General features: G+C 35.9%; 4 protein-coding genes, 1 long non-coding RNA gene and 2 pseudogenes across 6 annotated transcripts; 2 read left to right on the plus strand and 5 right to left on the minus strand.

Moving 5' to 3' along the window:
- Nucleotides 1-1,120: 1,120 nt before the first annotated feature.
- On the minus strand, nucleotides 1,121-2,964 carry LOC136202102 (putative B3 domain-containing protein REM15). 2 transcript variants are annotated; one of them, XR_010674312.1, is made up of 6 exons: nucleotides 2,825-2,964; nucleotides 2,722-2,755; nucleotides 2,533-2,601; nucleotides 2,085-2,194; nucleotides 1,603-1,843; nucleotides 1,121-1,428 (listed from the first exon to the last, which is right to left on the minus strand). XR_010674312.1 is itself a non-coding variant. In XM_065992573.1 (5 exons), the coding sequence occupies exons 2-5, from the start codon at nucleotides 2,618-2,620 to the stop codon at nucleotides 1,379-1,381; spliced, it is 489 nt and encodes a 162-aa protein (XP_065848645.1). In that variant the 5' UTR covers nucleotides 2,621-2,755; nucleotides 2,825-2,964; the 3' UTR covers nucleotides 1,121-1,378. The 2 variants fall into 2 exon arrangements, 1 of the variants encoding a protein (XP_065848645.1); XM_065992573.1 differs by having other exon boundaries at nucleotides 2,533-2,755.
- An 867-nt stretch (nucleotides 2,965-3,831) lies between these two features.
- LOC136202483 (uncharacterized) lies at nucleotides 3,832-5,271 on the minus strand. The gene is made up of 4 exons (XR_010674453.1): nucleotides 5,153-5,271; nucleotides 4,618-4,751; nucleotides 4,083-4,217; nucleotides 3,832-3,896 (listed from the first exon to the last, which is right to left on the minus strand). It is a non-coding gene; the product is annotated as an uncharacterized lncRNA (long non-coding RNA).
- A 2,551-nt stretch (nucleotides 5,272-7,822) lies between these two features.
- LOC136203842 (B3 domain-containing protein REM9-like) lies at nucleotides 7,823-8,793 on the minus strand. Its single transcript, XM_065995071.1, has 4 exons — nucleotides 8,788-8,793; nucleotides 8,494-8,706; nucleotides 8,163-8,418; nucleotides 7,823-7,962 (listed from the first exon to the last, which is right to left on the minus strand). The coding sequence occupies exons 1-4, from the start codon at nucleotides 8,791-8,793 to the stop codon at nucleotides 7,823-7,825; spliced, it is 615 nt and encodes a 204-aa protein (XP_065851143.1).
- Nucleotides 8,794-23,567: 14,774 nt separating this feature from the next.
- LOC136203843 (protein CHLORORESPIRATORY REDUCTION 6, chloroplastic-like) lies at nucleotides 23,568-24,713 on the minus strand (annotated as a pseudogene).
- Nucleotides 23,568-41,885, minus strand: LOC136202202 (uncharacterized). The gene is made up of 4 exons (XM_065992700.1): nucleotides 41,706-41,885; nucleotides 39,398-40,283; nucleotides 38,983-39,103; nucleotides 23,568-23,840 (listed from the first exon to the last, which is right to left on the minus strand). Exons 1-2 carry the CDS (start codon nucleotides 41,805-41,807, stop codon nucleotides 39,420-39,422), a joined length of 966 nt encoding a protein of 321 aa, XP_065848772.1. The 5' UTR covers nucleotides 41,808-41,885; the 3' UTR covers nucleotides 23,568-23,840; nucleotides 38,983-39,103; nucleotides 39,398-39,419.
- LOC136203844 (receptor-like protein 7) lies at nucleotides 28,879-32,093 on the plus strand (annotated as a pseudogene).
- On the plus strand, nucleotides 33,869-37,066 carry LOC136203173 (receptor-like protein 7). The gene has a single exon (XM_065994258.1). It carries the CDS (start codon nucleotides 33,962-33,964, stop codon nucleotides 36,872-36,874), a length of 2,913 nt encoding a protein of 970 aa, XP_065850330.1. The 5' UTR covers nucleotides 33,869-33,961; the 3' UTR covers nucleotides 36,875-37,066.
- Nucleotides 41,886-65,153: the final 23,268 nt, after the last annotated feature.

The following is a 65,153-nucleotide window of genomic DNA, read 5'->3' on the forward strand; positions in this document are numbered from 1 at the left end:
GGTCATGTTTGTTGTGACAATAAGTCCTTTGCTAAAATGATTCCTCAGACTAAAGAGTATATACGGCTTTAGGATGGTGGGAAAGAGTATAAATCAAATGGAATGTGGAAATTAAATGCAGTTTCTTGTAATCTAAGTACAATTATTATTAATTTGAATGTAATACAGACTGGTCTACTACTGGAGACCCGGGTTCGATAAGTGCAAGAGGTATGTTCCTGAGATCTAGAGGTTTTCCTAGTGAAGTCTACGCATTTCCCATTTCTTATTCTTTCATGTACCTGGTTGAACTGCTTAGTGCTATTGTTTCGATCAAGAGTGTTGGGATAAAAAATTTGCCATCAACTGTGGTTGGAAAGTGACTAGAGTTATGTGGTTCATATGCTTAAAACACGTTCAATCGAGGTTCTTTGGAAGTTCGACATGACTCAGCTGCTATAACTTTCACCTATTATGAATGGATTTAGCTACCTTGATACTTTATTATGTTGGTCCAAGTTAGGATAGAAAAACATTATTAAAGTACAAAATTACTTCCTAACATTGACAACCATGAATAATTTTACCACAAATATCTAAAATGGTGCAATTTTCTAGGTTGAGTCAATTTCAAACATTGCTAAAAAAAAATACAGATATTTTATTCTCATCAACTGCACTAGTTGCATATTAATTGGTTATTTTTTGCATTCTTATAATTTCTAGTTATATTTGGTGATAGGTTTCTTGATACCTCTATCTAAGCCTCTATTGCTTCAATCTAGTAGCGCGCATTGGAAAATCTTTAACCACAACCAAGTATTTGGACCTTTTTTCTAATACTTTGCAAAACACGGGATACTATTTCAATTACTTTTCACGTGTAGTATATACATGTCTAATATGTTACACACGAATGGTAACATGACACATTATGTAGTAGTGAAGATCACAAGAATCATTAGTGAGGAAAGAGACCTAAAAGTTGGTGGCTATGACGAAAAACGAGACTGAGCAACCCAACTAGGTTGGCATCAAATAAGGATTAAAATATCAAATACAACTTGCTCTATGTAAAACTAACACACTCTAAAATTTGAGATAAATTTGCAACTAAAATCATAAAGAACATAGGAGAAGAATCCCACCAAGTCAACTCCCCCGCAATTAAACCAAAGTTCGTCAAGAGATCTACAACATACTTTTAATAAACCTGATTACATTACTTTCAAACTAAAAAAATTACATTAATACAAACTACAAAAAGAAATTACATGAATAAGGAAAACCTCTATAGGCCATAAGAGACTTTAAAAGAGTTTATATATTACCCCACTTATAAAGACTCCATCAATGGAAGCTGAACATCGAATCCAGGTGGAGGTGCCATAGGAGTTGCTTAGTTACCATTGATCGCACTCTCATTATTGTCATTTTCTGGTTTTGGAGCTTCCACAACAAAGAAAAACAAATAGTTAGATTGCTTGCACTTTTAATTTTTCAACTATCAGAAATGGAATGAAATAATTATAACTCATAATTTTGAGATAAATTACACTGATTGCTCATGAACTTTGATTTTACTTTCATAATTCAGAAATAAACTCAGATTTAGAAATTTACCACAGTAATTCATCGAAAGTGTTTTCCCTTCTTCCTTCACAAGTTCTAACATGAAAACATCTCTCTCTTTTATCCCATTTTCCTCAACAAATTCAATCCATCCATCTCTAATAAAAACATCACCATTTTTATTCATCTTTGTCTTCACTGTCCATGAATTTCCCATTTCATTCTTAATGGTTATTTGTGGACATTTGCTAGTAGCAAGACCATTATCCCATGCAAAATCTCTTGGAATTTTCTGCAAAATTTTATCTCAAGATGTGAAAAGTAAATACATCAATATTGGGATAAATTGCAATGATGGCTACTGAAGTTTGGGGGCATATTTCACAAAGATAAAAACTCTAGATTTGCTTTCAATAAGTTAATCCAGGTCAATTTGTGTATAACTACACATAATGGCCCAATTGACCCCAAATTTCAATTACCTGTATTGCATTTTACCTATTATTATTGATTGAATTATGATTTGTACTCACAATTTGATTGTTTCTAACAGGAGATGCAAAAACCAAGACATAGAAATAAGGTTTCTCCATGGATGAAGCAGTTTCTTGATTGTTTCCCATGTTATGTTCTGTTTTGAACTCTGCAATATAACATTATTATTTGAGTTAAATAGTTGCTAGACATAATGTTAAACTCAAATATCTATATATGATAAAAATTGTCATTTCTGATCCATCATCATTTCTTAGGCCTTCTACTCCAGCGCCACCCACTCCAGACCACGTTGTTGCATAGAAAGAAAATACATGGATACAATGTAATCTAAGATTACATGAATATATTGAACATGGCATGAAGGTATTAATGTATATAAAGGGTTCCCATGGAACCAAAGTAGCTATCACCGTCCCTACCCCATCCCCGGGAATGGAGATTATTAAAAGGTATGAGTACTGCCTGCCTCATTGATAAACTTACTTAATGAAGAAGTAGCTTTAGCTTTTGATGCAGTCTCAGTCTCGGGTTGCTTATACTTTTGCAATTTCGCTAAATCACAAAAACACATTTAAGATATAAAAGATTTGAAGTTACAGCCAATTGGTTAGTAGCTTAATATGCCTTTTTTCCAATATATAATTCAACTCAACAAGGAAAAAATGAACTTACAGCCAGATTTGTTTGCTACTTCCTCACGAATTTTCTGCAATTGATTTCAGATATGAATAATCATCTTTGAGAGAATTAACAAAATTACTATATCAATACTCACCAGCTGAGATTTTCCAGGGTTGGAAGGGTACGTAGCAGCATGAAGATGTCCAGGTGATGAAGAATAAGCCTTTTGCTTAATTTCTGGATATTTTTGCAATCACAAATAGGTTACATAATATTAATATGTTTGCAATCACATGACATTATTAATAGGTTACATAATATTAATATTATATAGGTTTAACACACTTTGCTCCTGAACTTGTCCAAAAAAGTTGATTGGTCCCTGAACTTTCAAAGTGTCTTGCTACGTACCTGAACTTGCATAAAATGTTCAGTTAGCTTCCTAAACTTATATAAAATGTTCAGCTAGCTCCCTAAACTTATATAAAATGTAATCAATTAATCATTCGGTTATAAAAAAAATAAGTTGAATGCCGAATATATGTTGTATGTGCCTTAGAATTTTATTACACAATTCACAAAATAGATTAAAACATATTAAAAAGGAAGTTCTTCCTTGTTCAATTATAAAAAAAATTCTTCTCTCATATTAGAATCGCATACCCTAACATTGGTCGTTTTACTTTTTTAAGATGCGTTAGGGAGTTAACTGAACATTTTAGACAAGTTGATGTGGCTATCGGGACACTTTGAAAAGTTGGAGGCCAACCAAACTTTTAGGACAAGTTCAACAGGTAAATGATGTATTAAGCCTATTATGTATTATGTATTAATGAATATACAATAGGTAACCCTAATGATAATTAATAGATATGAGTACTGCCCGCCTCATTGACAAACTTACTCAATAAAGTAGCTTTAGCTTCTGATACAGTCTCTGATTGCTTATATTTTTTCAATTTCCCTAAATCATGAAACACATTTAATCGGTTAAAATTAAATTGGTTAGTAGCTTAATTCAACTCAACTAGGAAAGAAATGAACTTACTGCCACATAATCTAGATTCTTTGGCTACTTCTTCGTGAATTTTCTGCAATTGATTTCAGATATTAATAATCATCCACAACAATTACTATATTTGCGTTGATATTAATACTCACCAGCTGAGATTTTTGAAGTTTGGAAGAATCAACTTGCTGCTTAAGTTCTGGGTGTTTATGCAGCCCTTCATATGACATCATTAATCAAAAGCAGCATTTAAGTACATAACATAAATATAAATATATTGTTTAAGTTTTTTTATCTTGATTTCTACCATTGATCATTTCGAATTTCTACTTCTTTCTATTATTGTTTAAGTTTTGAAAACATACTTGTTAGTTTGAGAACATGTATCTTTAGGATAGGGTACCTGTGGGTAATGACAATCCCAAACCCCTAGTAGAATCTTTTGGAAGATTCTGTTCTTGAATTTCAATCTGCTCCTCTTTTATAGCAGTAATTGGAAGATGTTCCATCTCACAAGAGCTAGTTTTCACTTGTTTCCCTGCATTACAGAAACATAATTATCACTACAACAAATGTTATCTATACTACAAATGTTAGTTATGAATAGTATCTTTAGCTTCCAACTTACTTAAACTCATCTATTGACTTTCTTAAATCTGTTCAACCACTATGAAATTAATTTTAAAATGAGGGAAACTGTAGGGTTGGAAAACAAGAAATAGATTGTTTAAGTTCTGGGTGTTTTTGCAGCCCTTCATATGACATCATTAATCAAAAGCAGCATTTAAGTACATAACATAAATATAAATATATTGTTTAAGTTTTTTTTTCTTGATTTCTACCATTGATCATTTCGAATTTCTACTTCTTTCTATTATTGTTTAAGTTTTGAAAACATACTTGTTAGTTTGAGAACATGTATCTTTAGGATAGGGTACCTGTGGGTAATGACAATCCCAAACCCCTAGTAGAATCTTTTGGAAGATTCTGTTCTTGAATTTCAATCTGCTCCTCTTTTATAGCAGTAATTGGAAGATGTTCCTTCTCACAAGAGCTAGTTTTCACTTGTTTCCTGCATTACAGAAACATAATTATCACTACAACAAATGTTATCTATAACTACAAATGTTAGTTATGAATAGTATATTTAACTTCCAACTTACTTAAACTCATCTATTGACTTTCTTAAATCTGTTCAACCACTATGAAATTAATTTTAAAATGAGGGAAACTGTAGGGTTGGAAAACAAGAAATAGATTGTTTAAGTTCTGGGTGTTTTTGCAGCCCTTCATATGACATCATTAATCAAAAGCAGCATTTAAGTACATAACATAAATATAAATATATTGTTTAAGTTTTTTTATCTTGATTTCTACCATTGATCATTTCGAATTTCTACTTCTTTCTATTATTGTTTAAGTTTTGAAAACATACTTGTTAGTTTGAGAACATGTATCTTTAGGATAGGGTACCTGTGGGTAATGACAATCCCAAACCCCTAGTAGAATCTTTTGGAAGATTATGTTCTTGAATTTCAATCTGCTCCTCTTTTATAGCAGTAATTGGAAGATGTTCCTTCTCACAAGAGCTAGTTTTCACTTGTTTCCCTGCATTACAGAAACATAATTATCACTACAACAAATGTTATCTATAACTACAAATGTTAGTTATGAATAGTATCTTTAACTTCCAACTTACTTAAACTCATCTATTGACTTTCTTAAATCTGTTCAACCACTATGAAATTAATTTTAAAATGAGGGAAACTGTAGGGTTGGAAAACAAGAAATAGATTGTTTAAGTTCTGGGTGTTTTTGCAGCCCTTCATATGACATCATTAATCAAAAGCAGCATTTAAGTACATAACATAAATATAAATATATTGTTTAAGTTTTTTTATCTTGATTTCTACCATTGATCATTTCGAATTTCTACTTCTCGTTGAAATAATAAACTTATAATTAATAGTGTTATTAATTTGGTTCAATGTATTGTCCAAGAGTCATTTCTGTATCTGTATTTATAGAGTATCCAAGAGTCATTTCTGTATCTGTATTTATAGAGAGTTAATGTTGTTTACTAAGAGTCATGTCTGTAATCTATAAATACCTATCAATACAAGTAGTAAGGCAAGAGAATTAAAAAAAGAGAATTTTCTTGATCCAACAAATTGGTATCAGAGCAGAACAAAAATTCTCCTGAAAATTGAGAATCATGATGAAAAGAGAAATCATATTGATTCATGGGAGACCAAGTCGCAGATTTGGATAGCTATGTGTTATAGCATTAATCAAATCAAAGAAGAAGTCGATTCTTTAACCTTTGAGGAGATAAGAAGGTTGTTGGAAAATGATTTGGGATTGGTGAAATATGCTTTGGATGAACAGAAGAAATTTGTCATGCGATGTCTGGTGGAATCCTTAGAAAGTGATGATGATGTGAATTCTGAGGATTTAGGAGAAATTGGTGAAAGACATGCGAAGGTACAAGAACATGTATCTGATGATGAGGAGAAAATGGAAGATTCTCCTGTGATGGGTCTTTTGCCAAAAACTGATCCAGTCAGTAAGAAGAAAGAAGTTCCAAGTAAGAGCAGCATTACTACGGCCATATTGAAGAGAGATTCTTATCTTAAAGCCAATTGTGAGGAAGTCAGAACCATCAGCCTTTGTCGAATTTTAGAGGAAGATTTTGGACTTGATAAATTTGCACTTGGTCCATATAAGAAATATATAGGCAATCTGTTAGATGAGGTATTGCAATGGGCTGATGAGAATTCAGAGTCTTCATACAGAGAGATTGATGAGGATGACGAAGATAAAGATGAAGTAAAACCAAAGGATAAAATTAGTGAAAAGCAAATGGTGCAAACTTGTGAAGTAACTAAAAAGAGGAAGAGGCTTGATAAAGAAATCAAAGCATCGGGCAAGAAGCAAAACAAGCTTAGGGAAGAAGCAGCAAAGGACAATGACAGTGTAGAACACACCAAGAATAGCTCTAATGATAGTTGTTCTCAATTATCTATTATCAAGGAAAAGGAAGTTTCAACACCAGCATATGGTAAAAATGTTGAGATCAAAAGTGAGACCGAGCTAATGAAAGAAATGAAGGAGATATTTTCCATAGAAGAATTTCCATCAAACACATTTGAAAAAGAAATCATGGAAGTTAAAAAGAGAAAGGAAAAAGTGAAAGAAGTCGATGGAATTGACATGAGTAATATTGTGTCAATGTCATGTAGAAGTTGCAATACAAGTTATGTTCTTCATTCTACACACAAAATACAAGTTGACAGGGATGATAGTGATGTTGATGGTACTGACGATGAACATGATGATGATGATAAGGAAGAAGAAAATGATGGTGATATTAATGAGGATGATGGAAGCCACATTGAAGAGGTAGATAACAATGAATTTCGAAGAAAACGATGGAGATAATAGTATGGATGATGGCGGATAGAAGGGATAAAAAAATTATAAATTTAAGGGGCTGTGTTGAAATAATAAACTTAAAATTAACAGTGTCTTTAATTTGGTTCAATGTATTGTCCAAGAGTCATTTTTGTATCTGTATTTATAGAGAGTTAATGTTGTTTACTAAGAGTCATGTCTGTAATCTATAAATAAGGCAAGAGAATTTTTTTCCATCAATTATACTCTTCCTCTGTTACCTGTGAAAGTTTATTTATTTGATCCAACACTTCTTTCTATTATTGTTTAAGTTTTGAAAACGTACTTGTTAGTTTGAGAACATGTATGTTTAGGGATCGCAACCGATAGGGTACCCGCGGGTAATGACAATCCCAAACCCCTACATTTTTATTGTTTAAAGGTTGGGGTTCAAATCTCAAGTCTTACATCTAAAAAACAACTATATTTATTAATATATAAAAAAATTATAACAGATAACAGGTAACGGGTACAATAGAGGGTATTCCCATACTCGTCTCATTACCCTAACGGGTAATGGTTTTGATCACATACCCGTCTCATACCCTTTTATACAGGGTACAGATAGTCGCATTAGGGTCGGGTAGTATTGGGTACCCGCGGGGTTGTAAATTAATCTTAACATGCAGGGCTGGAAAACAAGAAATAGATACAGATGATCAATATAAAATATGGAATTGAGAAATCAACTTAAATTAATAGAAAGAACTGAACTATACCCCTAGTAGAATCTTTTGGAAGATTCTGTTCTTCAATTTCAATCTGCTCCTCTTTTATAGCAGTAGTTGGAAGATATTCCTTCTCACAAGAGCTAGTTTCCACTTGCTTCCCTGCATTACAGAAACATAATTATCACTACAACAAATGTTATTTATAGCTACAAACGTTAGTTATGAATAGTATCTTTAGCTCCCAACTTACTTAAACTCATCTATTGACTTACTTAAATCTGTTCAACCACTATGAAATTAATCTTAAAATGAGGGAAAATGTAGGGTTGGAAAACAAGAAATAGATTCAGATGATATACCAGTAACGGGGGGATATTCTTTCTCACAAGTAGTACTGTCAAGAACCAGAACATTAAAAACAAGATCTCCATGATGTCTGAAAACCAAGAAATCTCCAATTTTCAAGTCATGATCTTTCACAAACTGTTTCCAGCCATCTTCAAATCGTCTGCCATTGATCTTCACAGGCCAAAGCTTTTCCCCTTTTTGGCTTCTCAACATAGCTTTCTCACATTCTTGCACGTTCAAGTACTTGCAGAAAGAAATTGGAATTAACTGCAAAAATAAAATTCAAATGATAATTTTTCTCCAAGCAAATAATTACAGTATAGAAAGAGTAACTTGGCTTACAACATCATCCTCAAAACCAACAACATCATCCTCAAAACCAGGAAGGAGTGCCTGGAAGAAATGTCTTTTGCTGGAAAGAGTCATTGTGTTTGTATGATACAGATTTACTTGAAGGAGCTGTGAAGTGAAATCCCAAGATTCACCAGCTAAACCAGTGGAAATTGGAAAATCCCCTTCCTTACTAAGATGAACCCTAACAAAAGCTCTCAAATACTAAATATATTTTGATTGATAAAAAGTTGCTCCTTACAAGGAAAGAGATGAATTTATATCATCCTTAACCCTAACCATTACCGTCATGATCAATTTACCCCTAACATCTAATATGGTGCAATTTTACCCTTAACACAATAGTAATTTTACCACTTAATTCTAGAAATTATTATAAAATACAAATATTTTGTTGTTTTATATATCAAGTTTGTTTTAAAAAAATATTTCACTTTATATGTGATTTAATAATTGAATTGAAGATTAATATTTATAAATTGGGCGAAATATTTTGAATTTTTTTTGTCCAACTCGTACAAAGGACAATGTATTTTTTATTTTATTTTTTTCACGTGTAATCATATGTTTACATTCTGTTACTAACGAGTGATAAATTAACTCACATATGAAGTGATAAAGTAACTCACATATGAAGTGTAGATGACAAGAATGATGACCAATAACACAGTTTGATGAATTATTTTTTTTTGAAATTGACCTAATTTGACAACGTTATGAGTAAAATTGCTTTTGCCTGCCAATGTTAGGGTAAAATTGCATCATTTTAAACGTTAGGGGTAAAATTGCTCTTGATCGTAAAAGTTAGGGGTATTTTTGGACCTTATCACATATATAAAGCTTAAAGGGGTAAAATAGGGTAAGGGTAAAGGGCAAGCTTGTAAATAAGGTGGTTGCATGAGTTGTAAAAAATGAGTGACAAAGTTGTAATTAGGAGGAAACTGAAGTGAGGAGCAATGATGATTTGTAAGCCTCTTCAAAAATTCCACACGACATATGGAAATAGCTAAACAACATGTGAATTTCAAAATAAGAAGTATGAACTCTTGTTTAGATCCTCACGGTGTGTGCTCAATTTTTCACATACGTGATCTTCTCTTTGCTTCAATGTCTTGTCCCTTTGACCTAAATTCTTCTACCACTCGTCTTCTTTCGTTTAGTCGACTAGATTCCCGCATCATCGTAAAATGCCTTCAATGGTTTTTTGTTGTTGTTTGATGTTATTATAGAAAGTTTGCAAATAACATGTTAGGAAAGAAGCAACATGCAAGAGGTGAATTCTTCATGCAAGAGGTGAATATAATAAGCAACATAGTCCTTAGCATATTCTAGTATTTATCAGTTTCCAGTTCTAACTGATTTGTCCTTACTAAGTCAGTGCTTAACTTTGTAACTAGTTTCCTTTTCTAGTGGGCTATATAAAACTAATTTACTATAATGAAAAGTTAGGAATAAATAAATGATATATCCTTCTTCCTTTATCTATAAATTTATCACAAAATGATAGCTTCTCGGTACTTAGAAGTTTTTTCATTAACGGTTAGATAAAAAAAAAAAAAACTTCAACATAATTGGAGGCTGAAGAGTATGATCAATCAAATGCTTGATTCAAAGAATCAAAAAAAATAACCACGGGGTTGTGGTAAAGTGGTAAAGGTTATGATTTATCTTTTTTTTATGTATTAATTAAAATTTTTATTCATTTATACGTTTAAAAATCTTTTATTTTCTTCATTTTAGTCCCCACTTTTAAACTTTCTACTTTTGTTCATTTTATTTCTGATTTGGAACTTCCCATTTTTACTCATTTTGGTTCCCGATTGGAATTTTTCTTTCAATTTTTATAATCTTTTTATTTGAGTTGATAGAAATATGAGAGATTAGTACTTTAGTGCGGATTGAAGACTCGCAAATGTAGGGATGTAATTGTATTTAATCTATATTCATGTCATTTATTTTGGAATTGTATTGTTTTGTTTTCTGTGATTAATGTGCAATATAATTTGCACACAAATTCTCAAAATATAATGAGTAGTTTCAAGAATAACGTGGTTGGCCTGGTTGAATTTAGAATGTTAAATAGCAAGCTGATTGATTCACTAGATGTGTCGGGAGACATGAGATATCAGAATTAGGATAACATATACATAGTGTGTTATTGTAATTTTCTCTCTTTCTCTCTTTTTTTAGGAGAAATGTAATTTTTTCTAGTCCACTACTATAGTGAAAATTATAAGTTATTTCTCGACTAGGTTCTAATTTTATTCTTATTCTTTAATTATATTTTTTCATAATGATATTCAACTAAATTTAAGGTGTAGGCTACAGTTACTTTGTTGAAAAACAAAGTAACTCATACTATGCTTATATTACCATTGATTACAATTTTGGTTAATCTAAACCATTAAATAATTCAACGTGTTATTCAATTATATTGACTGGTTACTGTTTGTGCCGGTCAAATTTTCGCTCAGCCCTCCACCTCTTTCGGTTCGGTCTTCTTCCTGCATTATTTTATTCCACACACCTCTGGTCTCCTCTATCGGTGCCGCAAATTCTATCTCAGGGATATCAATTTATTTATTCTTGATTCTTGATTTTTTGTTTTGAGCATGAAGCTTCAAAAAGGCGGTCACGGAGATAATCCACCAACCCAACCAATAATCCTGCAACATCAAAGCCCTTTATGTCTTCACAAGTCACAAAACACTATAGTCCTACAAATCTTAATTACTTTCCTCCCTTTTTTTTGTGCATATGAAAAGAGGTTTACACTCGATTTAGTTTTCAAACATCCATGGTGGTCATAATGTTGGTAAATTACACCCATGGCCATTAAACTTTACCCATTTTAATATTATGGCTACTAAACTTCAATTCTTAACGGTATTGCCACTGAACTTTACACTTTTTAACATCGGTGACCACTCGATTTTAACTAACTCCTCAAAATGACTGTTAACGACCTCAATTTTAACTTTTACGTAAATCGTTTATTTTTAGACATAATTCGCGTAAAGTTGGACTAAATTTACGTAACCTTCTAATTTGAGAGAAAAATTTATAAACCATATAAAAAATAGACTTTTACGTAAAACCAATGAATTTTACGTAAATCTTTTATTTTTAGATATAATTTACGTAAGGTTTGACTAAATTTACGTAACCTTGTTATTTTAGGAGAAAAAATCCACAAACCTTGTGAAAATTAGAGTTTTACGTAAAACATTTGAACTTTACGTAAATATTTTATTTTTAGAGATAATTTACGTATAGTTTGACTAAATTTACGTAACCTTTTTATTTTAGGAGAAGAAAATTCACAGACATTGTGAAAATAGAGTTTTACGTAAAACCTATATATTTTACGTAAATCTTTATTTTCAGACATAATTTACGTAAGGTTTGACTAAATTTACGTAACCTTGTTATTTTAGGAGAAAAAATCCGCAAACATTGTGAAAATTAGAGTTTTACGTAAAACATTTGAACTTTACGTAAATATTTTATTTTTAGAGATAATTTACGTATAGTTTGACTAAATTTACGTAATCTTTTTATTTTAGGAGAAGAAAATTCACAGACATTGTGAAAATAGAGTTTTACGTAAAACTTATATATTTTACGTAAATCTTTTATTTTCAGACATAATTTACGTAAGGTTTGACTAAATTTACGTAACCTTGTTATTTTAGGAGAAAAAATCCACAAACATTGTGAAAATTAGAGTTTTACGTAAAACATTTGAACTTTACGTAAATATTTTATTTTTAGAGATAATTTACGTATAGTTTGACTAAATTTACGTAACCTTTTTATTTTAGGAGAAGAAAATTCATAAACCATACGAAAAATACAGTTTTACGTAAAACTTATATATTTTACGTAAATATTTTATTTTCAGACATAATTTACGTAAGGTTTGACTAAAATTACGTAACCTTCTTATTTTAGGAGAAAAAATCCACAAACATTGTGAAAATTAGAGTTTTACGTAAAACATTTGAACTTTACGTAAATATTTTATTTTTAGATATAATTTACGTATAGTTTGACTAAATTTATGTAACCTTTTTTATTTTAGGAGAAGAAAATTCATAAACCATATGAAAAATACAGTTTTACGTAAAACCTATATATTTTACGTAAATCTTTTATTTTCAGACATAATTTACGTAAGGTTTGACTAAATTTACTTAACCTTCTTATTTTAGGAGAAAAAATCCATAAACATTATGAAAATTAGAGTTTTACGTAAAACATTTAAACTTTACGTAAATATTTTATTTTTAGAAATAATTTACGTATAGTTTGACTAAATTTACGTAACCTTTTTTATTTTAGAAGAAGAAAATTCATAAACCATACGAAAAATACAGTTTTACGTAAAACCTATATATTTTACGTAAATCTTTTATTTTTAGATATAATTTACGTAAGTTTTGACAAAATTTACGTAACCTTGTTATTTTAGGAGAAAAAATCCACAAACCTTGTGAAAATTAGAGTTTTACGTAAAACATTTGAACTTTACGTAAATATTTTATTTTTAGAGATAATTTACGTATAGTTTGACTAAATTTACGTAACCTTTTTATTTTAGGAGAAGAAAATTCACAGACCTTGTGAAAATAGAGTTTTACGTAAAACCTATATATTTTACGTAAATCTTTTATTTTCAGACATAATTTACGTAAGGTTTGACTAAATTTACGTAACCTTGTTATTTTAGGAGAAAAAATCCACAAACCTTGTGAAAATTAGAGTTTTACGTAAAACATTTGAACTTTACGTAAATATTTTATTTTTAGATATAATTTATGTATAGTTTGACTAAATTTACGTAACTTTTTTATTTTATGCAAAAAAAATTCACAAAGCTTGTGAAAATAGAGTTTTACGTAAAGCTTATGAATTTTACGTAAATCTTTTATTTTTAGACATATTTTTTGTAAGGTTTGAATAAATTTACGTAACCCTTTTACTTTAGGAGAAAAATCCACAAACATTGTGAATATTAGAGTTTTGCGTAAAACCTTTGAACTTTACGTAAATATTTTATTTTTAGATATAATTTACGTATAGTTTGACTAAATTTATGTAACCTTTTTATTTTAGGAGAAAAAAATTCACAAATCTTGTGAAAATAGAGTTTACGTAAAACCTATGAATTTTACATAAATCTTTAATTTTTAGACATAATGTTCGCAAGGTTTGACTAAATTGACGTAACTTTGTTATTTTAGGAGAAAAAATCCACAAACCTTGTGAAAATTAGAGTTTTACGTAAATATTTTATTTTTAGATATAATTTACGTATAGTTTTGCTAAATTTAGGTAACCTTTTTATTTTAGGAGAAACAAATTCATAAACCTTATGAAAATAGAGTTTTACGCAAATTTTTTATTTTATCAGTCCCTATGTTAAATATCTAACATATTGTTTAGTTCTTGTAGTTTAATAATATATTGTTTAATTCTTATTTTTTATTTTGATGAACAGTTTTGTCAGATAAATTTTTAAATTATTGAACAGATTAATCCCTCTACAAGGGACTAAACTGTTGAATTGAACTAAAATTAAGGATTGAAAAGAATATTATTAATATATATTGACTAAATAGTGATTAGATTAAAATATAGGGACTCATATTGTAATTAGTAATCTTTAAAATCTCCATAATTAAATATTACCTACTATAGCAGGTTACTTTTTTTATTAATTTTAATTAATTTTATTTTTATTAACACATGTCCGATTACTATTGGATAATAAAACAAAGTATAATTACTTTTTTTTCAACATAGTAACCATAGAATTTACCAAAATTTAAATATTAAAAACAAAAAAAATATATAATTGATTTTTTTTATATAATATTCTGTTTTACTTTATAATACATTATTAATTATTTTAACTATTTTACTTCATAATACATTACTTCATAATAATTGGATTCGACACACAAATAATATTTGGATATAGTAAAAATAATCACTCGAGTTGAACTCGTTCTTTATTTTTTGGTGGAAAAACCCTAGCCACTGCAGCCGCCCTGCGCCGCTGGCTACCATGGCCGTTTTGGCCCCGCCGACCACAAACTCCTTAGAGGATTATGTTAATACAGGGTTCTCTTCAATTCAAAGCCATGTTTCCTCTCTGCGAATGCCTCGGTAGGAAATCGCCCAACTCAAACTTGCTCATATGCGAAAGCTCTACAAAAGAGCAGGATGACAACTCCTCCTTCCTCAGCTCCAATTCCGGATATTGGGGGCATTAAATCCGTACAGGTGTATGAAAGACGGATCACCATGCGCTCTATCTCTTGGATTGGTAGATTAATCCTCAACAAAGGCGATACCCCTTGGAAAGTTGCAGAACTGAAGGAATCGCTTACTCGCGTCTGGGGATTACAAGAGAGCTGGAGACTTATATCAATTGGGAAGGGGTTTTTCATGTTATTCTTTAAAGACATGATTTTTGCACGGGGTATTATGAACACAAAACTGGGAACCTTCCAATTACATCATTGGGTGCCGAGTTTTGACCCCTATGCTGAGAAATCCACTAATGCACAGGTATGGGTTCGCCTTTATTCACTCCTTTGGGAATATTGGGACTTCCAAATCCTCTTGGATATTTCTAAATGCATTGGCAGTCTCCTTCATTTTGATAATGCAACCTTGGAGGGAGACTGTGGACACTTTGCAAGAATGTTATTGGATGTGGACTTGGCAACTGAACTCCCCATCAAGCTGGGCATCGGGAGAGAAGGTAAGCAGCTTTGGATAGACATTGTATATGATAAGCTACCCAACTTTTGCAAAGTGTGCTCCTCAATAGGACATATGTAAGCGTAACAGAAAACCTCATCCTGGGGAGGGAAGGAAGGATTCTGATACGATTAAGGAGGCTGATAAAAGGGAGCAGAATAAAAGCTCGGCTCTCACAAAGATTCCAATCCCTAGAATTTTACAAAGAATTATTACAGACACTGTGACTGACCCTCAACCTCGAGGTGAAATGTTAACTAATAGGCCTCATGATCATATCCCAGATAATAGAGAGAATCCCCCTTTTTAGTCTAACCATTTCATGATGCCTACTGGCAGCCCCCAGGGCCAAAATGCAGACAGTGGAGAACTTTTTTATCATGCCACCTCTCCTTGTAATGCAAATATTGTGAAATATGGTGCTTCTGTGGACATTTTTCCTTCTTCGGGTTCAAAATCTTAGGCTGATCTTGTAGAGGAAGCTGAGGAAAATGAACAGGGGGTATAGCAAACTGCCGGTTCAAAAAAAGTGAAGCAGCTAGAAAGCAGATCAATTGATACATCCGATTCCATGAACTCGGCCACCTCGGGTTAGTAAACCGCCTTTGTGCTTTAAATGAACATCTTGTAGTGGAATTACAGTGGTATTCTCAATAGAGATACCCAGTGTCACTTGGCGAATTTATGTTTATGGCATAAACCGGATTTTGTTTGTCTTACTGAACCTATGGGGTCTTTTGATCATAAATTTCCCTTTCTGGCATCATTTGGGGCTTACTCTACTATCAACTAACAACAAAGACAAGCCGACTCTCTGGATTCTTAGTACTGCTAGATTTGCTCAATCAATTTTGATTTGTCATCAGCACGAACAGTATGTTCTTTTTCAATTGAAGGGCTTTGGTTCTTCGAACTTCATTTGTGTTGTCTATAGAATTATCTGGGCTAACAGAAGGGCGGATACCAAAATAATATTGGAGTTCAACAGAAGTAGATATGAAATTATTTTTATTGTAATTACATATTCACAAGATAGTAGTTTTAGATTGTTGGTTAAACATAAAGAATTGTTTTATTTTTTTAGAAATAAATTGATAAGAGAATATAATTTTTTTATATTCATTTAAAACATATTTTTTTTTTTTTGCTAACTTAATCTGTTTGAAATTTCAGTAACGTTAATCAAAACACAGTCACTCCATAGCCTACTCGTTTGTTCGTATTTGTGCCAACTTTTGTGAGCCAGGGTGAACATGTTGAAAAGTTCACTGATGTGAATTTTAAAAAGTAGCAACATAAAATGTTAGTTTTAATTAAGGGTAAATTATAAAACTAGGCCAAATAGGAGGCCCATTTATATATTTAACTCATTTACTCAACCTACTATACATATCTATACTGTTTTTGTATGACTTTCCCATAATACCCCTACCCTTCCCACTTCCCCTTACGCGAACGGTTTCTCTCCCCTCTTCTCCTTGGTGCGCGAAACAGATGTGGCTCCTCCATTAATGATTCGAAGACCTTTGATCTTCCTATCTTCCTTTAAATTGCACAAAATCTGCACCATTTCTCCAAATCACAATGAATTTCTCTTTTCATCTCTTGATTCTGCAACTTCCTAATCCTAGAAAACGAAGCCATGGTTCTTCATCTTCCTGTTCCTGCTCATTACTTGGTTTCTTTCTTCTTATTACCATCAAAGAAATGGTTATTCTACGTTATTTCCATCATTTCACCCAGTTTATCATATTGTTATTGTCGTTTTTAAGGGTGAATGGCGCGAAAAATGTAAGTATCTGCTATTTTTTCTGCGTTTTTCCATGAATACACTTCGCATAGTTGATGATTTCGCGAAGATCTACTAAGAGAAAGAGCCTGTAACGTGACGATCTACTTCGCGAATTGATCACTTCGCGAAGTCTGCGAGTAGAAAAGTTCATGATTTCACTCGCAGACTTCGCGAACTAATCGATTCGCGAAGTAGATCGGCACGTTTCAGACCTCGCATACATCGTGAAAACATCGATTAGCGAAGTAAAATCATCTTTTTCCCTGCACATTTACATTCGCATGCTTCGCTAATCCTCATTTCGCAAAGCCAAACTCATCTTTTTCCCTGCCTAACACGATTAATTTTTCCTGAAGGTGGTTGATTACTTAACATCCCTTTCTAGAAGGCGGCATCCTCGGATGCAGGGGAGATGAATTTTCTTCTTGTATAGGGATTAACTTCCCTCAAGATTGACACATTCACTTTAAAATGATTCGTTAGGAGAGATTGTGCCAATCTTGATGTGCACCATGGGACACATCCATCCCAAAAGGTCTGGACTTCCATTTCTCATCCCAAAAAGTCTGGACTTCTTGTAGAGGGAGAAATTACTCATCCGCTTCAAAATTGGTACCAGATTAGTGAGGTTCACTTTGAAGTGATTTATTAGGAGTTTATTGCGGCAATCTTGTTGTAAATTTTGATAATGTTATGATTTTAATGTTGTTATTGTGGCACTTTTGTTGTAAATTTTGATAATGTTATGATTTTAATGTTAAAATCCGTTGTTGTTGGCGTTTTTTGTTATTTACCACTTCACGAATTAGCTTCAAAACACATTCAGGCTTCGCGTATGCGAATTAAATTCATCAACTAAACAACATTAGCTTCGTAGGCTTCACATTTGCTAATTAAATTCATCAAGTAAACTCAAGCATTAGCTTCGCAGGCTTCGCATAAGATCGAATCTGCGAAGTCAGACGGGAGGGAGACAGCCGCGCGTAAATATTGAGGGTATTATGGGAAAGTCACACAAAAACAGTCTAGATATATAGTAGGTTGAGTAAATGGGTTAAATATGTAAATGGGCCTCCCATTTGACCTAGTTTTGTAATTTACCCTTTAATTAACTATACTTAACTTAGCTAAATGCGATGATCCTCATGTAATCGGAGAGGATGAGGTACATGTTGCTATGGCCTTCAATGTCATGGAAGCATGGAGATATTCTGATTTTCTTTGTCATAATTATATTTTGAACAACTTGACTAATGCACTTTACAGTGTTTACTAATTCAAATAAACAACAAGGGAAGTATGCGAATCTCTAGAGCACAAATATAAATTAGATTATTTCGGGGCTAAGAAATTCTTAGTCCAACAACTCTTGAATTATAATATGGTAGATTCCAAGAAAGTTGTAAGTCAAGTGCAAGATTTCCAACTAATTATCCATGAAATTTATGCCAAATGAATGTCAATTTCTAAATCGTTCCAAGTGGAAGCAATAATAGAGAAATTGTCGCCTAGATGGGAGTATTCCAAAAATTATTTTAAGCATAAGCCAAAGGAAAAGACAATTGAGGAACTTATTCTCTGACTTTTAATTGAGGAGTACAATAGAGGCACCGAGAAGAAAGTCTCCAATGTTGCTAGTCAGTATGTGGCTAGTTCCATTATGATTGAGACTAAAGAAAGGCAAGAAGCTGAAATTGGGTCCCAAAGTTGGTATATCCAAGAAGACTAAATTCAAAGGGAAATGTTAGGATATAAGTCATCTGATTGCAGGCTGACGAGGAAGGTTAGGCCAAATGAAGCGAATGTTGTGAAACCCATTGCACAAGATGTATCTAACATTGATCTATTGCTCGGGTGTCAGAGGTCAATATGGTTGATTCCAACCCAAAGAATCGGTGGTTGGATACTGGTGTCGCTGATGTCATGTTTGTTGTGACAATGAGTCCATTATTAAACTGACTCCTCAGACTAAAGAGAAGCTTTTTATGGCAATTCTGCTACCTCTAAGATTAGTGGAAATTCAATGAATGTAATCCACGTACAATGACTATTAATTAGAATGTAATACAGATTGCTCTACTGTTGGAGCTCCGAGTCCCATAAGTACAAGAGGTATGTTCTAGAGATCTATAGGTTTTCCTCGTGAAGTCTATGCATTTCCTTTTCTCATTCTTTTATGTACCTGGTTGAACTGCGTAGTTTCATTGTTTCCATCAAGACCGTTGGGATAAAAAAAATTGCCGTCAGCTTTTATATGGTTCACCTGCTTAAAACACGTTCAGTTGAGGTTCCTTAGAAGGTTCGACATGACTAGCTGCTATATCTCCCGCCTATGATGCGTGGAAACTTATCCTAGTTTACATTTCAATGTTTCAATGTTTTGGTAATTAAGCAAAATATGAAACCGTTATTTGGTAACACGTTTCAAACTTCAGAAATTTCGGCAGAATTTCTGCAAATTCAAAATTGTTCTTTTGGTAATTCTTTTTCACAATAGGACTAGATATGAAAATTGGAAATTGAAATTTCCTATTTGAAGTCAAACTGCTAAAATTTTGATCTATGCTAACTAGAACTATCAATTTATCAAGAAGACAATAAGTGTTTTCCTTTTTCATGTTGTTCTTCATCATCATTCACATGCATGGAATATCTTCTAGTTTTGCAATTGTATATAATCAATTTCTTTTTGTTTCATACTTTCATTTGTATAATTACTGATATTCTGTATTTGAAATAGTTAATTCTTATTTTGCAACACATGCATAAAGACACTTGCTAAGTCCCATTTATCAATGTTTTATAAACCGAACCGGACATCGAACCGGATTGACAACTGGGTCAAGGGTCAATTGGTTCAATCGGTTCACTCGGATTAGTTGAACTGGATGACATCATATTGCAAAAATTAATTAAGTTTTTAATAATATTTATCAAAATATATAAATAATAAATAAAATTTTAAATTTTAAGCATTAGTATAATATATAAGTATACCGTGTTGTTTTTATTCATAAGTTGAAAGTTAGTTTAGTGGTAAGATGTACCTAGTGGTCTTTAAGGGCCTAGGTTTGAATCCCACCTTTAACATAATTGTTTTTTTAAGTTAAACATGTGTGAATGGCTAACCAGACGAAACTGCTTGGTACGGTTGACCTGACCGGTTCAAGCGGTTCAGTCTGGTTTGTTGAACATATTAAGAACCAGCATCAACCGGCCGTACTATGTTTCTTATTAGTATATAAAGTTTTTTTCTCTTTATTTTTTATGGTAAATTCTATGGTTACTTTGTTGGAAAACAAAGTAACTATACTTTGTTTTAGTATCCAATAGTAATAGGACATGTGTTAAGAAAAATAATAATAATGTTAATTAAAATTTAATAAAAAAAGGTAATCTGCTATAGCAGGTAATATTTAATTATGAAAATTTTAAAAATTATTAATTACAAGATAAATAATATATGAGTCCCTATATTTTAATTTAATCACTATTTAGTCATTATATGTCAATAATACACTATTCAAACCTTAATTTTAATTAAATTCAACAGTTTAGTCTCTTATACATGGACTAATCTGTTCAATAATTTAAAAATTTAAGTGACAAAACTGTTGATCAAAATAAAAAATAAGAACTACAAAATATATTATTAAAATACGAGAACAAACAATATGTTAGATATTTAACATAGGGACCGATAAAATAAAATATTTACGTAAAATTCATAGGTTTTACGTAAAACTCTATTTTCACAAGGTTTGTGATTTTTTTTCTCCTAAAATAAAAAGGTTACGTAAATTTAGTCAAACTATACGTAAATTATATCTAAAAATAAAAGATTTACGTAAAGTTCAAAGGTTTTACGTAAAACTCTAATTTTCACAAGGTTTATGGATTTTTTTCTCTTAAAATAACAAGGTTGCGTAAATTTAGTCAAACTTTACGTAAATTATTTCTAAAAATAAAAGATTTACGTAAAATTCATAGGTTTTACGTAAAACTCTATTTTCACAAGGTTTGTGAATTTTTTCTCCTAAAATGAAAAGGTTACGTAAATTTAGTCAAACTATATAGGTAAATTATATCTAAAAATAAAATATTTACGTAAAGTTCAAAGGTTTTACGTAAAACTCTAATTTTCACAATGTTTGTGGATTTTTCTTCTAAAGTAAAAGGTTACGTAAATTTAGTAAAACCTTACGTAAATTATGTCTAAAAATAAAAAATTTACGTAAAAGTCATAGGTTTTACGTAAAACTCTTTTTTCACAAAGTTTGTGAACTTTTTTTCTCCTAAAATGAAAAGGTTACGTAAATTTAGTCAAACTATACATAAATTATATCAAAAATAAAAGATTTACATAAAGTTCAAAGGTTTTACGTAAAACTCTAATTTTCACAAGGTTTGTGAATTTTTTTCTCCTAAAATAAAAAGGTTACGTCAATTTAGTCAAACTATACGTAAATTATATCTAAAAATAAAATATTTACGCAAAGTTCAAAAGTTTTACGTAAAACTCTAATTTTCACAATTTTTGTGGATTTTTCTCCCAAAGTAAAAGGGTTGCGTAAATTTAGTCAAACCTTATGAAAATTATGTCTAAAAATAATAGATTTACGTAAAATTCATAGGTTTTACGTAAAACTCTATTTTCACAAGGTTTGTAAATTTTTTCTCCTAAAATAAGAAGGTTACATAAATTTAGTCAAACTATACATAAATTATATCTAAAAATAAAAGATTTACATAAAGTTCAACAAGGTTTATGATTTTTTTTCTTCTAAAATAAAAATGTTACATAAATTTAGTCAAACTATACGTAAATTATATCTAAAAATAAAAGATTTACTTAAAGTTCAAAGGTTTTACGTAAAACTCTAATTTATGTCAAAAAAATAAAAGATTTACGTAAAATTCATAGGTTTTACGTAAAAACTCTATTTTCACAAGGTTTGTGATTTTTTTACTCCTAAAGGTTTGTGGATTTTTTCTCCTAAAATAACAAGGTTACGTAAATTTAGTCAAACCTGACGTAAATTATATCTAAAAATAAAAGATTTACGTAAAACTCTATTTTCACAAGGTTTGTGAATTTTTTTCTCCTAAAATAAAAAGGTTACGTAAATTTAGTCAAACTATACGTAAATTATATCTAAAAATATAATATTTACGTAAAGTTCAAAGATTTTACGTAAAACTCTAATTTTCACAATGTTTGTGGATTTTTCTCCTAAAACCTTACATAAATTATGTCTATAAATAAATTATTTACGTAAAATTCATAGGTTTCACGTAAAACTCTATTTTCACAAGGTTTGTGAAATTTTTTTCTCCTAAAATAAAAAAGTTATGTAAAGTTAAGGTTTGTGGATTTTTTATCCTAAAAAAACAAGGTTACATAAATTATGTCAAACTTTATGTAATTTATGTTAAAAAATAAAAGATTTACATAAAATTGATAGGTTTTACGTAAATTTAGTCAAACTATGTGTAAACGATTTACGTAAAGTTCAAAGGTTTTACGTAAAACTCTAATTTTCACAAGGTTTGTGGATTTTTTCTCCTAAAATAACAAGGTTACGTAAATTTAGTCAAACCTTACGTAAATTATGTCTAAAAATAAAAGATTTACGTAAAATTCATAGGTTTTACGTAAAACTCTATTTTCACAAGGTTTATGAATTTTTTTCTCCTAAAATGAAAAGGATACGTAAATTTAGTTAAACTATATTTAAATTATATCTAAAAATAAAAGATTTACGTCAAGTTCAAAGGTTTTACGTAAAACTTTAATTTCACTAGGTTTGTGGATTTTTCATCCTAAAATAACAAGGTTACGTAAAGTCCGGAGGGACTCCATTTAATATAAGGGTAAATTTGATCATAATTAGAAACATTAAGGTACAAAACAACTGAGATTCAATATAAAGTAAAGATGTGCAAAAATACTCTAATATTTACATCTAAGAACAATTTTACCCTTAACGTCTAAAATGGTGCAATTTTACCCTTAACGTTGGTAGCCAAGAACAATTTTATCCCTAACGTTGACAAAGTTTGGTCAATTGGAGAAATTATTCATCAAATTGTCTTCTTGATCATGAATTTTGTAACTAAAAAAATATAATTAAAAATAATAAAGGAGAATGAGGTTAATAATGATTAAAAATAATACTTATTGGATGTAGAGATTCCTTTAATTATCACTACAATCAACTATGCAAACTTAGTTTTATATCATATAATCACATTCTATAACTATTTTGGGGACTGCTCGGGACTGAACCGCTGTTCGTCAAGGGTGTTCCGGAGGGTTGGAAGACCCTCCCCTACCCCCGGCTTCGCCCCCGTTTGTATTGCGCCCACTTTGTTAAATACAAACCAAAAAAATTTATAGGATTGCCTTCCTAATCCTCTCTCCACGATTTCACCGATTCAGAAATACAAATAATTTTTCAGTGATTCAAAAATCCTAAACCAAAAATTGAAATGAATAAAACAACCAAAAGACCAAAACTTTACATAGAAATTAGGCATACAATAGTAGACATCTATAGATAATAATTAAAAAAAAAAACTATAGCCTATTGAAACTCAGACTAACGAGAAAATTAATTTAGTTACAAATCCATATGTGCATTATTAGAAAAGTGATATTGTGATAGCATACACCACAAAACTCAGAACAAGAATACACCACGAAAACTTTGTTCATGATGAACAGTTCTAATGCCTCTGGATTAAAAACAACGCTCATTTTCATATTCATCTGCAAAACCAATATTTCAATTAAGGGATAAGATCTAAAATAAGCCGATGGCAGAACCAAAACAATATATTTGGGGTGGTCAATTGATGAAAATGCATTTAAAATTGCAATTCTACTAACCATCAAATATGTTCGTCACATACAAAAAAAAATTCGAAATCCATGAAATTACATGATTCTTCTTTAAACACCAAATATTTTTATTCGCAAATCGATAAAATCATAAAATCATATGAATTTTTGGGCTTTAACATTAGATTATTTCTCAATTCTCAGGTTAATTTCATAATTGAGGTTTATAGAGTGAATTAATTAATAAACAGTAAGTCTTACAAACCATAATCTTACATCAGGATACTCTGATAATTCTCTTGGATCCGTGGATCTTCTCTTTCATAGTTAATGTTAAATCCAATTGTTCTTTCAAGATATTCTTTTGGCTTTGCTGCAATCATCATCATCATCATTATCATTATCATACAATTTTGATTAGAGAAGTAGAGTAAATAATGAATATACCTGATAAGGGGGAAGTGATTCCAGTGGCGGTTGTAAAAGGGGATAAATCAAGACGGGTAATGTTATCATTATCAGTAACAACATCAAATCTGCCCTCACTTGGAGGCATTGGCGCTCCAGATTCAGGTGGTGACTCTATCAATCGTTGAGAAATTTAAAAAGGTGTTGATTGAGTAAATGAAGAAGAATATGAAATACTCACCATCATCATCATTGTCATAGAGAGAGGTCGAAATTCCCACAAGGATTGAATGAAACAGAGACTGCAACAAAGCGTGGATGTTGGAAATTGGGGATTGTAAATGAAAAGGGTCTGCTACTGGAACTGGAAGAAATCCATTGAGAGGGAGAGAGTGAGTATATTCAGCTCTAAATCAATCATGCTTTGTTCATATGTGTGTGTTATATACAATCTGGCTTCACAGAGGCGAGTTCAAGTAAGATAATTCTAACGAGGTTCGAACAATGAAATAGATATAGAAAGAAAATCGATGGAGACCAGAAAGAGTTGATGAAGAGGGATGATTACAGAAAGAGTTGATGAAGATCGAACAATTACGGAAGGAGTTAAGGAAGAGCAGGAATACAGAACGATGTCTAGTTTTGTGGTGAATAAAATTTGGAGAAAAAAATGTAACCGGAAGAGTAAGTCAATAAGTTAAATTCCTCTAAAACGTTTACAAAATAGAGTATCTAATATGTAATTTTCCTCTCAATACTCTCAACTCACCACCTGCTCAAAATTTTGAGCATTCCTTGGCTTATTATAAGCCAAGGACCTTGCTCATTAATTGTGCCAGCAATTGCTGGCACAATTAATGATTTCTCATTGACCACCGAATTTCGGTGGTCAATTTTAACAATTTTTTTTTTTTTCTTTATTACAAAATTATAAAAACAATACATTATTACTGCAAATTATAAAGATAGTCCTAGGACTTCATAATAATTTCTTCTTTTATTTAATTGTTTTAAATTAATAGTTAATTTTCTCAACACAAAGTTCATTACAAAGCATCAATTTCTAAACCAGATATATATATATATATAGGCAAAAAGTATTATTAGGTCTCTGATCTTTCATTTTTTGGTTCACTAAATACATTAAGTCCCTGATCATTTATTTTTGGTCTCATTAAGCCCTTAATGACCAAATTAAGTAATTTTAAACATAAAATTTGATTAACAGATTGTCATTCATTTCACCTGCATTAGAAATTTGTTTTTTTTCATTGTTTGAAAGCAGTTTTGGATGTATAATGTGGCTATAGGAAAAAACCTTAATTCAAACTGTAAAAAATATATTTTTTAATAATTTCAAATACAGATGAAGTTAATAACGTCTTTTTAACATAATTAGATGCTCACAACTTACTAATTTGGTCATTAAAGGCTTACTGAGACCAAAAATAAATAATCAGGAGCTTAATGTATCCAAATAAAAGATCAAGGGCTTAATGAACCAAAAAATGAAAGATCAGAGACCTAATGATGTTTTTTTGTCTATATATATATAGAACAATTCATTGCTAATTTAACATATTGAAGTTTTGTGTGACACGAGTGTTTTTATAGTAGTAATGTTTATCATGACCTGTTAGGTTCAATTGTTGTTGCAGATAGTTCACTACAAAAATATCCGTCGGTGATAACAAAAATTGTGTCTTGGAAAGTTGGAGATGATTGCTGCTCGTGGGATGGTATCGACTGCGATGATCAAACAGGTCATGTAATCCGGCTTGACCTTTCGAGCAGTTGTCTCCACCAGGAATGAATAGTTAAAGGCCTTATAGACATTTCCAAGGCAGATGAAGACCTAAAAGAGCTTCTGGAGTCTAAGTGGTGGACATCTGATAACATTGAAAAATAACATTAGTACATGTGTCACTGTCCTAGACAACCAAGAATGCCCATAGCGCTGGAAGACGTCGGAATCAACCAACAGAGATACTGCCTTTCCTCTAACAAGTGGACCAAGGAGAAGATCTTCACATTCAACTCAGAGTATATCCCGTCAAATTCACCTAGAATCAACAAGGTCCATAACGAGTAGAATACAACTTATCCAAACAGTCTCCAATGACTCCTCGTACGGTTTTTTTTTAAGTGAACACTTTTACAAATTTTAATAGATTTGAATGAATTTTTGTAAATTCCATAAATTTGTAAATGATTTTCATATATTTTGATCGACTTACTTTTATGGGTAAATAATTTATTAGGCCCCGTCTTTCTGCCTAACACATTGTTTAGTCCTTCTATTTTGAAAAACACATTATAAGGTCCTTATCTTTTGTCAATATTAACTATTTGATCCTTCTGCCTAGTTTTTTTAGATTTTTAACCAAAGATATCTTAGTTTTCAGGACAGAATCTTGGCTATTAACTTTTTTTTTCTTTTTTTATTCTTTTTAATTATGAATAACGAAAAAGAATAAAAAAAGAAAGAAAAAAAATCGATCCTTCGAGTATTCAAAATTTCATATAGTAGATACAAAATGGTCATGTTACTATGTTATTTTCCGTCTATCTGTTTATGTCAAATATAACAGTTAAAAATCTTTAAAAAAAATAGAAAAAGGACCAAAGGGTTAATATTGACAAAAGATATTGATCTTATAATGTGTTTTTCAAAATAGAGGGACTAAACATTGTATTAGGTAAAAAGGAGAGGACTAATAAATTATTTACCCTACTTTTATAGATTTTAGGGTGGATAAGTTGCACTTGAACTAATCCAAAAAGGTTGATTGGCTCCTAAACTTACATGGTGTCTCATTAGCCTTCAAACTTGCTTACTGTGTCATGGTGAAGTCTCCATGTTTTGCGGAATTTAATGAAAAATAAATAAGCAAATAATCGAAACACAGATTTACGTGGTTCGCCAACGTTGTGTTGGCTAGTCCACGGGCAGAAGGAGAATAGTATTTATTAGGAAGCGAAAAACAGAATACAAATTAGGTTTACATAATGGGATATTTATAATACCCAATCTAACCTAATCCGACTTGGAACCCACGACCTAATCCGACTTGGAACCCACGAATCCATGATGTCCCCACGATGTTGAATCCAAGTAGAAAACCGAAACACAATACTACTCCGAATAGGAAACCTTGCTTCCTGTCGTAGTGTGTTATACTGAGTCAAAGCATTACGATACTCCAAATCTATAAAAATACCATAAAGTTTTAAAAAATAGAAAACTAATTTGTTTTAAAGATTTAGAATCATGAATCGGGTCTTTATTTTTTATGTTTTGAATTTTTTTACAAGTTTAGACAAATTGAAATGTATATCACTTTAAACAAGTTCAGGGGACAAATGGATCACTGTAAACAAATTCAGGTGTCAAATAGGTTATTTTAAGCAAGTTGAGGGGACCTAATCAAATTTTTGGGACAAATTCCAAGGACTCTTCATGTATTAAGCCTAAATTTTAAGTTGGATCACTTGAATTATTGGTGCGTGTTGTTCCCTCCCTGGTGCAACATGATGCATATTCTTTTATGTTAGGCATTAATTTGGTGAGTTGAATTATTGGTGCGTGTTGGAAAATTTCCAAGGACTCATAAACATCTCTCCTTTCTTTGATTAAAGATACATTCTTTTCCAAATTTTTCTAATCATTGATTTTGATCTTGTTGAATACAAACTTATGGCAACAGGTAATCTTGTCTACAAACTCAAAGATTTGCAAGCATCAAAGTGTAAAGGGGGAGTTCGGTCATAGGCAAACTCAATCCTAAGCATTGATAAAGTTACGAGAAGGCTTCGACATAGAGTGGCAAATGGGAAATATCAATGTACGCTAATGGTAGAGGCCGAGTTGGTATAAGGAAAACTATAAAGGATAGGGACTATCCGAATGTTGGATCTCCGCCACCCCTTTGTCAGTAGTCGGTAATGGCTTAAACGGTCCACCCTAGTCCACTAGGGACTAGGAGAGTCAGGCATTCGACCTTCGTGATGTCTCCATAGGGTGGAACTCTATAGATACTACGGGCTCCGAAGTTAGCCCATAGTGTGTGTCCCTCTTAAGGCAAGGTTTATACACAGAGAGTCATGTCCTACGGGGACGGAAAACCGACAAATGCATTGCCAGGACGCTTAAAGGGGATAGACCCTTGCGGTAAGAGTTGGCTAGCCGAGACTTGGAGAAGTCTCGATGCCACACGGGGTTTTTGCCAGTACCTGTGGCACAAAGCTGATTGATTTGAATGCTAAATAACCCACTTGACTTGCTAATTGTTTGTATAATCAAAGTTTATCACAAGGCGTTCAATACTAATTAGCGAATTGGAAAAGTTCTTTTAAGAATTTTACAATGACTTTGTCATACTAACTGTGAGATGACTTTGTCTATAAAATGTAACATCCCAGTGTTTGCAAGAAGTGGTAGTCATCAAGTCTGAAATCCTAATTGAATGCTTATGCGAGTTAAAAGCTAATACTTAATATCACATTGAATTGAATGCTTATGCAGAGTTATTTTATATCTATAAAATGATGTTAATGCTAATGTTTAACAACTCACTACTTGTAACACTCTGATCCAATACCATGTAGATATCGTCCGCTCTGGTCCAAATCCAACACTTTGGGCCTCACGGCTTTAAAACGCGTCTGCATGTATTGGATTATCATCTTACTAATAAGTCTCAATCATCCCCTCTCCATTTCCGACGTGGAATTCAGTTCATTCCTGCCTCCATCGCCATCCCTTACAGCCGCTCATTGCTCGGGCCTTCTACCCCGGCGCCACCCTCTCCGGACCGGATCGTTACACTACTATTCCCTCAAACTTATGGCACCCTGTAATCTGTTTCTGCAATATCCATTTCTATTTTTCTCATTTAGCTATCTGCTATATCGCTCATCATTTGGCTTGCAGAAGCCACTTTGCCAAGATGGAGACGGCTCTTCCTTGTTACAGTTCAAGCAAACCTTTGTTTTTGACAAGTTTTCATATGATCCTTCTACTGATAATTATACCAAGCTCAGCTCTTGGAAAGTTGGAGATGATTGCTGCTCATGGGATGGTGTCGACTGCGATGTTCAAACAGGTCATGTCATCGGGCTTGACCTTTCGAGCAGTTGTCTCTATGGTTCTATCAATTCTGATAGTCCCCTTTTTCGACTTCTCCATCTTACGAGTCTTAACATTTCTTATAATAACTTCAATCTTTCAACAATTCCTGGTGGGATTAGAAGCTTGCCAGAGTTGAAACATTTGAATCTCTCTTTCACAAATTTTTGTGGTCAAATTCCATCACAAATATTGGAGCTGTCCAAGCTGGTTTCCCTTGATCTCACATATAATCCATATTTGATGCTCCAAAAGCCTAATCTAAGAGATGTAGTTGAAAAACTTACGCATCTGGCTGAACTTCATCTAAGTGATGTCCACATTTCTTCCCATTTACCTCCGAGTTTGTCAAACTTAACTTCTTTGTCTTCTCTCGTTCTCAAAAATTGTTCACTGCAGGGTGAATTTCCCCCAACTATCTTCCAGTTACCTAATCTTCGTGTTCTTAACTTGTTGAGCAACCCAAATCTCACCGGATATCTACCACCGTTCAAGGTGGGTAGCCCACTTGAGAGATTGATACTCAGTGAGACAAATTTCTCCGGTCAGCTACCTCTTACAATTGGGAACCTCAAGTCATTGAGAGTTTTTATAGCCAAGGGGTGTGGTTTTGGGGGCCAAATACCATCTTCAATCGGTAATCTTACTAAACTTAACGCCTTGGACCTTTCTAATAACTACTTCTCGAGGAACATCCCTTCCACCTTGGCCAATATGCTCCAACTCACATATTTGTCACTTTCACAAAATAATTTCAGCTCTGGCACCTTGGACTGGCTTGGTAAACTAACCAATCTTCAACGTTTGGTTTTGCCTGAAACCAACCTTATTGGGGCCATCCCATCTTCATTTCGAAACCTGACCAAACTCGCTGAGTTAAGGCTTTCTTCCAATCAACTGACTGGTCAAATCCCATCTTGGCTAGGTAATTCTACCCATTTAACAAAGCTTGTCCTTTCAGCAAATGAGTTGCAGGGTCCAATTCCAGAATCAATTTTCAGGCTTCCAAATATTCAAACAATTTCCCTACGTTCCAACAATCTGAGTGGATCATTGAGATATGATTCCTTTTTTCAATCTAAACATCTTTCTTATCTCCAATTATCAACCAATCATTTGTCCATTGTCAACTACGCATATACCAATGTTACTCTCCCTAAATTTCAGTTCCTAGGATTGGGAAGATGCAATCTCATAGAGTTTCCAGCTTTCTTGCGGGAGCAACATCAACTTGAAGCTTTAGATGTCTCTTTTAACAACATTGAAGGATATGTACCAAACTGGATATTCGCTTTGGAAAGCATTAGTTTTTTGAGATTGGCCCACAATTTTCTTAAAGGTTTCGAGCATTCCCCTAGTGTTATTCTCACATCAACTAATTTGCAATCTTTGGATCTCTCCTTTAATATATTGGAAGGACCCCTTCTGAAACCACCACTTTCCATTGTGAGTTATAATGTTGCATATAACCAATTTAGCGGAGATGTCTCACTATTGTTCTGCAACCTAACATCTCTTTTGGTTTTAGATTTGTCAAACAACAACTTAAGTGGGAACTTACCTCTTTGTTTGGGCAACTTAGGAAATTCTGCATCAGTTGTAAACCTAAGCAACAACAGTTTCTCAGGCAAAATTCCTAATAATTTTACAAGTGGTTGTGCATTAAAGCTGGTGGATTTCAGTCGAACTAAAATTGAAGGTGAGACGCCTAGATCATTAGCCAATTGTTCAAAGCTAGAAATCCTAAATCTGGAGAAAAATGAAATTAATGATGTGTTCCCTTCTTGGTTGGGTATTCTTCCATGTCTTCGGATCTTGTCTTTGAGATCTAATAAGTTTCATGGTGGAATAGGACAACCTCTGAGCAAATTTGAGTTCAACAGATTGCAGATTATCGACCTTTCTGATAACAATTTTACAGGAAAGTTGCCACTAGAATACTTTCGAAATTGGGTTGCCATGAAAAATGTTGATTATGAACATCTACCATACATGGGAGCAAGCACAAGGTTTGACATGGATGGCTACATATGGAGTGCTCGATATCCTTACTTCATTAGAATTGTGAATAAGGGCACAGAGACATCAATCTGCAAAATTGTAGATTTCTTTATGGTTGTTGATCTCTCGAATAATAAGTTTGAAGGTGAAATTCCAGAAATCATTGGGACTCTAAGAGCACTACAATCATTGAACTTCTCCAACAACAATCTCAAAGGTCATATACCATCTTCTTTACGGAATTTAAAAGACCTTGAAGCTTTGGACCTTTCTCTGAATGACCTCTCAGGATATATCCCAGCACAACTCACACTCCTTACTTTCCTCTCAATTTTCAATGTATCTCACAATAACCTAACAGGAGCTATACCCCGAGGAAACCAATTCGGATCATTCCAAAATGATTCATTTTCAGCCAATCCAGAGCTTTGTGGGATGCCGTTGTCAAAAAGATGGGGGATACTGGGATCTTACCATTACCACCTTCACAAGATGCAGAATCGCCATTTGAATTTAACTGGGAGATTGTGTTGATAGGGATTGGCAGCGGATTGGTGATAGGAGTAGCTTTTGGATGCGCTATGGATACTAGGAAGTATGAATCGTTTGTCAAGAATAAGTTGGTAAGGTGGTTCAAAAGCTAGAGATATTAATGGAAAAATGAAATTCTTATATAGAACATGTTTATGTTTTAAAATTGTACTAAATAGTGTATGTATGTAAACTACTTGTAATAAATTTGTCTATCTCCTAATCCCAAAAATATATAAAAGATTGATCTATTTGGATTGAACCTATAATTTGATTTTCAAGCTCAAAGCTAAATAAATCAATAACAAGTTAAACAAAATGTTTTTAGATATAAGCCCCGTAAAACTTTACGAGAGTCTTATTCAACACGACCCATAAATAACCCTACTCACAATTAAACATGTTCATGCACTTTTACTTTCCTGGCACACGAGGCCAACGTCCAATGGGCTGGGTTGAATAAGGAAAATGACTTAAGGCCTGACCTGATTTAGACCCGTTAAAGTTCATATATATATCTAGCATGACCTTCAGTTTTATAAAGGGGGAATTTTCAGGAAAATTCAGTTTTAAAAAAATTTCTACAATTATGTCAAAATAATAACTTAGAATTATGTAAAACATCACTTTTAATATATTTTAAGGACTATCGTTTATAAACTGGTGCAACTAGAATAAACAGACATCATTGAATCGCGCACAATTACTTATCAAAACCTTCAAAATTCAACAAAGAACCTTGAAAAATGAAACTCAAATTCTTATTAATGAAAAACTGACTACTACATCCGAAAATATACCTTAAATAGATAAACCTAACTCTAATCCTAAGGTAAAAGGAAAACCTAAAATCCTAAAGGTAAAAAGAAAGAAAATATGTCCTAAAAACGGTAATTTGGGTTTTTGAAGCCCTAAACGAATGAATTTGGCCAAAAAGCGATCGAACTCGTGGTAAAACGATGACTTCTAATCGTTGCCCCATTTCCAATCAAATTAGGGTCTGGAAAAAAAACCGAACGTCGCGAAATGATCATGAAAATCATCCATCATATTTATTTAAAAACTTGAATACTAACTCCTCCACTTCATCATTAGGGTCTAACCAATGACCATCCATTTGGAGCTTCTAGGAAAACATGAAAATATGCAATGATTGGTCTGTCTATTCTTCTCCTCTGTTAGTTTTGTTTCCCTCTTCTTCCCTTTTCAATCATATCAACTAAACTCATATAAACTAATCATTTTTCAAAGATCCTTTGCTTAATTGTCTCTCCTTTCTTTGATTAAAGCTATAATACTTTTTCAATCCAGGAATCAGGACATGGTGGGATGTGTTTGTGTTGTGCACGCTGCAAACCCAATGAGTATTTACGTGTGGAGGTGTGTCAGAGATTGATATAAAATCTATGATTGGGTTTTAACTATTAGCTCGAGCTTTCAGTTCAAATGGTTTCATGACAAACTAAACTCATATAAACTAATCATTTTTCAAAGATCCTTTGCTTAATTGTCTCTCCTTTCTTTGATTAAAGCTACAATACTTTCCAATTCTTTTCTAATCATTGATTTGATGTTGCTGAACCCAAAGCTATGCAACCATCTAGCTCAAACATAGCTAACAAGTATCTCCAAAACCGAACAATGATTGATTGGAATATTAAACTACCCAGTTGACTTATGTGGATCATAATTAATTATGTAATCAAAGTTAATTTGACTTTGTCAAACTAACAGTTGACTTATTCATACTGACAGTTGGAAATTGACCCAACTGTGAGATATAACTCACATGTCTTTCTCTATAAACAAAACCCAAACTTCCCTCCGAAATGATAATTACTTCAACTGTCAGTGATTTTAATGCTGATGCTTAATCGTATTGAATGCTTAATCGTATGGAATGCTGATTGTTTTTCTATAAAATGAAGTTGTGGCTGGAAGGGGTTCAACAACTCACTACTACTCCCTTAAACACTTAGTTATGTTTCTGCAATATTCATTTCTATTTTTCTCATTTTTCTATCTGATCTACCAAACATTTTCCTTGCAGAAACAATTTTGCCAAGATGGAGACCGCTCTTCCTTGTTACAATTCAAGCAAACCTTTGTCTTTGACACGTTCTCCTGTGATCCTTCTACTGATTATACCAAGCTCAGCTCTTGGAAAGTTGGGGATGATTGCTGCTCATGGAATGGTGTCGACTGTGATGATCAAACAGGTCGTGTGATCGGGCTTGACCTTTCAAACAGTTGTCTCTATGGTTCTATCAATTCTGACAGCCCTCTCTTCCGACTCGTCCATCTTACAAGTCTTAACCTTTCTTCAAATAACTTCAATCTTTCAAGAATCCCGGGTAGGATTCGAAGCCTGTCAAAGTTGAAGCATTTAGATCTCGCTTCCGCAAACTTCTCTGGCCAAATTCCAACAGAAATCTTAGAACTTTCCCAGCTGGTTACTCTTAGTCTCTGGCAGAATCCGCTGATGCTCCACAAGCCTAGTTTGAAAGAGTTAGTTGAGGCATTAACCAATCTCACTGAACTTAAACTAAGTGGTGTCAACATTTCTTCTCATGTACCTCAGAGCTTGTCAAACTTAACTTCTTTGACATCTCTCCTTTTGAAAGAATGTTCACTGCAAGGTGAATTTCCCGGAGCTATCTTCAAGTTACCTAATCTTTGTTTCCTTAGCTTGCAGAATAACCCTGATCTCACCGGATATCTACCAGAATTCGAAGTGGCTAGCCCAATTGAGATGTTGGCCCTTGATGGCACAAATATCTCCGGTCAGCTACCTGTTTCAATTGGCAACCTCAGGTCATTGAGCTATTTTAGTGCAAGTGGATGTAGTTTTGGGGGGCCAATACCATCTTCAATTGGTAACCTTACTAAGCTTAACTACTTAGAACTTTCTGTGAACTACTTCGCGGGGAACATCCCTTCCTCTTTGGGAAATCTCCTACAACTCACATTTCTTGCACTTAACTCAAACAATTTCAGCTCTAGCACCTTGGATTGGGTTGGTAAACTAACCAATCTTCAAGTTTTGGATTTGGGGAGTACCAACTCATATGGGGTCATCCCTTCTTCATTTCAAAACCTAACCCAACTCGTTCAGTTATGGCTTACTTCTAATCAACTAACTGGTCAAATCCCATCTTGGCTAGGTAATTCTACCCATTTAACAAAGCTTGTCCTTTCAGACAATGAGTTGCAGGGTCTAGTTCCGGATTCGATTTTTCGGGTTCCGTATATTCAAGTTGTCGACGTAGTTTCCAACAATCTTAGTGGATCAATGAGATATGATTCATTTCTTCAATCGAAATATCTTTCTATTCTGCAATTATCAGCAAATCATTTGTCCTTTGCCAACGACAACACATATATCAATGCTACTCTCCCTAAATTTCAAATCCTATCATTGGCTGGATGCCAACTCAGAGAATTCCCAGCCTTCTTACGTGGGCAAGATAAACTTGAAGTTTTAGTGCTCACTAAGAACAACATTAAGGGATATGTACCCAACTGGATATTCACTTTGGAAAGCCTTAGTCTTTTGAATTTAGCCAACAATTTTCTGATTGGTTTTGAACATTACTCCAGTGTTACCCTCCCATGGACTCATTTGCGCATGTTGGGTCTCTCCTCTAATAAATTGGAAGGACCACTTCCGATACCACCAGCTTCTGTTGCTCTTTATGATGTTTCACAAAACAAATTGAGCGGAGATGTCTCGCCATTGTTCTGCAATTTAACATCTGCTTTTGCTTTAGATTTGTCAGGCAACAACTTAAGCGGAAACTTGCCTCCCTGTTTGGCCAACTTGGGAAGTTCTGCATCAGTTCTAAAACTATCAAACAACAATCTCTCAGGAAAAATTCCTGACAATTATGCAAGTGGTTGTGCATTAATGATGATGGATTTCAGTCAAAATAAATTCGAAGGTGAGCTTCCCAGATCATTAGCCAATTGTTCAAAGCTAGAAATCCTCAATCTTGAGGATAATCGGATGACTGATGTTTTCCCTTCTTGGTTGGGTATTCTTCCACATCTTAGGATTCTGTCTTTGAGATCTAATAAGTTGCATGGTGCAATAGGACAACCTCTAAGTAAACTTGAGTTTAACCGGTTGCAAATTATTGATCTTTCTAATAACAATTTCACAGGCAAGATGCCATTGGAATACTTTCAAAATTGGGTTGCCATGAAAAGCATTGTTAATAACCGCCTAGCATATATGGAAGCAATCTCAAATTTTCAGGTTACCGGTGGGTTTTATAATTTTCTATTTCCATACTTCATTAGAATTGTGAATAAGGGCACAGAGAGATCATACAATCAAATTCTTGAATTCTTTGTGGTTGTTGATCTCTCAAGTAATAAGTTTGAAGGTGAAATTCCAGAAAGCTTAGGGACTTTAAGAGCACTTCAATCCCTCAACCTCTCCAACAACATTCTTACAGGTCATATACCATTGTCCTTGGGGAATTTAAAAGACCTTGAAGCTTTGGATCTTTCTCTAAATGAGCTCTCAGGAAACATCCCTATACAACTGTCAGTCCTTACTTTCCTTTCGATCTTTAATGTCTCTTACAATAAACTCACAGGACCTGTACCCCGAGGAAACCAATTCGGCACATTCCAAAACGATTCATTTTCGGCCAATCCCGGGCTTTGTGGGATGCCTTTGTCAAAAATGTGTGGAGATACTGGAACCTTGTCATTACAACCTCCAAAGGATGAAGACGTAGAATCTCCACTGGAATTTAATTGGGAGATTGTGTTGATAGGGATTGGTAGCGGATTAGTGATAGGAGTAGCTTTTGGATGCGCTATGGATACTAGGAAGTATGAATGGCTTGTCAAGAAGAAGTTTGCAAGGTGGAGAAGAAGCTAGAAAAATGAATGGAAAAATGAATGGAAAAATGAATTCTTGCTTCTGAAAATGATATTGTAATAGTACATGTTTATGTTTTAAGGTTGTACTAAATAGTGTATGTAATTTACTTATAATAGTTTCTGGAATGTAATAGAAGACATTTATGTAATTTGTTTAGTAATTTTAAAACGTATAATCTTCTCTAGTCACTCTTTATATATTTTCGGGTGTAGAATTTATTTTATCTCCTATCTCCCTTCTTCTACTCCAGCACCATCCCCAACATCCCCTCGGGAGTGGGGAACTTGTCCGGGAGAAGTTGAAAACAGGACTTGGAGAGTGGCTTGGTGAAGATATGAACAATTTGATCCAATATAGAAAGATAGGAGAGCCGTATTTCTTTCTTAGCAACTTTATCACGTAAAAAGTGAAAATCAAGCTCTAGATTGATGCATATTGGCCCGAACTAGATTCTAATGGTTTTGATACAATATTAGTAGTGGTGGACAGATTCTCCAAGGGAGGTCTTTCCATAGCATTATCTCATCCTTTTAACGCCGCAACTGTGGTAAGGGTATTCCTGGATAATATTTTTCATCTACAGCTAAAGATGTATTAAGCCTTGAGAATTTGTTTGTTTGTTCCACCATGGTCTAACCAATAATTCCTCAAGATCAAATGGAAGACATTGAACAGAAAATTGAAGATCTCAAGCAAGAAACAAGAAATAACTAGCTTCAAAATGTGCCACATGAGTTGAGAGGTGAGAACAATTTATTTTGCTTTGGGGCAAAATCCAAGAGCAACCCCAAGGGAATGAGCAAATCATCAACCTAATCCACAACAATTTATTTTGCTAACACCAATCCAATTCCTGACAATTTTATATCCGGTTGTGCATTAAAATTGATGGATTTAAGGTAAAATAAAATTGAAGGTGACGTGCCCAGGTCATTAACCAATAGCTTAAAGTTAGAAATCAGATAATAATGTTTTCCCTTATTGGTTGGGTAAATCTTCCACGTCTTAGGATTATGTCTTTGAGATCTAATAAGTTGCATGATGCAATAGGACAATCTCTAAGCAAATTTGGTTATCGACCTTTCTGGCAATAATTTTACAGGAACGTTGCCATTGAAATACTTTTGAAATTGGATTGGTATGAGTAGTGTTAATTATGACCACCTAGCATACATGGAAGCAAGTATGAGTTTTGACATTGGTAGCCACAAGTGGACTTCTCGAAATCCTTCATTAGAATTGTCAACAAAGGCACGGAGAGAGCATACAATCGAATCCTAGAATTCTTTGTGTTTGTTGATCTCTCAAGTAATAAATTTGAAGGTGAAATTCCAGAAACCATTGGAACTCTAAGACCACTTCAATAGCTGAACCTCTCCAACAACATGCTCAAAGGATACCATCGTCTCTAAGGAGTGTAAAAGACCTTGAAGCTTTGGATCGTTCTCTAAATGAACTCTTCGGAGACCCAACACAATTTACACTCCTTACTTTCCTTGCACTCATCAATGTCTCTCACAATAATCTCACAGAACTTGTACCGAAAGGAAACCAATTCGGGACATTTCAAAACGATTCATTTTCAGCCAATCCAGGGCTTTGTGCGCATCCCTTGTCAAAAAGATGTGGGAATTTTAGTACCTTATCGTTACCATCTTCAAAAGATGAAGAGGCAGAATCTCCATTTGAATTCAATTGGAAGAAGTTCGCAAGGCGGAGAAGAAGCTAGAGAGAAATTAACAGTGCATCTAATTTACTTTTAATAGTGTATGTAATAGAAGTTTGCTAACACATGAATGTAACAATTCGATGTCGTCTAATGCACCTAAAACATGAAAAAATTTGCATCTTGAATTAGGGATTTTAGAAGGTTATAGAGTTAAGTTAATTAACTTTTAATGTATAGATTGAGGATCTAATTGATGCTTTTAGAAACTTAGAGATCTAATTAATTGACTTTTAAGGTATAGATTGGAGACCTAATTGGACTTTAAGCCTATAACTTAATATGTGAAAGACATGTTTTTATGCAATGTTAAAGCTGAGAAGTATATATTAATGACCTAATAAGTTGCTTAGAGAAAAATAATGAAATTTCAGCTTACTTGGATTTCCAAGTGGAGATGGTATCAGCCCCGAAAATCGATATCCTGAAGCAATTGAGCTTGGTATTTGATGAGAGAAATTTGTATCCTAAAGCCTCATCATTTCAAGAGGGCTAACCACCTGAAATTCAGGCAAATAACCAGTGAGATCTCGATTTGACAGAACACTCAGAGAGCTCAAAGACCGAAAAAATCGTAACTGAAAGATTTCTCCTGCAAATTATATATCCTTGCAATCTACAGTCCCTGAGAAGGAGAGAAGACAAAAAAGATACTAGCTACTAGCAATAGCAAACAACTAACAACAACATCAAAGAAACAATAAACGAGAATGATAGTGCTGATAGATATTCAGATAATTGTTAATCGAACAACAATGATCAAGTGCTCATGGAGATTCAGATAAGTAATTTACATCATATGAGTATGGTACAGATTCAAATCATTTCTAGTTGATTTCTAGCCTTCTCCATAGATATCCTTGCTTTCTCTCGCGGAGCAATATTTTCTCTAATCTTGCTCCGGGTTTTTTCAGCATTAGAAGCAGTTGCCTTTAATTCATTATCAAGTGATGCAACTACTTCCATTTTCTGTGTCTTCTTGGCTACAAGATTTCTAAAATCCGTTTTCATTTCTCCGAGTTCTAACTCAAACTTTTCTAACAACTCTTTCATATCTTGAACACGAGCTTCCAGAGGAGCCATGTATAATTTGGCTTTAACTAAATCATCCTCAATATCAAAAACAACTCGTTTTGCTTCAATTGATTGGTGAACGAGTTGATCATAGTGAGATACCGATTTTGCAGACCGCTTGCACTTATCCAGCTCCTGGTCTGCAGCATACCATTCTAAACAATGACAAATGTAGGCGCGGACGTTGTTATAGAAAGATAAGTAATCTGCGTTGAGGCCTTGGAGAAATGCAAAGATGTTGTTGGCTTGAGTTATGATAAGGGGTATATCCTTTGGATTTGCTGTTAACAAGAATGATTTGAGTCCCTTCTTGACGCAATGAATTGAAGGTGTATCGACCCAAATCACATCTGCTGTCAAGTGAGGTGCCTTGGAGAGTGTATACACCTTATTTTCTGAATGAAATGAAACAATATCAGTAGCTTCATCAAAAAGAGCACCATTCTCATTCAAATCTCCTTCAATGCTTCCTTCATCCTCCGTGAGCTCACTCTTGGGTATCACAGGATTCGGATTGATCTCGTCTCGTCTAATTCTGATTTTAATGGCTGGTGTGTTAACTTCTCCACTTGTACTCTGAAACAATTCCTTTCTCTTTCCTTTATCCTGAGAAAAATGGTTACTCAGACCCAAATGCTCAAAATCATGGAATTTTTCACTAAAACACAGAATGTGTCAAAACTGAGGCATGCATTATTCTGGAACTTCAGATATGAATTTGGTAATAGATGAGAATACACATTAAAAGCTATCAAAACATTAGAAGCTTATGAAATTGGCTTAATAAAGCAGGAACCGTAAGTACCAAATTAATAAATATTAAGATGTTCTTACCAAAATACTTATATCTAGCATAATAATTGTTCAGAGATAAGTTAAATATCATAGATCCTACATCAAAAGGGTTTGAAAAACATAGGACTATTTGAATTTTTCCAGTAAGCAATATTTAAAAGGAAAAAAAATGTAATATTACTCTGATGGTATACAATGTACCTAGATTCTTCAAATTGGAAAGTGAAACAATAACAATTAGCTTCAACAAAGTAGAAGCACTATCAACAAAAGAAAAATCTAGCCATGATCTTCATCAAAAGTTTCTACATAAACTGTCCCCAAAATTTGTACTCGATGAGGCCCTAAAATTGTCATCAACAAGTCTAATATAGTACTCCCTCCGTTACATGTTTTTAAGGTTAAGGCACAAGAATTAAGAAATGTAATTAATTTTAATTAAAAGACTTTGGCCCTGTTTGGCAAATAGTTGTTAGTTGATAGCCGATTACATTGTTAGCGGATTACCTTTTTGGTTAGCTGATTTTAATAGCTGATTGTGTAAACTTGTTTGGTAAAACTTAGCTTATTACTAATAACTGTTTGTATAAAATGACAAATAAGTACATTGCTATTTTATGGCTATATTTTATTTGGGGGTTAAATGGTAGTAATTAGGGATAAAAACGCCCATCAAAAGAGACGGGGAATAAGCAATTGAAAAAATTCATAAAACCAGCTTTTTTTTCAAAATTAGCTTTTTTGTAATCAATAAGCTATTTCAAACCACTCACCAACACGATATTTGACTAGTCAAAACCTGTGCCTCAAAGTTTTAATTTTACCCAAAAACTCTTTACAAGGAGGCCCTAATTTATATCTATTCCCAAAGTAAAAAGCAACTTAAATAGGGATATAATAGCTAAAAGTCAATTAAATGTGCATAGATTAAATCAAAATGTCACATTGTATAAAATTCTATTACTTTGTTCTTCATTCATCAAACATCCAGGCTAAGCCTTTGGAAGAAGCACCTTTTAGGAAAAACTATTGGGCGTTGAGAAAATGCAGGAACTTGAAAAGAAATTTCACATTGTAAAACAGAGAAGTCGATATCTGGATACCCAAATTTTAAGAAAGAAACTTTCAATCAAATAGATAAAATGAGAAAGGTTAGGGTTTTGTGGCGTACAATATTGTGAAAAAACAAAAGGAAAGGCATCTAATCGACAAAAATTGAGTAAGAAAGCTAACCAAAGAAGCATCAATGGGTTTTCTTGGCAACAATTCATCAGCCAAACATCTGATATTGCGCCTAAAACCAGGGGGAAGCTCTTCTTCTTCTTCTCTCTCCATTTCTTGCTCTGCAACACACTACCGACCTCCATTTCCGATGCTGCTTCACTAAATCTCTCCCTCTCTTTCTCTTTCTATTTTGAGTATGCCACCTATGTTTTGATGTCGACTGCAGGACTATAAATGCTTCAACTTTTATTCAAGTTCTCAGAAAGGCCTCTCTGTCTTTATCATTTTACTTTAAATGGTAACTAGGATTCGGGTATTCAAATGAGGTAATTTACATTTGGAACAAAATTAATAAGAGGAATAAAAAGGGCTAATTACAAACGGTTGATTTACATATTTAATTCACTTTGTTTCCATCTCACCGAATTAGACACTTTCATCCACGTTGGACAAGAATACCTTTATTTCAATTCACCTTCTTCCTCAAACTCTCAACGTCTTCTTCACAATCCCAAACCGACGAGAAAATAGTGGTTTATAGAGAGAATAGATTATGTTTCGTTCAACCTTTGAAGAATTAGTGTCTGTGAAAAAGGATTAGGATGGAAAGCTCAAAAAACGAGAAAGAAAAAAATATAACAAATGAACTGCTGCGATGTCGCATTTGTGACGAATTCGTCACAAATGCGACAAGAGTTGTTGCATTCGCAACGAAATGCAACAAATTTCGTCACAAATACGATAACAATGGAGGAAAATGGAGGTAAATGGTGGAAAATAGAGGAAATTGAAACGATAACATTGCAGATGAAGAAAGAGGCAAGAAAAGTATGCGTATAAGCTAAAAACATAACATTTCTAGGGAAAATTGAACATAATATTTCAATAATCTCAAAAAATCGCAAACGATTGCTATCAGAAATTGAAAAAGATGAACCGAAGAAGAAGAAGAAGAAGAAGAAGAAGCGAAAGAAGAAGAAGCATGAGCGTATCGATCGGTCGGTCGAATAGAACTAAGGGTAATTTTATCCAAAGTGGATAAAAGTGTCTAATTTGATGAGATGAAAACAAAGTGAGTTAGATATGTAAATAGCCCATTTTAATTGGGCTAGATTTATAATTAGTCCTAAATTTCCAAATCCAAATGAAAATCCGAATAATGTCAGAATTGAAATTCAACTAAGCATTTAATAGTTCTGTTTGGTTGGATGAGGAATCAAAACGTATATATTTACTTTATTAATTATAATTTTTTTTAACCAATAATGCATGATATTAGGGTAAATTTTACCAGTGGTGTACAACCTTTGTCCAATTTCACATTTTGGTGTACAACCTTCAATTTGTCTCACTAATATGTACGAACTTATAGGTGACTTTCCACTTTGGTGTATGGCCGGTTAAAATGACCGGTCAACGCAAAGTCAACGCACCACATCACCAGTTTGACCTGCCAAAAAATCATAAATTGACCCAATAATACAAAATTACTTTTATACCCTCTTCTTCTTCCTCTCCATCTCTCTTTCCCTTTCTCTCTCTCTAGTTCCTCTCTCTCCACCTCAACTTTGATTGACCTAATCACTTCCAACCAATTTATCACCAGAGATTCATCACCAATTCATCCACCAAAATGCAGCAAATCCTTGGCAGCTTTTTTTTTCATGGTCGAATAAATACAAAAATAGAAATAATTGAAATAACTTGATAATGCGAATCGAAATTTGAAATTCCTAATTATTCCATAAATCCACATATAGCGTATCAAAAGTTGCTGATTTAAATTAATACCCATGAAGGAGCTAATCAATAAAAAGAAAAAGAAAACCCAAATAAAAGGATTTAGAAATTAAACAATTACAGGAAAAGAAATCTCATGGCCACAGGAAAGTGTAGCAATGGAGAACAACATTGCTGTTATGAATCAGCTTCAGACTGAACCAGCTTCAGAGTTCTGATAATTTAATCTGATGCTTCTATTGCGATCAGTAAGTTGAAGACAACAAGAGATTGTTTAATGTAATTTCGTACACTTCCGATTAGCCCAATTTATTGGGGACGACAACATAACAAACTCAAATGCTAAACACTAAACAAAATTGACTTTGGAAGGACTTAGTTATATTAACGCAAAAAAGTTTGTTCATTGTGATATAAAGCTTGAAAATGGAGAAGTTAAGATTACAGACTTTGGACTTTGGTGGAGAGAATGAGGAGTTAGAGAGAGAGAGAGGGAGAGAATAGGAAGGAGGAAGAAGAGGGTATAAATGTAATCTTATATTAGTGGGTTAATTTTTTACTTTTTGACCAGTCAAACTAGTGATGTGGCGTGTTGACTTCGAGTTGACCGGTCATTTTAACCGGCCATACACCAAATTGCGAGGTCACCTATAAGTTCGTATATATTAGTGAGACAAATTGAAGGTTGTACACCAAAGTGTGAAATAGGACAAAGATTGTACACCATTGATGAAATTTATCTCATGATATTAATAAGCCGAAGAACAACAAAACTGTAATACATTATTTGAAATTGAACTCGGTAAAAAATAAAAGAATATGGAATAAGTGTTGAAACGTGTTGCCCATGCTAAATCATGAGCTGACCCATTAGCTTGTCTCCGTATTTAAATGACTGATAATAAGAAATTAACTATAATTTTTATAAATCTTAATATCTTTAAATCAACTGATAATAATTTTTTTTTTGGGTTTCATACTTCCATCAATATAATAAAAGATTTAGAGAAGAGTAAAAAATAAATAAATTATTTTCATCAAAAAAAATAAATGATATGGTTTCATTGATTTTAAAACACGCAAGAATTTATGGAACAATAAATTATTTAAATAGTAAAAAAAATTCAATTTTATAAGTTTAATAAAATAATAGCCTTTACCATTTATTAAATGTGTTATATTCATATTATATAATCACCAGTTTGTCTTTAGTGGATATGATGAATGACTCCTGTCAAATTTATCTTCTACAGTACGGATAGATAATATGTCATGGTCTATTTTATTTGCTTATACCGTTTGGTGGTTATGGAAATGGTGGAATGAGACCGTTTTTAAGGGTGAGCAGGTCAGACATTACAAGGCGAAGTTCATTACAACCAAAGCTAAAGAATGTATTTTTGCAACCTCTCTTTTGCTTCATGAGACAGAACAGATGAAGACAAAAATTTGGATCAAATGGCACCCGTTGGACCAGGGATGGATCAAATTAAATACTGATGGTGTTTGTTAAGGTAATCTAGGGAAAATTGCCGCAGGGGGAGTGCTTCGCGATTCGAGTGGTGCATGGGTCGGAGGTTTTGCCACTAATGTGGGTATGAGGTTAGTAACTCTGGCTGAACTCTGGTGTCTCTTTTATGGCATCAAAATGACATGAGAGAAAGGCCACCGACGATTGATTATTGAATTGGATTCACAAGTAGTCATTCGCTATATGACTCACCCGGTGGAGATACGTCATCCCCATATTTGGATCATTCAGCAGTGTCTGGAAATGAAGAACGTGAGTTGGGAGACTCGTTTTGTACATGTCTATCGAGAGGGGAACAGAGCTGCTTACTGGATGGAAAGATTCGTAGAGAATTTACTGTTGGGTCGTCACTAGTGTGATACGCCTCCTACATGCATTTAGGACATTCTTTTCGAAGATTGGAGTGACTCAGTTCTTAGCAGAATTGTGGCTGTGTAGCTCTTTCTTTTAATACTTTATTTGCTTTGTTGTTTTCTCTTGTTTTTCTGTTTTTCCTGTTGTGTTACTGGGTTCTTAACCCTCCTCTTATTACCAAATATATATATATATATATATATATATATATATATATAACAAAAAGAAAAACAGTACTTATGTCAAATAGATTATTTTTATAAATTGTATTATCCTGTAATCAGAAATTAGTCAAATTTCTTTCATTTCACCTATGCTGTTTATTGTTCTAAACCTTTCATCGTTAAAGGGCCCCTCCAAAGCCCATTAATGGCCTGTTATGATGTCTAGAAGCCCATTGATTTTTCATGTCTTTGATTTTGGGGAATTTTGGGGGAAATTACACACAAATTCATCTTTTAAAAACTATTTACAACTATATCAAATAAAATAGGTCAAACTAGTAAAATCAGCACTTTTAATATATTTTAAGAATTAGAATTTATAAATTAAAAGTCTACAATATATTTTCTAGGGTCCATGATTTATGAATTGGAGTCTAGAATTTTTAAATTATAGTGTAAAATCCTAATATACAGAGAATAATGACATATTAAAAATTAAGTTTGGTGATATGACTTAATTGTAATTTTGTACTTAATTATGATATTTATGTATTTGACCCATTTTGCTACGTTCGGAAGCTTATTGACATTATCTATTCCTTTCTTAGCCTTTAGGCTAACATGACATCACATGAACATTGAAGCTTCGATGAGACGCTCTTCACAATTAGACATGTTTTCGGTACTTGATAGTCGTTCAACCAGCTCAGGTTTGTATTTAATGTATCGATCTTAGATAAGAAAAATTGATAATAGATTCACCTCAAGTCTAATTAAAGGTTTGGAATTTATAATGATCGGTCAGTCCAATTTATTAATATTAATTATTATTAATATTATATATTTTAATTTTTTTAGGAAAGCATATTTTATATTTTAATATTAAGATATTATATTTTATGTTTAGTTTATGTAATTGATAACATTGAGATATTATCCCGAGGACTTAGGGGGATATTCACCTAAGGAAACGCCATGTATTGACGAGATCCGCCTGGCGGATCACCGGATCTCCAATGGCCCATTAAAAGAGACCCGCCAGCGAACCTATGAGGCGAATCTCCTTGGACACTCATTCGCCATTATAACGGCTGAGCCGACCTGGCCATAAAGACCATTAATGAGCTATCAATTAGCTAACCGCCAGCTTAAGGATAACTTGTAACCGCCATTAATGGAGACTTTCTAGTTACTGAAGGTTACAACTTTCTAGCTATATATAGCCTACGTCTCAGGCTATCCAGGTACACACATTCTCTTACCCTTTGTCAATTCAGTTTGCCCTTTTGTTCTTCCTTACTGACTTCGGCATCGGAGCTTCCCCCCGTCGAACCCAACGACGCCCCCATAGGGACGGAAGTTGATCCGAATTTCTCTACTTGTCATCAATTAGTGCGGTGAGCGTGGAATCCTTAAACAAATAAAGGGTTTTCATTCACGCTTAGAAGAAATATGACAAATGGAGATCATAACCCCTCCTCAGGGGTTGAAACACCGCCAATAACTAGTGTTGGCCGCACTGATCCGAATGTTCCCACAACACAAGCTGAAAGTAGTATGCCCCCGGACGCATTCATCAACATGTGTGCAGAAGCTATAGGGGAAAAGTTTGGCTCTGAAACAGGTGCCCGCCTACGGTCGTTCATGACCATTCCTCCGGTTTGGAGCTTAGCGCCTTCATCTACGATATCTTCTTGGCCCCAGATGAATCTAGGACCAAACGCCCACAATTCTTCGTTTCTCCAAGCCCACAATACAGAATCTATAGTAACTACCACGGCGGCGTTGGGAGAACGACCGATCAATCGAGAGTTATTCCCTGCTGGCGCAGGAGGAAGTCAAAGGAACAATCAAACTCTTGCTGGCGGATCTGCTAGCCAAGGGATCAATCCGGGCGGATCAGGTATCCCAAGGCGACCACGGTCAACTCTCTCCTTGGGTGGATCGGAAGGGCGGAAACACAAAAAGCGTAGAAAAGAGAAAAATAGGCGGTCCGAATCGCCCTCGCCCCGAAGACCGAGATCCTCCCGCAAGGGCAGATCACCCCCACCTACTGGGCATAGACAGAGCAAAAGGCCAGTAGACGCGCCACATCCAAGCGAGCCACCACCACCACCACACCACGGGAATGATGGACACATTCCTTCAGGAGGCTCTAGAGGGGGTAACGGTCAGGCTCCCCCGGGTGGAGGAGGTGGAGGTGGAGGAAGTGGCGGACGTGGAAACGGAGGCGGACGTGGTGGACAATCACCTTCAGATCCATCTTCGGGATCTAGTTCATCATCTTCTCCAAGCAGATCTCCACGAAGGGGTCGCCCTAGGGCGGATCCGGAGACTTTTGACGATAGAGTTTGGGCTGCGGTGCTTCGCATGAATGAGGAGAATGCCAGGCATGATCCGTTCGCCAATCGAGATTCGCCCTTCACGGCTTGGATTGAGGCAGAAGAAATGGATAGGCATTTTAAAATACCAAATCTCGCCATATACACGGGTGTTGACAACCCAGAGGCCCATGTCCGAAAATACCGAATATTGCTTCGCCTCAACCGTGCAACTGAGCCAGTGCTGTGCAAAATGTTTGTCACCACGTTAGGAGGTCCCGCTTATGGCTGGTTCCAATCATTACCACCTGGCTTGATAGATAGTTGGGACCAACTAAGCAGAGAATTTTGTGCTAAATTCGCTGGCTGTATCCCTCCAGTGGTCAAATCCAGGAAGCTCTTTGAATTAAAGCAGAAGGCGAATGAATCCCTTCGAGATTATATAAACTCCTTCAACAAATTGTGTATACAAATTGTGGATGTAGATATCTCCATGGCAGTGGAATCTCTGGTAAAAAATACCACTTGTAAGAGTTTACAGGAGGATCTAATTCGCAAGAAGCCTACCAGTATGGCAGAACTAATAGAGCGCTGCAAGGACTTTATGGAGGTAGATGACATTCGCCGTGAATCAGCATCTCCGCCTAGGAGGGACAAAAGCGAATCTCGTCATCGAGATAGGGAAAAGGACAAGCATCAGGATTCCTCCTCTCGAAGTAGGCGAAGAGGTTCTAAGAACAAATCGGCATTTGTCACCTCCTTCACACCTCTCAATGCTTCCAAAAGTGAAGTGCTTATGTGGATTGAGAACAGTCAACACAAGCGGAGCATTTCATACCCCGAACCAAAAGGGGGGGAGTATACCAATATTGGTAAAAATCCTAAAAATTATTGTAAGTATCACAGGAAAAACGGCCATGACACAGATGCATGTTGGGAGTTAGCCCGAGAAATAGAGCGTCTCATTGAGAGGGGCAAATTGGATCGGTTCATCCAAAATGATGGCAAAAAGGGAGATGGTGATAGATCCAAGGATGACCCAAAGAAAAAAGGAAAGGGGACCATCAATGTCATAGCAGGCGGACCTGGATACCAACCAGTACTGAAAAAGGAAAAAACCACTGCTCTTGATAGGACATCACTGAATCGTCCATTTGCAGACGCAGGACCAGAGATCTCTCCTCATGCAGATGCCTTGGTCATTACTATGATGATGGAAGGCTGGGAGATGAAAAGGGTGATGATCGATACTGGGAGCTCATGCAATGTCATCACAAGAGGAGCTTTCGCCAAACTCAGGGTCGATCCAGTCCAAGTAGAACCAACTGTAGTGGATATCCTGGGAGTGACAGGACATACCATTCAGACAAAAGGCCAGGTAACGTTGGATTGTGAGTTAGCAGATGAAGATCAAGTCTGGAGGGGTGATCTGGAATTTTCTATCTTGGATGGTCAGTTAGCTTATAATATTATACTCGGACGACCCTTTATCTCCGAGGCAGCTGCCCTCATCTCCATACGCCACTTAACTCTTTATATCCCTACGACCAAAGGAGGCGTAACAATCAGAAGGAGCCAAAAGATGGCTTAGGAGACATATTCGGCATCACTAATGATCCGCCCCCAATCTAAGGACGAAGATGAAGAGGAACTCGTCACAATGGCCTTGGGCGAGACTGAAATGTACCACATGGCGGACGAAAATCAGGTCCGAATGGCTAAAGGGCTCAAAGGCGAAATTAAAGAAGCAATCACCAAAGTTCTCCATGAAGCGGAGGACGTCTTTGCATGGAAAGATGAGATCCTCCCAGGGATCAGTCCAGACGTGATCACTCACAAAGTTAACATCGACAAAGATGCAGTTCCCGTAGCTCAGAAACGGAGAAACCATGGCCTTGAAAGGCAGAAGGTGATAGAGGAAGAGATCACCAAGCTCCAACGAGCGGACGCCATTGAAGAGGTCCTTTATACACAATGGTTGGCGAACGTCGTTTTGGTGAAGAAGGCAGGCGGGTCCTACCGCATGTGCATCGACTTTACGGATCTCAACAAAGCTTGTCCCAAGGACAATTATCCTTTGCCATGTATTGACATACTCGTAGATGGAACCGCTGGACATGCTATGTATTCCTTCACAGACGTGAAGTCGAGTTATCATCAAATCCCTATGGAGCCTTCGGATAGAATCAAGACCTCGTTCGTGACTCACCAAGCCACTTATTGCTTCAAGGTCATGCCCTTTGGGCTTAAGAACGCAGGCGCCACCTATCAGCGGATGATGAACAAAATATTCGCGGAAAGCAAAGGTGATAACTACTCTGTCTATATGGATGACATGATCATCAAAAGCACCACTGTGGAAAAGTATGCTGATGATGTAAGGGAGGTACTGGCCGTACTCCGACGCCACAATATTAAGCTAAACCCGGAAAAATGTACTTTTGGTGCAACATATGGAAAGTTCCTGGGATTTATGATTAGCGAAAAAGGAGTGAGCCCAAATCCCGACAAAGTTAAGGCCGTTCTGGAAATGCAGGCACCACGGAACATCAGGGAAGTACAACGCCTCAACGGGCGGATCGTGGCCTTGGGCAGGTTTATTTCCTGTTCAGCTCGTAGGTGTCAGCCCTTTTATGAAGTCATCAAGAAGCAAAAGGCATTCGAGTGGAATGAGGATTGTGAAAGGGCTTTCGAGGGGATCAAGCGGTTTCTCACGGAACCGCCCATGATGAGCGGACCTCTAAAAGGTGAAAATCTCTACATGTATGTCTCAGTTACGGAGAAAGCTGTGTGCATAGTCATGATAAGAGAAGAGGATGGCCAGCAGTATCCTATCTATTATGTGAGCAAAGTATTGAAGGATGCTGAAACCAGGTATTCTAAACTTGATAAAATGGCTCTGGCCGTCGTCACCACGGCAATCCGCCTTAGGCCATACTTCCAGGCCCATACTGTCATAGTTCGTACGAATATACCCATGAGAAAGGTATTGCAAAAGCCGGACACTTCAGGGAGATTGATGGAATGGGCAATTCGCCTCGGAGAATTTGATGTGCGATATGAGAGCAGGACCGCCTTAAAAAGTCAGGTCTTGGCAGACTTTATGAACGAATTCACAGAAGAAGGGGTGAATCTCCCTAAATCTCAAGTAGAGGAGTGGACGATGTACACGGATGGGGCTTCCTCTGTGGAGGGAGCTGGCATAGGTATCGTGATCAAAGGCCCCCAATACATAAAATTACGGTACGCAGCAAAGTTGGATTTCCATGCCACCAACAATGCCGCAGAATATGAGGCTCTAATATTAGGGTTACGCCTGCTTAAAGAAATCACTCCCAAGCGGATCGTGATCTATAGTGACTCCAAGTTGATGGTCAACCAAGTGATCAAAAATTATGAGGTGAAGGATGACGTTCTAGCCAAATACGTTGCCGAGGTCAAAAAGTTGCTGGACTACCTCGAAGCTAAAGAAACCAAATGGGAATTGGTCCATGTACCCCGAGAATCAAACACTGAAGCCGACCATCTAGCAAAAATGGCTTCCAGTGAAGAAAGCTGGACAGATCCGCAGTGTCCCTTTGAGGTTAAAGTAGCTCCGGCATTTGTCTCCGAAGAGGTATCCCTACTCACAACGGTAGAAGATGATTGGCGGACAGCCCTTCGCCAGTATTTGTCAGAGAGAGCTCTACCCATCGATAAGGAGGAGGCTCGGCGGATCGTTAGAAAAGCGGCCTATTTCTCCATGATCAATGATTGCCTCTATAGGAAGTCATTTAACCATCCATGGTTAAAATGCATTCTACCGGAAGAGGGACAACAGGTCCTCAAGGAGCTGCACGAGGGATCATGTGGGGCCCATGAGGCATCCGCCACTATCGTAAAAAAATCCAGGTTAGCAGGGTTTTATTGGCCCACTACCGAGCTTGATGCACAAAAATTGGTGGAATCATGCCATAGTTGTCAGATTCATGCGAACGAATCACACACGGCCAAACATCTCCAGAGGCTTATCATTAAGGGCGACCTTTTGCCATCTGGGGAATTGACATCGTTGGACCGTTTCCTCCAACTCGTAGACAGAGGAAATATGTGGTAGTGGCAGTAGATCACTTCACCAAGTGGGTAGAAGCCGAAGCTGTCTCCTCCATCACAGCCGAACGAATGGTAGAATTTGTCAAAGACAATATCGTAGGAAGATATGGCGTACCCCACACCATCATCACTGATAACGGAACACAGTTCAACTGTGACGAATTCAAAACTTTCTGTGAGAAATTGGGCATTTTGAACAGATTCGCCTCCGTTTATTATCCTCAATCCAACGGTATGACTGAAGTTACGAATCGGACGATCGTAAAAGGAATAAAGAAAAGATTGGGGGAACATGATAAGAAGTGGGCGGATCAGTTGACAAGCGTCTTATGGGCGTATCGCACCACTCCTAGAACGGCCACAGGAGAAACACCATTTGCCCTTTCTCATGGCGTGGAAGCTGTGATCCCGGTTGAAATACTAGTCCCAAGTGATAGAGTTGCATTTTATTGCGAGGAGGCCAACAACCACAGACTAACAGAGAGTCTTGATCAAGTGGAGGAGCGAAGAGACAAGGCTTATGTACGTATGGCGGCATACAAGCAGCCTAAAACCTTTAATTTTACCCGAAAACTCTTTACAAAGAGGCCCTAATTTATATCTATTCCCAAAGTAAAAAGCAACTTAAATAGGGACATAGAAATCCCACAAAGGGAATCAGCTCAAGCCATCTCCTTAAGGAATGACAAAAAGGTAGAACCAAGTCCACTATCACATGCATCACTCGAGGTAAGTGAGGAACCGGAAGCGGTAAGCAACCCCGGTTCAAAATCTGAAATTCTAAATCATGTGATAGAGATAAAAGATCCAATCAAAACTTGTGTATCTCAACTACCTTTTCCTCAAAAATTAGAAAAGTTTAGGTTTGCTTCATGCTCAGAAGTTTTCATTCTCTTCGACCTACCAAGAGAATCCAAAAGGGAGCAAACCAAACTTTTTCATAATATGTTTAAATTCGACCTCCTGCTTTCATTAAACTTATTAGAGGCTCTTAATCCGTTTTGTAGGTACGGGTTATTTCTCAAGGAGTTCGAGTTCCTAACGCGAGTAGAAGCTTACACCTAGGAAGGAACTCCATGTCGAGCTAACCGACTATAAAGTAGCGCTTCTTGGGAGGCAACCCAAGTTTGGATTAAACTTTTTCTAGGTTTGTTTTTCTTTTTAATTCAATTATAGAGTTCTGTTTTTAACTTTGTTTAGTAAGTTGTCTTCTCCACCCTAACTTTTTGCACATGCGCTTGATGGTTTTAGATGCAATGTTGGAACTTATTGCATATTTTTAGTGTGAGGAGGAGGGGTAGACAAACTTACAAAAATTGTATAAATTTTTAATTTTTGTTGCGTCGTGTCTAGTTTAGTTTAGCGTTCTCGGGTTTTGTTTATGTTTTTGCATGTTTAGGACCTAAAACCGTGAACCTCCTTCGAATCTAAACTTCGTTATTTGTCTTTGAGGGCTGAGAACCGAATCTAAAATTGCATGACAACTAGTTTAGGCGTAGGACACAACTCTTGTATCTGTAAAAGCATGAGCTAAAGTTTGCATTTAGACCCTACTTTTGAAGAAATGCTAAAATCATTACTTAGGTAGATAACTTAAGAATTGAAGGCATGTGACATTAAACTTGAGTTTGGGGAAAACTAGTAAACACAAAATTGAAACCCAAAGAATTGTGAGTTGAATTTGAGCCTAAGAGCGAACATCAAAAAGCTCTTTTTCTTGACATTTTTGTGTGAATGCTTTGACTTGTGGAAGACTACAGATTTTGCACCTAATACTGTGTTGAACCTACATGCAATGATTTGAGATGATAAACGATGAATCAGCCTCATTAGAATTAATCCTTTTCTTTACCTTATTTTTTCTTTTTCATCCACTCTAGGAAGCCCCTTTGAGCCGACATTTTTGTAGTTTGTAGATTTTTCTTTCGTTCTAACCCGTTTTTGCAAACCAGAACTTGGTTCGCTATTTAACCTTTGTTTTTGCAAAGCTCGAAATTGAGCCTTTGCTTTCTTCGAGCGCTTTACCTTTGTTTATGGTATTTCAGTAGCAAGCCAAAAGGTTAAGAAATGAATGAGCATCACTATCCCAAAAAGGAAAAAAAAAAAGAAAGAAAAAGAAAAGAAAAGAGACGAACAAAAGGGAAGAACTTCATTCCCCAGTTCTTAAAAATCAAAAAAACGTCTCAAGAAAACATTCCAAAAAGAAAATAATAAGGGATGAATAAAAAGCTCAGTCACTTCATATTTGCTAAAGCCATTTAAACTTAGTTTTTGTAGCGCTAGAACTATTAACCCTTGTTGTACCTTTAACCCTCTAACCACATTACAACCCCGATTAGAGGCTGTTTTTGATATCATCGGAATCATATAGCATAGTAGAGGAACGCGGATGAACGTGCAAAATCAACGTAATCCTAAGCAAGAACATAAGCCGAGAGTAAACACTTTAGCCACCAAAATTGTGTGAAATGAGTGAACTACCTATAGTGAGGTGTTCTACTTAGCGATCCCCTCAAACTCGTTTAATTGAACATGTGTCCTTTTGCTTAAAACTATGACCTATGATAATTGAAATGCGGCTTTTGGATATCATGTCTCTACTTTGTAATTCCGAATGCATGTAATTACAGATGCTCGAAATTGTGTCAAGCACCTAGTCAAACCGGGAGGTTTTCTAGCTTGCTTGTGATTGCGGGTTTAGTTTTTTAGTTTACTTGGGGACAAGTAAAGTTTTAAGTGCGAGGAGGTTTGATAGGGGTCAAAAACCCCTATCTTTGGGTACGGTTTTAGGACGGGTTTTAGAGTTATTTGGTTAATAAGCGAGCAATTCTCGCATTTAAATGCTTTTGTGTGAGTTAGTTAGGAATTGGAAACGTTCTATTTACTTTTCGTCGTTTAGGCTCGTTTTGTGATCAATTTAGGCAAATACGGCTGAAATAGCATGCATATTAGAATTCCGTTATCTTTTGAAGCTAATTGGTCCGTCAAAAGTCGCACCAAACGAAGCGTTTGCTCAAAATAAGCGATTGACGGATCAATTTGGCTTTTGGACTAATGTTTTCCGGAGTTTTTATGCGTGTGCAGGTCTAAGTTCGGACGAAAAAGGGCATGGAACGCATCAAGCTTGAATCGAGCACGCTTCGGGCGAAAACGCTCGGCGAACAGGGCCCCACGGGCCATTTCTGCTCGCCGAGCAGGCCCCTAGTGGCCTGCTCGCCGAGCAGGGCGCCAGGCGCCTGCTCGGCGAGCTCCTTATTTTCATATTTGCGATCCCTTAATTTTTGAATATACAAACTTTTTTTTGACGAAACTAAGTTTCTTTAAATTTTGAAGTCTTAAATTCTATTCTGCTCGCCGAGCAGGCCGCCAGAGGCCTGCTCGCCGAGCAGGCGCCTGCTCGCCGAGCTGGGGGCTGCTCGGCGCGAGCAGCCCTGCTCGCCGAGCAGCCTTCCCTGCTCGGTGAGCAGCCCTGCGGGAATTGGTCAAAAAGACCAATTCTGCCCCCACGAAGCCACGTTCGGCCCCACGTCTTCCTACACCAACTAGGACACGAAAATAGGTCAAAACGAGGCCCGAGACGCGTCTATAAATAGGATTTTTCCATTGTAATTAGATATCTTTTTCCTTTGTAATTTTCTTAGCTTTCCACCTTGAGAAATCCTCTCCACCTCCTCCATATCCTTCAAACCTCCATTGAAGACACCTCCGAAGCTCCGTTCACCGAGGATTGCTCAAGTTTCATCCTTAAATCCTAGAAAGACGCCTGCATTGGTAGACAGGTTCCCTGAAAGGGATTTTTCTTCTTTTATATTCTGTCTAGCCTCTGATACATGTTATGAATTCTAGGTTTATTGTAACTTCGTGACAATATTTCCATCTTTGATATATAATATAGTTTTTGTTTATTCAATTGTTTTGATGTTTTAATCTTTGTCTTACGCTTTGTCTGGTTGGTTTAACTCATTCGATAATCCCAAAATTAGGTTGGCACATATTGCGAGTTGAATCTGACCTAGTCAGTGCCTATAGGATTGACGACCCTATAGAAGATTAAGCCCAAATTATTGAGCTTTAGAGCTAGTTTCGGCCTTACAAGGGAATCACGAACTAGGGACTTTAGGAGGATAGGTCGGGTTAATCGCCTTGGACACAAGTGACTTAGTTTCAATTCAATTGCTTAAACATTCTATCATTGTTATCATCGTATCCCTTCATGTTCATTCAGTTAATTGCATTGGTAAAAGATCAATTAGGGGTAGAGTAACTTAGTTAGGCGTAGAATAACTCAGTTAGAATTAGATAACTTAGCTAGGATTAGCATAATTCAACCTAGGAGTAGATTAATTTAAACAAACCAACTCAAAACCCCCTAAGCCTAGATAACATCCGAGACCGAGTAGCTTGATACTTGCAGAAATAAATCCTGTGGACGATAACCTGGACTTAAACCAGAAATTTATTACTTGATAACGACGGGGTACACTTATCCCTTAGTGAGGTTTCCCAGAAACCGCATCAAGTTTTTGGCGCCGTTGCTGGGGATTTATTTCTTCTGCAATATCGAACCAAAGGTCGATTTGTTAGTTTAGGCATTCATTGTGAATATCTTTGTTTATATCGTCTATACTTGTTGATATATATAATTCTTTATACTTTTCTATACTTGTTCATATCTGTATACTGTTACTTATCAACCTTTGTGCTAGAACTTCACTTTTTCTCAGCATTCTCTGATCAATGAATTGGCAAGAAAAAGTCGAGTGGCAAGCTCAAAAGTTTACTATCCCATCAAGACAATACATTCATGCCCTGGAGAATGAGGCTCCCAATCCCTCCATGGCCGACTTAAATGAGAAAATGGATATCTTGATGACGAAACTGAGCCTCAACACCAATGAAAGTGTAAGTTTTGTGGGTAATCACCAAAGGTATAATTCTAACCCCAATTCTTACAGCTTTTATGGTAGTGATTGGAGGAGACCTCAACACTCAAATCTGTCCTACGGGAACCCTAACATGTTGAGGCCTCCAAATAGGTTTGTTAATGAGCACAGGGAAAACGAATTGGGAATGTTCCCTTACGAACAAGCAAGCCAAGTTCCTCCACAACCCTCTAGCTCACGAGATGAGGTGATGTCCCTTTTGAAAGGAATATCAGCCCGACTTACAATCAACGAGGAGGTTTGCAAGGACTTGAGCAACCAATTGGCTCAAATAAACCATGAGATGCAAGAGCAATCCCGAGATGCTCTCCCAGGCATAAAGGAAAACATAGAAATCCCACAAAGGGAATCAGCTCAAGCCATCTCCTTGAGGAATGACAAAAAGGTAGAACCAAGTCCACTATCACATGCATCACTCGAGGTAAGTGAGGAACCGGAAGCGGTAAGCAACCCCGGTTCAAAATCTGAAATTCTAAATCATGTGATAGAGATAAAAGATCAAATCAAAACTTGTGTATCTCAACTACCTTTTCCTCAAAAATTAGAAAAGTTTAGGTTTGCTTCATGCTCAGAAGTTTTCATTCTCTTCGACCTACCAAGAGAATCCAAAAGGGAGCAAACCAAACTTTTTCATAATATGTTTAAATTCGACCTCCTGCTTTCATTAAACTTATTAGAGGCTCTTAATCCGTTTTGTAGGTACGGGTTATTTCTCAAGGAGTTCGAGTTCCTAACGCGAGTAGAAGCTTACACCTAGGAAGGAACTCCATGTCGAGCTAACCGACTATAAAGTAGCGCTTCTTGGGAGGCAACCCAAGTTTGGATTAAACTTTTTCTAGGTTTGTTTTTCTTTTTAATTCAATTATAGAGTTCTGTTTTTAACTTTGTTTAGTAAGTTGTCTTCTCCACCCTAACTTTTTGCACATGCGCTTGATGGTTTTAGATGCAATGTTGGAACTTATTGCATATTTTTAGTGTGAGGAGGAGGGGTAGACAAACTTACAAAAATTGTATAAATTTTTAATTTTTGTTGCGTCGTGTCTAGTTTAGTTTAGCGTTCTCGGGTTTTGTTTATGTTTTTGCATGTTTAGGACCTAAAACCGTGAACCTCCTTCGAATCTAAACTTCGTTATTTGTCTTTGAGGGCTGAGAACCGAATCTAAAATTGCATGACAACTAGTTTAGGCGTAGGACACAACTCTTGTATCTGTAAAAGCATGAGCTAAAGTTTGCATTTAGACCCTACTTTTGAAGAAATGCTAAAATCATTACTTAGGTAGATAACTTAAGAATTGAAGGCATGTGACATTAAACTTGAGTTTGGGGAAAACTAGTAAACACAAAATTGAAACCCAAAGAATTGTGAGTTGAATTTGAGCCTAAGAGCGAACATCAAAAAGCTCTTTTTCTTGACATTTTTGTGTGAATGCTTTGACTTGTGGAAGATTACAGATTTTGCACCTAATACTGTGTTGAACCTACATGCAATGATTTGAGATGATAAACGATGAATCAGCCTCATTAGAATTAATCCTTTTCTTTACCTTATTTTTTCTTTTTCATCCACTCTAGGAAGCCCCTTTGAGCCGATATTTTTGTAGTTTGTAGATTTTTCTTTCGTTCTAACCCGTTTTTGCAAACCAGAACTTGGTTCGCTATTTAACCTTTGTTTTTGCAAAGCTCGATATTGAGCCTTTGCTTTCTTCTAGCGCTTTACCTTTGTTTATGGTATTTCAGTAGCAAGCCAAAAGGTTAAGAAGTGAATGAGCATCACTATCCCAAAAAGGAAAAAAAAAAGAAAGAAAAAGAAAAGAAAAGAGACGAACAAAAGGGAAGAACTTCATTCCCCAGTTCTTAAAAATCAAAAAAACGTCTCAAGAAAACATTCTAAAAAGAAAATAATAAGGGATGAATAAAAAGCTCAGTCACTTCATATTTACTAAAGCCATTTAAACTTAGTTTTTGTAGCGCTAGAACTATTAACCCTTGTTGTACCTTTAACCCTCTAACCACATTGCAACCCCGATTAGAGGCTGTTTTTGATATCATCGGAATCATATAGCATAGTAGAGGAACACGGATGAACGTGCAAAATTAACGTAATCCTAAGCAAGAACATAAGCCGAGAGTAAACACTTTAGCCACCAAAATTGTGTGAAATGAGTGAACTACCTATGGTGAGGTGTTCTACTTAGCGATCCCCTCAAACTCGTTTAATTGAACATGTGTCCTTTTGCTTAAAACTATGACCTATGATAATTGAAATGCGGCTTTTGGATATCGTGTCTCTACTTTGTAATTCCGAATGCATGTAATTACAGATGCTCGAAATTGTGTCAAGCACCTAGTCAAACCGGGAGGTTTTCTAGCTTGCTTGTGATTGCGGGTTTAGTTTTTTAGTTTACTTGGGGACAAGTAAAGTTTTAAGTGCGAGGAGGTTTGATAGGGGTCAAAAACCCCTATGTTTGGGTACGGTTTTAGGACGGGTTTTAGAGTTATTTGGTTAATAAGCGAGCAATTCTCACATTTAAATGCTTTTGTGTGAGTTAGTTAGGAATTGGAAACGTTCTATTTACTTTTCATCATTTAGGCTCGTTTTGTGATCAATTTAGGCAAATACGGCCGAAATAGCATGCATATTAGAATTCCGTTATCTTTTGAAGCTAATTGGTCCGTCAAAAGTCGCACCAAACGAAGCGTTTGCTCAAAATAAGCGATTGACGGATCAATTTGGCTTTTGGACTAATGTTTTCTGGAGTTTTTATGCGTGTGCAGGTGTAAGTTCGGACGAAAAAGGGCATGGAACGCATCAAGCTTGAATCGAGCACGCTTCGGGCGAAAACGCTCGGCGAGCAGGGCCCCACGGGCCATTTCTGCTCGCCGAGCAGGCCACCAGGCGCCTGCTCGGCAAGCAGCCCTGCGGAAATTGGTCAAAGAGACCAATTCCGCCCCCACAAAGCCACGTTCGGCCCCACGTCTTCCTACACCAACTAGGACACGAAAATAGGTCAAAACGAGGCCCGAGACGCGTCTATAAATAGGATTTTTCCATTGTAATTAGATATCTTTTCCTTTGTAATTTTCTTAGCTTTCCACCTTGAGAAATCCTCTCCACCTCCTCCATATCCTTCAAACCTCCATTGAAGACACCTCCGAAGCTCTGTTCATCGAGGATTGCTCAAGTTTCATCCTTAAATCCTAGAAAGACGCCTGCATTGGTAGACAGGTTCCCTGAAAGGGATTTTTCTTCTTTTATATTCTGTCTAGCCTCTGATACATGCTATGAATTCTAGGTTTATTGTAACTTCGTGACAATATGTCCATCTTTGATATATAATATAGTTTTTGTTTATTCAATTGTTTTGATGTTTTAATCTTTATCTTACGCTTTGTCTGATTGGTTTAACTCATTCGATAATCCCAAAATTAGGTTGGCACATATTGCGAGCTGAATCTGACCTAGTCAGTGCCTATAGGATTGACGACCCTATAGAAGATTAAGCCCAAATTACTGAGCCTTAGAGCTAGTTTCGGCCTTACAAGGGAATCACGAACTAGGGACTTTAGGAGGATAGGTCGGGTTAATCGCCTTGGACACAAGTGACTTAGTTTCAATTCAATTGCTTAAACATTCTATCATTGTTATCATCGTATCCCTTCATGTTCATTCAGTTAATTGCATTGGTAAAAGATCAATTAGGGGTAGAGTAACTTAGTTAGGCGTAGAATAACTCAGTTAGAATTAGATAACTTAGCTAGGATTAGCATAATTCAACCTAGGAGTAGATTAATTTAAACAAACTAACTCAAAACCCCCTAAGCCTAGATAACATCCGAGACCGAGTAGCTTGATACTTGCAGAAATAAATCATGTGGACGATAACCTGGACTTAAACCAGAAATTTATTACTTGATAACGACGGGGTACACTTATCCCTTAGTGAGGTTTCCCAGAAACCGCATCAGTTACCGGGTTCTTAACCCTCCTCTTACTACCAAAAAAAAATATATATATAACAAAAAAAAAACAGTACTTATGTCAAATAGATTATTTTTATAAAACTGTATTATCGTGTAATCAGAAATTAGTCAAATTTCTTCCATTTCACCTATGTTGTCTATTGTTCTAAACCTTTCATCGTTAAAGGGCCCCTCCAAAGCCCATTAATGGCCTGTTATGATGTCTAGAAGCCCATTGATTTTTCATGTCTTTGATTTTGGGGAAAATTACGGGTAAATTACATACGTGGTGTACAACCTTTACCCATAATCACACTTTGGTGTACAACCAAAATGTTGTCACACTAAACTGTAGAACCTTTTAGTGACCTCACACTAAAGTGTATAGCCGGTAATTTTGACCGGTCAACGCCTGATCAACGCGCCACCTCATCACTTTTAACCTTCTAACAAATAAGAATGGATCCCACCTAATGTTTTTTTATAGAGGATCCCACCTAATGTTAAATGACTAATTTAACCTTAATTATGTTTTCTTTTATTTTTTGTTTTTCTTTTATATTAATTTAATCTTTTCTCCCCTTAAATTCTCCCCTATCTCTCTCTCCTCTTCCATCGTGTTCACCATTTCTGCCTCTGCGCTTCCATCGTCTTCACTTTCGCCTTCACTTCCGCCTCTTCCGTCTTCACCACTGCCTATTGAGTGAAAACGCCGAACGTGAGATTAGGAGCCATCGCCGGATCCGGCGTAAATGATTGAGCTTCTTCCAGCGCCGGCTGGTAAAATCGACAAATCTCATATCTGATATTGCAACTCAGCTTAATCACTCTCGCACCCAATCTTTCGGCATAACAAAATGGAATATCTCGAACAGCAGCAACAACACAATCGCTGCAATATTGCTCTGTAATGTCCAGCGAACATTGCACGAGTCCGTAAATCGTTTCAAATCCGGCACTCTCATTTCCCGTTGCAAATTTCCTGGTCGAGTTTCCTGGAATTGAGGGAGGAGAGGAGTGTGTTGAGGTTTGTTCTGTAGGTACTGTTTGTTGTGTAGTTTCCCAAATTGTTCATACAAAATAGAGCACCGATAAAAGTAGAGAACTGTAAAAAATTGAAGAAGAAGAAGATGAAGGAAAATAGTGATGTTCTTGGTGAATGCATTGTCTGCTGTTATGATATGGAAGAAAAAAAATATATTATTTTCTTAGAATCTGAGAGAGGATGGTTTTTCTTTTCCGTAGGACTTAACAAGTTGCTGCGAAGAAAAGCCAGAAGTGGTGAACGGATGGAAGAGGCGGAGGCGAGATAGAAGAGAGAATTTAGGAGAGAGAACAGATGAAATTAATAGGAAAGAAAAATAATAAAAAAAAGAAAAATACAATTAGGGTTAAATTAGTCATTTAATATTAGGTGGGATCCACTTTTATTTGTTAGGAGGTTAAAAGTGATGAGGTGGCGTGTTGACCAAGAGTTGACCGGTCAAAATTACTGGCTGTATACTTTAGTGGGAGGTCATTAAAAGGTTGTACAGTTTAGTATGACAAAATTTCGGTTGTACACCAAAGTGTGATTATGGGTAAAGGTCGTACACCACGTATGTAATTTACCCAGAAAATTACACACAAATTCATCTTTTAAAAACTATTTACAACTATATCAAATCATAATTTTAGATTATGTCAAATTAGTAAAATCAGCATTTTTAATATATTTTAAGGATTAGAATTTATAAATTAGAAGTCTACAATATATTTTTTAGGGTCCATGATTTATGAATTGGTGATGAGGACATCTTATCACTAGACCCGAGTCCGGAACAACGAGGAGCCACCCGGGAGAACCCACTCAAGGAGGGCAAGGAACAACCCAAGCCAGAGGGCACGCAGGGCGTGCCCAACCGAACGCAAGATGTGGGAATGGTGGTCTTGGATGAAAAGCCATACCAGTTAGTGACGCGGGGCGCATCCCTCACCACGCGGGGCGTAGTGAACCACATCAAGCAAGAAAACGTCCAGGAGAGCAAACACGGGGGGCGCAACCCTTGGGCGCCTCGCGTAGGTTCCAGTCCGGAGATCCACCAAGTTCAGGAGCCCCATGACGCGGGGCATAATCCGCAGGATGCCTCGCGTACTGAGCTCGAGCCAGCCTCCCCAAGTTCAGGAGCACATCTACGCGGGGCGTAACCCCGAGACGCGGGGCGTGTTTGACCTGGAGAATACTTCCCCTCCAAGTTCTCACCTTGAGGGGACCATTTCTGTGACACTCTATTTACTGTTTTGCCATTGTGACTTAATTACTAAACTTCCCCTTCCCTATTATACCCTTATGGTCATGTGTTAACCAAAACCTATTCATAGGCTTTTGGGTCTTTTGCTTTGTTTTGTGGGAGAGTATTTAAACCCCCATGTTTTGTAATGTTCTCAACTTTTGATGAATTAAACTTATAGCCTCCTTTGAGAGCTTGGATTTCATATCCATTGGGTTAACCCAACCTTCAAGTTTAGCTTGAGAAGATTGAATTCTTTGTGGATTTACGATTAAAATCCTCAGTCGATTTCACCCTACATCAGTTGGTATCAGAGCCGAGTCATTTTCCTTGACCGGAGACTTCTTCTTGGAGATGGTTCAACCACGTATCACCACCGAAGCCATTGGAACCCAAGAACAAAGGTTTGAGGCACTAGAATCAAGCTTGAAGGCCATAAATGACAAGATGAGTGAGTTGGAAGAAAGACAAGAAACGGAACGAAGAGAAAGGCGTCTTGATACGGAGAGGCTTATTCTTGAGTTTCGGAATAGCCACATCCAACCCGCCGGAGAACCTCACCGGAGACAAGATGAGCAAACCCGCCATCTACTTGAAAGGCAACCAACACCACCACCACGGATCACCTATGCACCCCAAGCAATGGACCCTCGGGTTCAAGAGGTAAGGCGGACTAATCCTGTAACCATTAGAAACGTGGATAGTGATAGTGATGGGGATTTCTTTGATGATTATGACATGCCTAGGATTGCTAGGAATATGGGGATTAGGATTGATGATAATGCCATGAATGGTAGGCCTAGACATGATGTGCATGTGAATGATGTTGTTGGTCCCGCGCATGTGCGTGCCGGGAATATGGATATTGTGCATAATGATGTTGTAGGTGGTTACAAAAGGGGGAATGTGGGTTTGAATGACCCGTATGAGGGCCGAGGTAATGAGAGGGGCGGATATGGAGGCGGACCAAATGTGAGACTGGGGTATGGAGGAAATTTTGATAGAGATGATGCCTTCAAGTTGAAAGTGGACTTACCGTCATTCGGGGGAGAACTTGACATAGAGGGTTTCCTCGATTGGTTGCTTGAGGTAGAACGGTTCTTTGACTATGCGGGAATACTGGAAGACCGGAAGGTTCGGTTAGTAGCTTACCGGTTGAAAGGAGGAGCTTCAGTTTGGTGGGATAACATGAAGGAGGGAAGAAGAAGAGGAGGAAGGGAACCGATTAGGTCTTGGTTAAGGATGAAGTCGATGTTGCGGGAGAGGTTTCTACCACCCGACTATGAACAGTACATCTACAGTTCCTACCGGAATTGTTCTCAAGGTGCTAGAAGTGTGCACGAGTACACCTCGGAGTTCTTGCGGCTGTCGGCAAGGGCTAATTTGTCGGAAACCGAGAGCCAAAAGACTTCAAGGTATCTTGAAGGGTTAATGTACAACATCCAAGATCGGATTGGAACGCAAATGGTGATTCGGGTGCAAGATGCCCGTAATTTAGCATTGAAGGCCGAGGCACAGTTGAGCTTGAGGGGTCGAGAAGGTTATAGGAGGACCGGGGCCGAGAGTACCTATGGAGGGAGAGGAGCTCCCAAGGGGATCGATAAGGGTAAAGGAATCGCAAGTTCAAGCGATTCCAAGGCGCCAAGTACGGGAAAGGCACCAAGTGGAGACGTGAGGCCTTTTAAGGCGACACAACCCCCTAGGGGAAACAACCCTTATGCTAAGCCGGCTCCATTCAAGTGTTTTCGATGCAACGAGCCGGGCCACCGTTCCAATGAGTGCCCCAAGAGAAGAAGTGCCAACATGGTTGAGCGGTATGAGGACGACGAGGACTATGATGATGAGGGGGATGTTTGTTGTGTTCCCATTGAGGATGAGTATGGGGAAGAGTATGATGGGGACCACGCCATACACGTAGTGAGGAGGCTCCTAGTCTCAAGTTGAGTAGCTTCGGATCAACGACACCAATTGTTCCGAACCCGATGTCTAGTGTAAGGAGTGAAGTGCAATATGATCATCGATAGTGGGAGTCAAGAGAACATTATTAGTGATACCGCAGCCAAGAGATTTGGATTGGAGCTT

This window comes from Euphorbia lathyris, chromosome 8 (genome assembly GCF_963576675.1).
Source record: "Euphorbia lathyris chromosome 8, ddEupLath1.1, whole genome shotgun sequence".
NCBI lineage: Eukaryota > Viridiplantae > Streptophyta > Magnoliopsida > Malpighiales > Euphorbiaceae > Euphorbia > Euphorbia lathyris.

What these genes read in the sequence shown, in the direction of transcription:
- LOC136202202 (XM_065992700.1), bottom strand. Translation starts at nt 41,807, where the DNA reads ATGGAGAGAGAAGAAGAAGAAGAGCTTCCCCCTGGTTTTAGGCGCAAT. An exon ending in AACCCATTGATGCTTCTTTG is followed by an intron (nt 40,284 to 41,705) that starts GTTAGCTTTCTT and finishes CATTTTTCTCAG; the next exon opens with GATAAAGGAAAGAGAAAGGA.
- LOC136203173 (XM_065994258.1), top strand. Translation starts at nt 33,962, where the DNA reads ATGTTTCTGCAATATTCATTTCTATTTTTCTCATTTTTCTATCTGATC.
- LOC136203842 (XM_065995071.1), bottom strand. An exon ending in TTGGTTTTGAGGATGATGTT is followed by an intron (nt 8,419 to 8,493) that starts GTAAGCCAAGTT and finishes TTATTTTTGCAG; the next exon opens with TTAATTCCAATTTCTTTCTG. An exon ending in AGAATATCCCCCCGTTACTG is followed by an intron (nt 7,963 to 8,162) that starts GTATATCATCTG and finishes TCTGTAATGCAG; the next exon opens with GGAAGCAAGTGGAAACTAGC.
- LOC136202102 (XM_065992573.1), bottom strand. Translation starts at nt 2,620, where the DNA reads ATGTGTTTTTGTGATTTAGCGAAATTGCAAAAGTATAAGCAACCCGAG. An exon ending in CTGTTAGAAACAATCAAATT is followed by an intron (nt 1,844 to 2,084) that starts GTGAGTACAAAT and finishes AAAATTTTGCAG; the next exon opens with AAAATTCCAAGAGATTTTGC. An exon ending in ACTTTCGATGAATTACTGTG is followed by an intron (nt 1,429 to 1,602) that starts GTAAATTTCTAA and finishes TTGTTGTGGAAG; the next exon opens with CTCCAAAACCAGAAAATGAC.